Source organism: Galeopterus variegatus, unplaced genomic scaffold (genome assembly GCF_000696425.1).
Source record: "Galeopterus variegatus unplaced genomic scaffold, G_variegatus-3.0.2 Scaffold4767, whole genome shotgun sequence".
NCBI lineage: Eukaryota > Metazoa > Chordata > Mammalia > Dermoptera > Cynocephalidae > Galeopterus > Galeopterus variegatus.
Window position 1 is genome coordinate 120,670 of NW_007730878.1, and position 61,083 is coordinate 181,752.

The window sequence follows — 61,083 nt, forward strand, 5'->3', positions numbered from 1 at the left end:
TTCTATTTCTATAAAGTTTGTTTGCAACTAACAGGTACACCAGTTAATTTTGTATGACTAGACGCAATATTTGCTGGATTTGTTCTGTGAGAACTATAACCTGGTTTTGATAGAGTTTGTGTGTGAACCAGGGTATTAATAAAATCAACAACAATATACTTATGGTCGTGTGCCTTTTTAATTTTTTATTAATCTATTTAAAAAGTACAGTCTTAAAACTGTAATAAAAAAAAAAGTCTATAGCAAACAGTTTTCAAGTTCACTGGGCCAGGAGTGCCCTGCCCCACCCCAGACACACAAAGTTTGTAAATCCCATTTGTTTCTATATATCCCAACCATTTGGGCACACATAGTCACTTGTAAATAATAGTCACTATACCAAGAAAAATAGGTAAACCGATAGTTAATGCTGTTGTCTATGCTGGAGTTCCACCTTGTTTTCTTGGATAGAATTTGAATAGTTACATCCATAAATATGTATTCTTAGCTGCAAAATACTTTATATAGATTCCTTTTTACTTCCAGAAGCTTGAGGGTTTCATTTATCTGTTTACTTAATTTTATTTCCTGGTGCTCCATCAGGTCTTTCAATTTCTTCATGGAGAAAGTTGCAATTAAGCATAGATGTTCCATTGTTATCCCTCTCAGTGGCAACAAAAGTTATTGAGTTGGGTACTGCATCGGGCACCAAGAAAGAGGTTGTGATTTCATACCTTCCATATCTGCCAAACTCCCCACTGAGAAAGGAGATGTGTGCTGTACATGCACAGCTGTGGCCATGCCACAAGCTTCAGCCAGTAAGCAAGATGTGGCTGGGCTAGAACCAGGAGAAGAAGATGGTTAATTCTGGTTCCTCACAACGTGGATCTTTGAATACTCCAATCCAGGGAGTTTTTTACATCAATTAATTCAGTGCTAATTAAGCACTTTATCTACACGATCTCATTTAATCCTCATAACAACTCAGTAAGGAAAGTGCCATCATTGTCCCCCTTCCGCAAATCAGGGTCTGAGGTTTCAAGGTGCTTCGATTGCTCAGAATCACAGCTGGCCAGTGGGGGAGATTAGAATTCAGGATGTGGTAGCACTCAGGCTTTGACACTGCTCCATGTCTATTCTCCTGGGTAAGCTGGAAAGGTGTACTTCAAAAGCCTAGAAACTTCCAATGCTGACACTCAATTTAGACCCCTGCATGGTCAGAATAATAGTTCAGAAGTCATTTTTCATGGTAAGAGGAAATTTTGACCCAATATTTTTTTTAAAAGAGGGAAGAAAGGAAGAGTGCTGAACTCAATGTGAACAAAGTCCCAAAGTGGTGATGTTTGAGAAGCCACAAAACTCAGTAGCTTAAATCTCTCTCATTGAAATTGACTTTGGTTAACACTTTCAAAAGTCCATTCTCATTTTGCTACTTGGTTTTTCATGGAATCCTAAAATTTCAGAGCAGAAATGGATCTTACAAATAATTTCTAGTGTTTTTTATAGGCAAAGTTGATTGGTTCTTCCTCCACCCTCTCCCACAATTAAGTTCTTTAATAACTTCCCACTGAGCTTGGAGTAAAGATAGAAATAACTAATAGATCCTGCAAAACAAGGCACAGCCTGGCTTCTTTTCTAGCTTCATTCAGTGCCATGTTCCCTTTTGCTCTTTGTGTTCTATTCATACTGGACTTTCTTTGGTTCCTTGACCTCACCTTTCTTCTTCCTGCCGCAGGACCTTTGCATGAGCTGTCTCCCCTCCTGGAGCACCAGACTCCTCTTGTCCTGGTTAACTCTCACCATCTTTGGTTAATTCTCACCATTCCTTCAGCATTAACTAAAATAGCATTCCCTCGAGGAAGCTTTCCCTGACCTCTCTGAGTTAATCAGTCCTCCTTATTATGTGGTGACTTTATGTCATCATAGTATATAATAATTCAACAAATACTTATTAAGAATCTTTTTATTTACAAGTCCTTTTCTAAGTGCTGGATAACAAGATGGACAAAGTTCCACCTCCAGGGAGGATACAAGTGATAGAGAAGTCAACGAATAACTTCCAGGTGGTATTAACTGCCATCTTAATTAAAGGTTAGTGATTGACTATATGGCAGGTGGGAGGAGGTGGTGAGGAAGGTCTCTCTGGGGAGGTGATGTTTGAGCAGAGACCTGAGTGAATATGGGAGCAAAACATGAGTCTATCAGGGGTGGGGAAGGACATTTCCAGGCAGAAACAAGTTTGCCATATCTGGGGAATAGCAAGGAGGCCAGAGTGGCTGGAGTGGAGGAAATGAGAGGGAAGTAAAGAGGGTGAGATCAGAGATTACGTAGGCATGGCCCATGTCATGTAGAGCCTTATGGGCCAGGTGTAAGGAATTGGAATCTAGTGTACGTGTGATGGAAAGTCTCTGGAGATCTTGAACATGGGGGTATCGATCTAATTTATGGTCTCCAAAGATCACTCCGATTGCTGTGTGAAAAATAAATGAGGAAGGATAAGGGTCAGGGAGATGTCCTAGTGTGATAATCCAGTCAAGAAGCAATGGTGCACGCATGTGGTTGGGAGCCTGTTTTAGTCTGTTTCTGTTGCTTATAACAAAATACATAAAACTGGGTGATTTATAAAGAAAATGAAATTTATTTGCTTACAGTTTGTAAGGCTGGGAAGTCCAAAGTCCATCTGGTGGTGGCGACGGTGACCCAGGGGTCTTAAAATACAGGATGGTGGAAGAAGAGAGAGCAAGAGAAACAAAGAGTCTCTTCTTCTTTTAAAGCCCTCAGAACCACGCCCCTGGCCACCATTTTTAGTCCATTCACTACTGCAGGGTCCTACAATCTAATCACCTCTTCAAGGCTTCACTTTTCAATTACAATAATAGGATTTCCCACCCTCTTAATGGTCACAGTGGGGACCGAGTTTCTAATACTTGAAACTTGGGGGACAGAATTCAAGCTTCATTGAGGTTTGGGGGGACATAATTCAATCTACTGCATTCTGTCCCTGGCTTCCCATAACTCATGTCCTTTTCACATGCAAATGCATTCATTTTATCCCCAAAGTCTTAACTAGTTTCAGCTCTAAAGCCCAAAGTTCAAAGTCCCATCTGTGAAATCAGTATAAGTTCTCTACTTCCAAGATACAACGGTGAGAAAAACATAGGGTACATATTCTTATTCCAAATATGGAGAAATAGGCCAAAAGAAAGGGGTAACAGGTCTCAAACAAGTCTGAAACCCAGCAGGGCAGGCATTAAATCTCAAAGCTGGTGAATCAGGTACCTTGACTCCATGTTCAACCTCCTCTGCATGCTGGTGTGGGGGTTGGGTCCCCAAGCCCATGGGCAGCTCTGTTCCTATGGCTTTCCTGGTCTCAGGCCACACTTCACCTCTCCCAGTCTGGTGTTCCACTCTGGTAGCTCCACAGGTCTGGGGTCTCCATGGGGTCCCACTCTCATGGCTCTACTAGGCACGGCACTGTTGGGGTTTCTCTGCTGTAACTCTGACCCCACATTTCCACTCAACATTGCTCTAGTGCAGGCTCTATGTGGTAACTCTGCCCCTGTGACAGATCTCTTTCTGGGACCCTAGACTTTTCCATACATCTTTTGAAATTGGGGTGGAGGCTCCCAAGCCTTCCCAGCTCTGGCATTCTGCGAGCCTACAGACATGCAGATTTAACACCATGTGGATGCTGCCAAGGCTTTTGGCTTTTATTCTCCAAAACTGCAGGTCCTGCCATGCCTGAGGCCAATCTAGACAAGGATGGAGCAGCATGGATACAGGAGGCAGCATCCCGAGGTGGCCCTGGGCAGCAAGCCCATGGAGGGTGCCTCAGGCCTGTTCCCCAAGATCATTCTGTCTCCCTAGGCCCTTGGGCCTGAAATGGAAGGGTTGGCCTCAGAGGATTCTGCAATGCCTTCAGGGCCTTTCCCCCTTCTCTTGATAATCCCGTTCTTTTGTGTTAATCTTCTGAGTACCATTGAATTTCTCTTCTGAAAATGCTCTCTGTTTATCTACCACATGGCCAGGCTGCAAATTTCCCAAATCTTTGTACTCTGCTTCCCTTTTAATTTCTGTTTTTATGTCATGCCTTTGCTGCCATAACTCAACATAGGCTGTTACAAGTAGCTATGCAGCTTCCAGAGTGTTTTGCTACCTCGAAGTTTCTTGCACCAAATACCCTGGTTCACGACTCTTAAGTTTCACCTTCTACAATGTTCTAGGGCATGGACACAATGCAGCCAAGTTCCTTGCCAGTTCACAGCAAGAGTGAGCTTTGCCTCAGTTTCCAATAAGTCCCTTCTCATTTACATCTGAGACCTTCTCAGAATGGCCTTTACTGTCCATATCTCTATCAGCATTCTACTCGCCACCACGTAACCAGTCTTTAAGACAGTCCAAACTTCCCCTCGTCTTTTTGTCTTCTTCTGAGTCCTCCAAACTCCTCCAACCTTTCCTCAACACCCAGTTCCAAAGCCGTTTCCACATTTTCAAGTATTTGTTATAAGCCACACCCCAACTCTCTGGTACCAGTCTTCTGTATTAGTCAAGGTTCTCCAGAGAGACAGAATCAATAGGATATGTTATAAATATATGAGAGGGGATTTATTAGATGAATTAGCTCATGCAATTGTGAAGAAAAGTCCCACAATAGGTCATCTGCAAACTGTATGCCAGAAGCATGGATCAGTCCAAGTCTGAAGCCCTCAAAACCAGGGAAGCCGATGGTGTCCTTGGTATAAGTCCTGGAACCCAAAAGCTAAAGAGTCTTGAGTTCTGATGTCCACGGACAAGAGAGAAGATTTTTAGTCCATTTTGTGTTGCTATAACAGAATACCTCAGACTGGGTAATTTATAAATAGCAGAAGTTTATTTGGCTTACGATTCTGGGACAGCTGCATCTGGCACGGGCCTCAGGCTGCTTCGACTCATGGTGGAAAGCTGTGGGCACCTGGTGGGTACAAGCAGATTACATGGTGAGAGGAAGCAAGAGAGAGAGACAGACTCTCCTCTCCTTTTAAAGCCCTCAAAATCACATTCCTGACCACCATTTTTAGTATTCACTACTGCACAGTCCTACAATCCAATCATCTCTTCAAGGCTCCACCTTTCAATGACCATAATAGGATTTCCCACCCTCTTAACAGTCACAGTGGGGGCTAAGTTTCTAATACTTGGAACTTGGGGGACACAATTCAAGCTTCAGTGAGTTTGGGGGGGACATAATTCAATCCACTACAGAGCCGGTGAGAAGTTGTTAGATTTGAAATATATTTTGAAGGTACTGTTGACAAGACTTGCTGATGGGATTCAGGGCAGCCTCTTCTTTACAAGTGCCACAGCTGTAAATTTACACTTGTCCATGTAATTCTCTCTTCAATACCTCAGTTTCTCAATGGACCTTCAGCGCCATGAGGACAAAGACCATGTCTGGTTTATTTTCGTCGCATACCTGCTGCATAACACAGGGCCTATCATGTGGTAGATGTGCACAAATGTAACTGAATGAAAGAATAAAGAAACAGGTGAATGGATAAGTACATGAACTAAAACCACCTTATTTCACAGATGAGGAAAATGAGCCTCTGAGAGTTTAAGTTAATGGACTGGCCTGAAGCCTCTCAGCTCAGACTGGACCCCATGTCTCCACACTCCACTTTCAGGCTACTTTCCCTCTTGCAGTGGAACCTGTTTAAACCCCATACTCTTCTATTTGGGGGAGGGAGGGATCACCACCGTGTATTTCAAATGCTCCTAAAGGATACTTAGTCCAGACTGTGTAGCCAGGCACCTGCCCATGGCAGCCAGCACTATTCTAATCACCTGTGAGGCTCTGTTGGGTCACGTTGAGTCTGACATTTTTTCCTCTCCTTCTTTGAGTTTGTTTTGTTCTCCAGTAAAGATCCGTGATCTTATCTCATTACTGGTGAGCGTTACGCCCAGGACCCAAGGAGGTCATCTTAAGACATCTGAAGTGTGTCCTGTTTTGAAAGACACTACAGATCTTTAGACAAGAACAGCTGGTGTGCTTAATCTTCATATAAGAAGTTAGTCATTCATAAACATTCACTCCCCCACAAGGATGTCTTGAAAAAAATCAGTTGAGGCAAGATGTGAGTAAGAGAGAAAGGAGAATAGAATGTAATTAAGAGTTTACTTGCTTGGAAGAGAAGAGCTCCCTGAAATGCAACTTTCTTAAGCAATGATCACATCCTTAACCCTCTGCCTTCCTAATTAAATTCCTGATTTTATATATATGGATATTTCATTTAATAAACAGCTGGTAAAATTGGATCCTTGTTCTGTGGAGGTTTAACAGAGCATATCAGTGTTTCTTTATGAGTGAATACTAATATTTAAGCCTGGAATACAAAAAGAGGAAATTAAATCTAACCTGGCCGCTCATCATCCAGGACCCTGCAGGCTGTATCCTCCCTGGTCTGCATATTAATTTGTCATTTCCCACGAAGTTGCTTCCTGCTGGGCTAGGGCTCAGACCCTTCAAATCCATTGTACAGATTGGGTCACAGATCCCTCACATACCCAACTGGGTCACAGACCCCTCCTGTGCCGGCTGAGTCACAGACCCCTCACATACAGGTCACGAGCTAGGTAATTGGGAAAGATCCCAGAGCTGTTGGCAGAGTCGACAGGTTCATTCCAACATGAGCTCAGTCCTCAGCTTCCTCAGCAGCAGCAGCAGCTTACAGCAGCCTCCAGCAGCAGCAGCGGACTCCCGGAGGCACCCCCAAGGGCACTGGCAGCAACAGCTTGCAGCAACAGACTCCAGTAGCAGTAGCAATCTCCCCGTGGCCTCCCCACTCCCCAGCAGTGCATCCTGGGGGCAGGTGGGCACTGTAGATCAGAGCCATTCATCCTTTATACTTAAGTCCAATAACCCAGGAACAGCTGGGTGCAAGTCAGACAAGCCAGGAACACCTGGGCATATGTGCAATTACATCAGACAATAACCAAGGAACACCTTGGTGCACGTGCATATTTACATCAAATGGTTGGCAAGATTCTGAACATCTGAGGGATCCTGACCTTTTACTTTCACTTTCCCTACACTTCCAAAGTTACTTTTTGCTGTCCCTCTCTTAGAAGCAACACCCAGTGCACTTTTACATTTTTCAGAGCTATTTCCCATGCCCTGAGACCCAGCCTCCACCTTCATGAGGATTCCAGTCTAGTGTGGGGACAGACTTTGAAGAGAGAAACACTCAAATGAAGTTTAATCACAGATTTGAGATGTGCTATGAAGAAAAATATATGGTGCTGTAGGGAAAATGAAATGGTCAGGCTCCCTCAGGGGGATTCAGAATCTTGCCAAGCATTTGATGTAAATGATAACTGTGCATGTGCGCCCAGGTGTTCCTTGGTTGTTGTCTGTAATTGCTCATGAGCACCCAGGTGTTCCTGGGTTGTCTGACTTGCACCCAAGTGTCCTGGATTATCAGACTTAAGTATAAGGGACCAATGGTTCTGATCCACAGTGTCCCCCACCCACAGGATGCCCTGGCAGGGGGAGGAGGGTGCTACTGCTGCTGGAGTCTGTTGCTACAGGCTGTTGTTGCCAGGGCCCCTAGGATGCCTTGGGAGGTGATGGAGTTTGGATGTGTTGTCCCCTCCAAAACTCATGTGGAAATTTGATCCCCAATGTGGCAGTGTTGGAAGCTGATTGAGTCATGGAGGCAGATCCCTTATGAATGGATTAATGCTCTCCCTGGGGGAGGGAGGAGTAATGAGTGAGTTCTCGCTCTATTAGTTCCCACGAGAGCTTGTTGTTTAAAGGATCCTGGCGTGCTCTCTCTCTCTCTCTCTCTCTCTCTCCCTCTCCCCCCCGCCCTCCCTCCCTCTCCCTCTCTCTGCCTCTCTCTTCCTCTCTCCCTCTCTCCATGTGATCTGCTTGTACCAGCTGGCTCCCTGCCACTTTCCACCATGAGCAGAAGCAGCCTGAGGCCCATGCCAGATGCAACTGTCCTGGAATCATAAACCAAATAAACCTCTCTCCTTTATAAATTACCCAGTCTCAGGTATTTCTGTTATAGCAACACAAAATGGACTAAAACAGGAAGCTACCGCCACTGCTGCTGGAAGCTGCTGAAAGCAAAGGACTGAGTTCACGTTGGAATGAACCTGTTAACTCTGCCAACAGTTCCCAGGATCTTTCCCAATTACCTAGCTTGTGACCTGTATGTGAGGAGTCTGGTGACCCAGCATGGCACATCAGGGGTCTGTAACCCAGCCTGGCTCATGGGTCTGGTGACCCAGCCAGGCATGTGAGTAGTCTGTGACCCAGTCTGTATTACAGGTTGGAAGGGTCTGAGCCCTAGCCCAACAGGTACTATGAGAGGAAAACCACAGAGGGGACATAATTTAATGAGGATAAGAGGAAAGAACGTCCTTGAGGAAGCAGCATTGCAATGAAGATGTAGAGGATGAGGGCTGGGTAAGAGCAACAATAGAGGGATGAAAAGTGGCTGGAGAGGATGGCACTGGTCAGATAGGCACAGGAAGGCTCCTTGAGCTCTGATGTGAATACACATCACCTGGGCATCTTGTTATACTGCAGATTCTGACTGGAGATTCCGTGTTTCTAACAGGCTTCCAGTGATGCTGATGGTGCTGATCTGAGGATCACTTTGAGTAGCAATAGAATGCAGCAAGGGTTGGTAAAGATTGTCTGTAAAGAACCAGATAATAAAAATTGTAGACTTTGCGGGTCATATTGTCTCTGCTGCAGCTATTCAACTGTGCCCTTATAAAGTAAGAGTATCAACTCTGCTGGAATTTCAAGACTGCCCTGTAAATTTGGGACTTGCCATCCCCCATAATCTCATACGCCTTTTCCTTAAAATCAGTCTATCTCTCTTTCTCTCCCCTCCTCTACACACACACACACACACACACACACACACACACACACACACACACACACACACACACACACACACACACACACACACACACACACACACACCCTATTGGTTCCGTTTCCCTGGAGAACCTTGACTGATACAATGTGCTAAATATGTGTAGATCAGGGTTTCTCAACCTATATAGTTTTGCAACTATGACATTGGGGCTGGATAATTCTTTGTTGTGGGGAAGTGTGCTGTGCATTGTAGGATGTTTAGCAACCATCCTTGACCCCTACCCACTAGATGCCAGTAGCACCTCCTATCCCAGCAGTAAAATAAAAATTATCCCCAGACACATTACCAAATGTCCCCTGGGGGCAGAGAATCATCTCTAGTTGAGAACCTCTGACATAAATAACTACAGGCATAGCCTTTTCTCCCTCATTCACTCCCATTAAACCAGTGCTACCCTGCTGCCCACGTGGTCCACACATTCATCTCTTCCCCCATCAAAACAAGATAATTACTTTCCACGAAATCTAGCTCAAAATCACTACCGTCCAAGGTAGCTCCGACAGCTCTGCCTCCTTCCGCTCCCACTTCTACACTCCCACTTCCACTTCTATTTTGTCACACTCTCTTCCGGTGGGGTTTTCATAGTCTTGTAGATCTGCGCTTTGTTTGCCCATCTCCATTGAACCTCCTCGAAGGCACGGCAGCCCTAAGAGAGGAGTAGACAACTTGATTTGAGTCCAAACCCTGCTGATGGCGGGCTTGTAACCCTGGCGAAGTCACTCCTTCCTCCTGAATTTCAGTGTTTTACCTGTAAAATGGGAATAGTTAAGTATACTTTATAGAGTGGTTTTGAAGTAAAAGCATTTGGGAACTATAAAATATAGGACTTTTCTCCAAAAAAGCAAAATCCTGCCTTGTTTTTATAGAGAGAATAGCCAGTATGGGGGAGGAGTTGGAGGGGAGTTATTTAGAGGGAAATACAACTTTTTGAAAAATGCCAGATGAATGCATGAAGTTGCATATCATGTTTTGCATTTTGTTTTAATTTATTTCTTTCTTGTAATAGCTTTCTAAGTAATGTATGTAGGGTGCTTTCTGTGTCCTTCTGAGATTAACTTATAAATTACCGAATGGGGCAGTTGCTAAGGCAATGCAATTTGCCTAGTTATTGACCTCAAATCTCTGGAAACGATGTCATTTATCAGCACTTCTCTCTACCCCCATTGTTTATGTCTTTATTCCCTCAGGGAGCACCAGTGCTTAACACTAAGTATTTTTCCTTCAGAATTTATTGATGCAACCACTCTGTGGAAAAATAATTTGTTTCTCCCACCCCCGCCCCCACCAAGAAAAGAGAGACCTCTTTTCTAGCCTTCTACACCCCCCACCTTGGGTTTGCCCACTTGCCTCATAGCACAGGTCTGTCTCCTGTCTTCCCTATTAGACTGTGAGTTCATGAGGTCCAGGGCTGTATTTACTGGATTTTGTGTTCCTGAGGCCTGGTGCACTGTTTGGCCATAGCAGGTGACTATACTCATGAGTATGACGATGACTCACTAAGGCTCTATATGCCCTATGTGTCCATCTACCTGTGGGATGTCCTTACTTCCATGACGTGTGGACACCTCACACTCACCATTTCAAAGAACTAAACCTGCATCTTCCTTCACGCACCAGTTATCTAATTTTGCAAAACCATTCCAAAAAGTAGTGGTTTAAAAACAATTTATTATCTTTCGTGGTCTGTGGGCTGACTGGGTTGTTTGGAAGTACTTGCTTGGGGTCTTGGTCAGATGTTGGCTGGGGCTAGAGTCATTGGAACCTTTTTCAGTCACATGTCTGGCATGAGCTGGGATGACCTGATCATCTGAGGGCTGGCCAGGCAACTCTCCTGACCTCTCCACATAGCCTCTCTGTGGAGCTAGCTTGGGTTTCTTCACAGCATTGCTGTCTCAACATAGGGGAACTCCTTACATGGTGGCAGACTTTGTCCAGAGCAAGTGCTCCATCCAGGAGCCTGGGTGGCAGCTGCAAGGACTCTTAGGACCTAGCATTCGAAGTCTCAACATGTTGCTTCTGCCACATTCTACTGATCAAGTAAATCTTTAAGGTAACCTAGATTTAAGGAAGGGGAATTAGACTTCCCCTCTCCATGCAAACAGTAGCAAAGAAATAGTGGTCGTATTTAATCTACCACATTTTCTAACAAGTGCAGTTTGTTGTCTCTGTCAATAATTCTTTCAAATACCGACATCCCAGTAATTTTTTAAAAAGAAATATATATTGAAGTGAAAATATAAACTAAATTTATTTATTATTTTGGGATACTTCCTTTATTTTCTTGCATCATCTTTAAATCTTCTATTCTTATATCCAAATTTGTACTAATCTTCATACGTTTTTCTTCCTTCATATCTTTTGAATTCACTCCCTCTTTGCATTTCGTTTTATACCTCCCAAGTGTGAATCCTCATTGCTCCACCTAGTTTAATGACAATGGATGTTGTCCTTTGTCTCCTGCTTCTCATTCACCCTCCACCCCCTTTCATGAGACGTGAACCCTTTTCAAGAACCTCTGTGGTTCCTTATCACTTCCTGCTTTTACATCATTTAGCACACCTTCCTCCTTCCATTTTGATGAGTTCTTCCAAATACACAGAAAAACACAGAGAATAATGTAGTAAATATCACTTACCCAGATTTAATATTAACATCTTGCAGTGTTTGCTCAGACTTTAAAAAAAAATGTTAAATATTACAGTCGAAGTCCCTTCGGTCTCCCTTCCTGATCCCATTTTCTATTTTGTCTTCCCAGGGGAGGGCCCCTGGTCTGAAGTTGATTTGTGTTATTTCAAGTTTTGCTTTCATGTATGTATGCTTAAACAATTACATAGTATTTGGGTGTGTTTTAATAATTTTACATGGATGATATTATTCCTCTGGGACACCTTCCCTGAGCCTCTCATCCAGGGATGGGAGCCCTGTTGTGAGCAGGTCCTATCAACCTACAACTAGTTTTCTCATTACATTTCAAGATTTATTCCTATTAAAGCATGTAAATCTAAATTTATTCATTTAATGCTTGAATAATATTGCCATGTATGAGTATGCACTAGTTTAATTACCCCTCTTACCTCTGCATGAACATTTAGATAATCTGTAATTTTTACAAACATTCATATGTCTTCTTGTACACACGTTCCCGAGTTTCTCTAGAGTATCTGCTTTAAATGAAATTGCCGGGTCATCTTTAATTTTGCTAGATATTGCCAAATTGCTATCCAGAGCGAGTGTATCAGATTATATTTCCAGCAGCCATGTACATGAACTCTAATTTCTCTACATGCTTGTTAACCCCTGGTATTGTCAAACTTTTTAATTTTTGCCAGTCTAAAAACCAGGGAAATACTATCTTGTTGTTTTAATATACATTTCCCTGCTCCTGGTAAGGTTAAGGATCTTTTCACGTATCTATTGATCATTCAGATTACCTCAGCTGTGGATTGCATGTTCATATCCATTGTCCAGCTTTCTATTGAGTTCAGTGGTTTCTTATTGATTTGTAAAAACACTTTATATATTCTAGATACTAATCTTGGTTAAATATGTTGTTGTTCTTCTAGTCTAGTTTCTTATTTATCATGTCTTTTGTCAGAATTTAACATTTTAATATACGTACCAATCTTCTCCTTTATGGTCTGTACTTTCCAGTATCTTCCTTAAGAATTTCTTCCAAAGTCATCACGTTTTGGGTTACTGTTTTGTTATATTGCCTTTAAAGAGCTTTTGTCTGATTTATCAGAGTTTAATCTTAATAAATATATATAGCTTTCTTGAATAATACAGTGAAATCAGAATATGTTTTTCTTGGTTATCCCCCTCCCATCTTTCATGTTATTATTATCAAACTTTTAGTTACATTTTATTCTAAAATACCCCAAATTATTATTTTTTCTATAGTCAATACTTATTTAGATTTACCTACATGCATTCAAATTCTTTTCTCAACACTGCTTCTTGCATTTCATTTCTCTTTCTGAATTTAATTTTCTTCTTATTGAAATACATCCTTGAGTAGTGTTTTAGGTGAAAATCTAGAAGTAGTCTTTGTAGTGTTTTTATTTCACTCTCATTTGTGAATTATAAGGTATCTGAGTATTGGATTTTTCCTATCATTTTAAAGATATTTATATTATTATCTGACACCTATTGATGCAAATATGAAGTCTGTTCATCAAATCTCATTCATTTGTTGATTTATTTTACCTCCTCCAGACAAGTCTTGGTTTGTTCCAGCCAGAAGTACTCATACTGTGACCGAGACCCCAAAGTCCTGTTTGCTCACTGCTCAATAGAGTTGGTGTAAGGAAAGGCAGCCTTTAATCAGGAAGCCGGCAGCCTGGGGAAATGGTGGACTTATGTCTCAAAGACTGTCTCCACCTCTCTCAGGTTTGGCAAAGGGTTTTATAGGGGTCTGTGGTGGAAAGCTGATTCATGGTGACCAAGCAGGGACGTGTAGACATGACTGTGTGTTTCAGATAATCATCAAGAAAACTCCCAGGTGGGAGTTGACAAGCGTCGTATTTCATTCTCCATGAGTTCAGTTCCTGTTAGTCTCAAATAAGATAAGATTAGTAGGGCCGAGCCCGTGGCGCACTCGGGAGAGTGCGGGCGCTGGGAGCACAGCAGCGCTCCCGCCGCGGGTTTGGATCCCATATAGGGATGACCGGTGCGCTCACAGTGCTCACTGGCTGAGCGCGGTGTGGCCGGTCTCAAAAAGGACAAAAAAAAAAAAAAATTAAATTTTAAAAAAAAAAAAAAAAAAAAAGATTAGATTAGTAAAATAGTAAAGAATGGCCATCTGGGTTAATAATTTTTCTCTAATTATTTCGTGTATAATGTGAGAGCAAGGGTCATTGTGTTCTGGAAATTAGCTGCGGGTTGGGTTATAGGAGAAAACAAGCTTTTAAATTCACAGGTTTAACAATACGGAGTTACTTCTGTTCAGGCTGTGACAATGTTTTCATTCAGTTCTGGAAAATTCTTATCCATGACCTCTTCAGATGTTGCCTTACATTCTCTATTTTTTCTTCCGGAATTTTTATTAGACTTATGCCAGTTCTTTTTTATTCCATGTTCTTTGCTTCCATGCCATATTTTCTTTTTATTTTTCCATTTCTCTTTGCTCCACTCTGGGCAACTAAGTCTTGTTTTAAAAATTTCTCTGTAAAACACAATGTTTAATCAACACGTTTTAGTTCTAGTGTATATATTTTCTATTGGTAGCTATTTTGATGGTTTTCCAAGTTCACTTTTCGTTTTATATTCTGTACTCCAGCTGTTTTATACTCTTCTGTTATTTCACTATGATATCTATACTTTCTATGATCTCTTTAAGCACATTTGACATATTTGTTTTATAATCTCTTTAAATTATTTTAATACCTGTGTTGTTGGATACCACATCTCCTGTTTGTGGAAACTTCTGCCTCCCTTTCAGCATGGTTCATTTTCATTTGCTTTTATAGCTGTGATTTGTTGCGGTGATCTCATCTTCAGCAGTTGTCATTTTTATGTGTTAGAGATTCTTATGTACCTAAAGTTGTGGAAATGTCCCTAACAAGTAGTGTTGCCTTTGCCTCTGCAACAGCCTTGGAGTTTCATGGTTGAAACCAGTTTGTTCATTAATTCCTCAGTTTGGGGTTCCTGTATCATGTGGGTTTTGTATGTTCGAGCCCTGTACCTAATTTTCACCAGACTTGAGTTTCTTTTTTCACCTATAACTTTTTTTAAAATATAGAGTTCTAGTACAGTACTGTGATAAAGTCTTGGGACTCTGATGTGAAAGTGCTTGGGTTCAAATCCCATTAATACTACTTCCTCCCTGTGGAAACTTGAACAAGCTATCTACCTTCTCTGAGCCTCAGTTCCTCATTTGTAAAATGGGAATAATAATAGAATTTTCTTCATATACTTGCTATGAATAATAAATGGCACCTGGCACATGGGAAGCGTTTGATATTCTGGCCATTTCTCCAGGCTGGCAAGCCATGTGTTTCTATTTTTCACTTTACAGAAGGGGATGATCTTTGGTAAACTCTGCTATCCAGAAGATTCTCCACTGGTCAGTCTGATATGGTGATTTCTGCTCATGCATCTTCATGAGACTCAAATTCTCCCCTTTTCCTCTGTACATAACCAAATTCTCTTCCTCCTTCAAAGTCAAACTCAAGTCTCATCTTCTTCATGAGTCCTTCTGTCCCTGCACCACAGCAAGCTCCTGTCTCCATCATCCATCCGTTCATCATTCATCCATTCATTCACTTGTTCATTCAAGCTCTAGAGTGGGTCAGGCACTGTTCCAGACACTGGGGTACAGTATGTAAAAAGACAAGTTCTTGCCCTCATGATACTCGCATTTTTATGAGGAGACAGACCATAAACATGGAAACAAATATTACTGCCACAAAAGATTCTCAGATGAAGACAAGTTCTCTGAAAAGAAACAGTGCAGCAGCAGTGATGGGGGTAGGGGGAGGAGGTGTGCTAAGGGATGCTAACTAAAGGCTTCCTTGAGGAGGACATGCTATTTAAACAGACATCTAAGGAAAGTGAGAGCAGAAAGTGCAAAGGCTCTAAGGTAGAACAAGCTCATCCTGTTCAAGGAAAAGCAAGATCAGTGAAGGTGGAGTGGTGAGGGAGAGGAGCAGAGTAAAGAGCCAGTCAGAGGATTAGTAGGACCCAAATCACGTAGGGCTTTGATGAACAACGTAAGGAGTTTTGAGTAGATGTGTGAAATGATCTCATTTTTTAGTTTGGAATAAAGCACTCTAGAATAATCTGTAGTAGGGCAAGAATGGAAGCAAGGAGTCCAATTATCCAATTAGAAGGCTTCTGCTAAAATCCAGGTGAGATGATGGTGTCTTAGATTAGGGTGAAGTAAAAAAAAAAAAAAAAGAAGAAGAAGAAAAGGTGTTGCAAAATGGCTGGATCTGAGATCTACTTTTTTTAAATTTTAAAGTAATTTGCTCAGGAATATGAAAGAAGTAGATGAATCAATGATTACTCCTGTGTTTCTAGCTTGGGCAACTTGGTGAGCAGTGGTACCATTTACTGGGATGGCAGTTATATTCAATTGTGCATAACTTAACAGTTAATTATTCTTTAATTACTTTTGTATTTGTTACAGCTCAGCAATTAGATTATAGGTTTCCTATTTCCCTCAACACAGGCAAACACAGTTGAGGACATTATGTTCACATTTGATTGACTGTAGGTTCTACCTCCATCAATTAATATCTGTGTGACTTTTAGCAAGCTAAACCTTCTGACCCAAACTCATACGTAAAATGGGCCTAGTAACCATTACCACTCATGAGTTGTTGAGAGAATTAAATGTGGCCCTTAGAACAGTGCCCGGCACATAGTAAATGCTCAATATTGGCTCTTCTTCTCCATTCCAGGAACGCCCCTGTACCCCACTCACTACAGTCAGTCAAACAAGGGATCTTATGAGTTAACTCTCTACTTTCTTTGCTCAATGCAAGGTCAGAATATTTTTCAAAGATACCTAGTACTTGAGCTGATAGAGAAAATCTATGCCAGCTTCAAAATGCTACTCTACATGTAAATCTCTTTAGTTACATCTTCCTTTTCTAAGCCTGAAACTTAGGGGATCAACGATTAGCAGATATTTGTTGAACATCTGCTTTGAGCTTAACTACTGGAATATTAAAGAGAACCAGTTAAACATAGTTCCTACTTCTTGCTATAATAAGACATGCATGCTTTTGATTTAGCTGCAATAAATAAATATTTTACCAGTGACCAAATGTATTTTATTACCTCTTTGATCCTCCTGGGTATTGGTGGACAGATTTCAGACTAGGTGATGTCATTGTTGGCTTTGGTGAATCGTGTCAGCATGACTGCCCTTTATCTTTGGTCAAATACAGAAAAACAGCAACCTGGAGTTATAGAGCCTCTATTCAGACTTAATGGGATCAGCTGTTAACAGAAGAAATTCACAGCAGTTTGTATCCATTCATTGAGAATATTAAAAAAAAATTTTCAGTAAAGAATAATTGCAAATATAGATTATTTGATACATTCTAACACATTAGATAAAATTCCTACATTTGCAGAGAACTGGATATCATGCAAAGCTTTGTCTCAAGGAAAGCAATATTATATAGTGGAAAAACCACTAGATTCAAATCACCAGAGCTGGCTGTGACCTGGAGCAATGTTCAACCTTGCCAAGCCTTGATGTTTTCTTTGTAAAAAGGGAATAATTCCTACCTACTTCCAGGGGTGCTATCAGGACTCAGGGAGATAATACTATGAAAGGATTTGGAAAGAAGAAAGCCCTCCCCAGATGGTGTCCCCTGAACCTTAGACTTCCCAGCCTCCAACTGTGGTGTCTTGCAACTAAGGAAACTAAGCCATGGAGACATTAAGGAACTGGATAAAATTATACTATTCAAGGGATAACATCAAGAAAGCAAAAGACAACCACAAAATGGAAGAAAATATTTGCATATCATATATCTGAAAAGGGCTTAGTATATTCCATGTTCATGGATAAGAAGACTCAATATTGTCAAGATGTCATCTCTTCCCAATTTGGTGTATAGATTCAATGCATCCCAATAAAAATCCCAGTAAGTTATTTTGCAGATATCAAAAAATGAAGTCTAAAGTTGCTATAAAGAGCAAAAGACCCAGAATAGACAACACAATATTGAAGAAGAACAAAATTGGAGGACTGGCACTACCCACTTTAAGACTTACTATAAAGCTACCATAATCAAAAAAGTGTGCTACTGGCAAAATAGTAGACAGATAGACCAAGGGAACAGGTAGAGAGCCCAGAAATAGAGCCATGTGAATATGGTCTAACAGATATTTGACAAAAGAACAAAGGCAATACAATGGAAAAAAGATAGACTTTTCAACAAATGGTGCTGGAACAGCGGGTCATCAACATGCAAAAAAATGAATGTAGACACAGACTTTACTCTCTTCTCAAAAATTAATTCAAAATAATCACAGATCTAGATGTAAAACACAATAATATAAAACTCATAGAACATATCATAGGAGAATATGTAGATGAGGGGTTCCTGATGACTTTTCATATATAACACCAAAGGCATAATCAGTGAAAGAAAAGATTGATAAATTGGACATCAATAAAATTAAAAATTTCTGCTCTGCAAAAGACACTGTCAAATAATGACAAAGTAAAAGCTACAGATGGAGAAAATATTTGCAAAAGACATATCTGATAAAGAACTGTTATTTTAAAAAATAAAAAATAAACAAAAACCAAACAAACAAAAAAAAACCCAAGAGAATAAAAACAAATGAAAAGAATGGTTATTCAAAGTATCCAAAGAACTCTTAAAACTCAACAATAAGAAAACAAGCAACCTAGTAAATAAATGGGCCAAAGACCTTACCAGACACTTCACCAAAGAAGATGGGCAGATGGAAAATAAGCATGTGAAGGGATCTCCACATCATGTATAATCAGAGCAATGCAAATTAAAAAATCAATGGGATACCACTGCACACATATTAAAATGGCCAAAATTCAAAACACTGGCAACACCAGATGCTGCTGAGAGTGTGGCACAACAGGAAATCTCACTTATTGTTTATGGAAATTCAAAATGGTACATCCACTTTGGAGGACAGTTTGGCACTTTCTTAACAAAACTAAACATCCTTTTACCATGTGCTTCAGGAATCATGCTCCTTGGTAGTTACCCAAAGGAGATAAAAATTTGTGTCTACACAAAAACCTACATATGGATGTTTATAGCAATTTTATTCAAAATTGCTAAAACTTGGAAGCAACTAAGGTGTCCTTCAGTAGGTGAATATATAAATAAGCTGTGGTACATCAAGACAATGGAATATTATTCAGCATTAAAAAGAAAGAAGGTATCAAGCCATAAAGAGACATGGAAGAAAATTAAATACATATTAAGGACCCTGACTTCTCATTTATAAACTTATCAAAATAGCAAATAAGTAAATCTCTACACTGTGGTCTCCTAGGAGGTATACTTCATTTGGATTCAGATGGCCCTGGTATTAGACCTGGACCTGTCACATGTAATCTGTGAAGTCTGAACAAAGCTGATTGACTACTGGACCAATAAAGTAAGAAGAACGATCCACAGTGAATAGTATTCAGGCTTCAAGAATCATCTTTGTTCAGAATTATGTCTCATTCATGATGATCTAGTCAGCAATAAACATAAATAATAGATTACATAATTATATCATAGTGGTCTTAGACAAAGTTTCTATTCAAGAAAAATAATACTAGGGACATATTTCTTTATTATTAATTATATGATGCCAAAAAAATGACAAGGCTACTACCCCAAATAGGTTAGTTTTTGTGACTTACAAATATCTTCTGAACATTATCCCATTTGGTGCAATAATGCACTTTTCCCTCTGCTGAGTATTTTCCTGCTAAGCAATGACATTATCCATTGGGTGGATTTGTTAAGGCATGATGTCAAAAATATGTTAGCATCCTCACATGGTCCATATAATTTTAGACCTGGAAACAGAAAATGGACCATATTCTTGAAGATTTTTTCACATATATGATATTGGAAGACTCTACTGGTTACCCTGCAGAAGTGGGGTTCCCCTACTGCAGGATGATTCTCCAGTGGCCAGGGACTGGCCTAATTCTCTCCACTTTCTTGCTTGTAGTTCTCAAGAACACATGTAGAATATGCTGGGGATGGAACATCCTGAGATAAGGAGGAACTTCCTGGGATGGCCCAGGCTTTGTTCCTCTTTCCCCTAGAAGCAGAATGTCCTACAAATCTTTGCCCAATGAGTCCTGTGGCCCCTGAGGTATATACCATGGGGTTGGATAACTTTTGGGGTCCCCCAGCTGTGATGCAAAGTGGGAGACAAGCAGTCAAGACTTCATCTGCCCTGGGCAGTTTTTATGACCCTGGGGGACTGGAACACAATGGATCCAAGACTTTTCCTGTCCTTCACTGCCTAACTGTAAGTAATAAACTCGCTTCAGGGCCGGCCCGGTGGCGCACTGGAGAGTGCTCCGCTTGGGAGCACAGCGGCGCTCCCGCCAAGGGTTCGGATCCCATGTGGAGACCAGTTCCCGCTCACTGGTAGAGTGCGGGGCGGGCGCGACACCGAGGGTTGTGATCCCGTTACCAGTCAGTTAAAAAGACAAAAAGGAAAAAAAATAATACAAAAAATAAAAAAATAAACTCGCTTCAGGGCCGGCCCGGTGGCGCACTGGAGAGTGCTCCGCTTGGGAGCACAGCGGCGCTCCCGCCAAGGGTTCGGATCCCATGTGGAGACCAGTTCCCGCTCACCGGTAGAGTGCGGGGCGGGCGCGACACCGAGGGTTGTGATCCCGTTACCAGTCAGTTAAAAAGACAAAAAGGAAAAAAAATAATAAAAAAAATAAAAAAATAAACTCGCTTCACTTAAAATAATATAACAACAGCTAACCTTCCTTTAATATCTGCTGCAAAGCAGGTGCTGTGCCAACTCCGTTACATATATTAATTCATTTAAACCCACAAGAAGTCCTTGAAGTGGGTTTGGTTACTAGTCATGCAATTTGTGGGATAAAGAACCAGGATTTTAATCAAGCAGCCTGATGCCAGAACCTGTGAGTTTAACAACTGGGCCACATAGCCTTACAGCTGGATCCTGGTGTAACTGGAGAGTGACTTCAGTATTGGGCCTTACCGAGTCATTTTCAGTGAAGTGATTCCCCCTTGCCTCAGGAAGTTGTTTGACTCTTCCTATGCCATGCTCACAATTTCTCTTCTGTCCCTACTATTTCGTGTTATCCTACCATCATCGGTGTTGGAGGCTACATTGGTTTGAGTGACATTTGCTGCTGTAGCAAATAAATCCAAAAATGTATACTGACTCACACACAGTAGTCAGTTAAATTATTAGTGATTTAGCAAAAGTAAGTGGATAAACACTTGTGGCACAGCCCTTCTCCACAGTCATTCTGGTCCCCAAGCTGAGAGTAGCCCTGCCATCTTCAACATTTGTTGCTTGGGGTTGTCTTCATTGTAGCCAATTAGAAGGGGAAAAGAGATGGAGTGTGGAAGTTTCCTGCTTACCTTCTGCTGGCTGTAACTCCATCTGTTAGCCATTGCAGGTGCGGCTGGAAAATGTAGTCCCCGGTTGGCAGCCATGGCTCAGTGACAACCTCTCTGTGTGGAAGGGGCAGCACAAATTTTTGGTGCACAGCTAGAAGTGTCTGCCACAGGGATCATGATTACTCCTAGGTGACTTTTCATTGTTGTCATTTTCTTTTCTCGAGTTCTTTTAATCGGGTCTGGCAGGATGCCGTGGGGAGTTATGTACCTGGAGAAAGTTGGACAATACATGCTCCTTGCTTCCCTCTTTTCTGCCCCATTAATGCAAAACTTACAGATGACAGTCTCAGAGGGACAAATTTCTCCCTGCAACTGTTCCAAACCTCTCAACATTTTAGTGGACTCTTTTCTTTTTCTTTTTTCTAACAGTATATGATTAATAAAAAAATATTGGTTATTCTATTTATACACATTCATTAAATCTCAGGTACACAGAATTGGATTAATCCTGGGCTGGCCTGGTGGCGCAATGCTATAGTGCGCCGCTTGGGAAGTGCGGCGGCGCTCCCGCCGAGGGTTCGGATCCCATATACAGACTGGTTCCCGCTCACTGGCTGAGCGAGGCGCGGGAGCAACACGAGGGTTGCGATCCCGTTGCTGGTCCCGGTCTGGTACGGGGGCGACACTGAGGGTTGCAATCCGTTGCCGGACACGGAAAAAGACAAAAAGGAAAAAAAAAAAAAAGAATTGGATTAATCCTAACCATCAGTTCATTTACTCACCCTCACCCACAGATACTTGCAAGAATTTCTAGATTTCTATTTGCTTATATCCTAAAAGTAAAGTAAACCATGAAACTCTACCCATATGAAAACTGGAATATTAACCATAACATATCTACAATGCATTCCCTCCCAATCCCATCCCCTGCCTCCCATATTCTATGTAGCCACTATCCTGGGTCTTATGTTTATTATCCCTTTGCCTTTTTTTTAATAGACTTTATTTTTTAGAGCAATTTTAGCATCATATAAAAATTGAGCTGAAGGTATGAGATTTCCCATATATGCCTACCCCCTGTACACATAGCCTCCCCCATTACCAATATCGTCCATCAGAATGTAACATTTGTTACAATTGATAAACCTACTACATCATTATCACCCAAAGTCCATAGTTTACATTAGGGTTCACTCTTGGTGTTGTACATTCTATAGGTTTGGGCAAATTTATAAATGACATGTATCTGCTATTATAGTATCAGAGTGGTTTCACTGCCCTAAAATTCCTGTGTCCCACCTGTTCATTCCCTGCCTCCCCCTTAACCACTGACAACCACCGATCTTTTTACTGTCTCCATAATTTTCCAGAATGTCATAGTATAGTTGAAATCATAAAATATGTAGCCTTTTCAAATTGGCTTCTGTTCACTTAGCAATAAATATTTAAATTTCCTCTATGTCTTTTGAAGGCTTCATAGCTCATTTCTTTTCAGTGCTGAGTAATATTCAAGTGTCTGGATGTACCACAGTTTCTTTATTCATTCACACACTGGACATCTTCAAGTCTTTGCAATTATGAATGAAGCTGTTATAAACATTCGTGTGCAGGTTTTGGTGTGAACATAAGTTTTCAGCTCATTTGAGTAAATGCCAAGGAGTGTGATTGCTCTTACGCAATCTTATGGTAAGAGTATGTTTAGTTTTGTAAAAAACTGCCAACCTGTCTTGCAGAATGAAACGACCACTACAAAGTGGCCATGCCATTTTGTATTCCCACAGGCACTGAATGAGAGTTCCTATTTCACCATGTGTTTGTCAGCATTTAATGTTGTCAGTGTTCTGGATTTTGGCCATTCTAATCGGTGTGTAGTGTAGTATCTTGGTGTTTTGACTTGTATATCTCTGGTGACATATGATGTGGAGCATCTTTTCATATGCTTATGGTCATCTGTATTACTGATTTGATGGAGTGTTAGACCCAAAGACCCATTTTTTAATGGGGTTGTTTTCTTATTGTTGGGTTTAGGAGTTCTTGTATATTTTGAATAACAGTTTTTCATCAGATATGTCTTTTGCAAATATTTTCTCCCAATCTGTGGCTTCTCTTTTAATTCTCTTGAAATTGTCATTTGCACAGCAGAATATTTTTATTTTAATAAAGTCAAGCTTATCAGTTCTTTTTTTCTTGAATTATGCCTTTGGTGTTGTGTCTAAAAAGTCATCACCAGACCCAAGGTCATCTAGATTTTCTCCTATGTTATCCCCTAAGAGTTTTATAATTTGCACTTTACATTTAGGTCTGTGATCCATTTTGAGTTAATTTTTGTGAAAGGTATAAGGTATATGTCTACACAAACTTTTTTGCATATGAGTGGCCCATTGTTCCAACAGCATTTGTTGAAAAGACTATCTTTGCTTCATTGTATTACCTTTGCTCCTTTGTCACAGATCAGTTGACTGTATTTTTGTGGGTCTGTTTCTGGGCTCTGTATGCTGTTCCACTGATCTATTTGTCTACTCCCACACCAATATGATACTGTCTTAATTACTGTAGCTCTTTAGGATGTTTGGAGTCAAGTAGCATCAGTCCTCTGGTGTTGCCCTTCAGTATGTGTTGAATATTCTGTCTTTTGCCTTCCCATATAAACTTTAGAATCAGTTTGTCAATGTCCACAAAATAAAATCGCTTGGATTTTGATTTGGATTTCATTAAATCTATAGATTAAGTTGAGAAGAACTGAGACTTTGACAGTATTGAGTCTTCCAGCCATGAATTTAGTTCCTTGATTTCTTTCATCAGTTGTGTAGCTTTCCTCATATCGATCTTATACATATGTTGTTATACTTTAATGGTGAGAAAACCATTAAGTGTTAATGTTAAGTATTTCATTTTAGGGGGTGCTAATATAAATGATGTATAGTGTCTTTAATTTCAAATTTCAGTTGTTCATTGCTGGCATATAGGAAAGTAATAGACTTTTGTATATTGACCTTACATCCTGCAGCCTTGATATAATCGTTTATTAGTTCCAGGTTTTTTTGTTGATTCTTTCGGATTTTCTGCACAGATGATGGTGTCATCTGTGAACTAAGACAGTTTTATTTCTTTCTGTACAATCTATATACATTTTATTTTATTTTATTTTATTGCCTTATTTCATTAGCTATGTTGAAAAGCAGTGGTGAGAGGAGACACACTTGCCTTGCTCCTGATCTTATGAGAAATCTTCTAGTTTCTTGTCATTAAAGTATGATGTTAGCTGTAGGTTTTTGTAGATGTCCTTTATCAGGTTGAGGAAGTTCTCCTCTGTTCCCAGTTTACAAAGAGTTTTTAATAATAAATGGGTGTTGGATTGTGTCAAATGCTTTTTCTGTCTCTGTTGATAATGTGATCTGATCGTGTAACTTTTCTTCTTTAGCCTGTTGCTATGATGGACTACATAAATTAATTTTCGAATGTTAAGCCAGACTTACATATTTATGATAAATCTCACTTGGTAGCAGTGTGTAATTCTTTTTATACAGTGTTGTACTTGATTTGCTAATATTTTTTGTTGAGGATTTTTGTATCTATGTTCATGAGATATTGGATTGTAGTTTTCTTCGTTTGTAATGCATTTGTTTTTGGTTATTAGGGTAATGCTGGACTCATAGAATGAGTGAGAAAGTATTCCCTCTGCTTCTATCTTCCGAAAGAGATTGTACAGAATTGGTATAATTTCTTTTGTAAATATTTAGTAGAAACCACCAGTAAATATGTCTGGGTCTGGTGCTTTATGTTTGGAAGGTGGTTTCTTTTGGCATTTATCCTGCTTGATTTGGTGTCTGACATTAATTTGGGGAAATTCCCAGTCATTATTGTTTCGAATATTTCTTCGGTTTCTTTTTCTCTTCTCCTGTTATTCCTATTATATGTATGTTTCACCTTTTATAGTTGTCCCCACAGTTTTGGGATATTTTGTTTTGGTTGTTTTTGGTTTTAAAATCACTCTCTGCTGAGATATCCTCAAACTCACTGATTCTCTCCTCAGCCATGTCCAGCCAATTGATGAGCCCTTCAAAGGCATTTTTAATTTCTGTTACACTGTTTTTAATCTCTAGAATTCCTTTTTGGTTCTTTATTAGAATTTTCATCTCACTGCTTACGCTGCTCATCTTTTCTTGCATGTGGTCTACTTTATTCATTACAGCACTTAGCATAGTTGATTTAAACTCCCAGTATGATAATTCCAACATTCCTACCATATCTGAGTCTGGTTCTGATGCTCGCTGTGTCTCGTCAAGCTGTGTTGTTTTTTGCCTTTTAGTATGTGTTGTAATCTTTTCTTGATAACTGGACGTGATGTGCTGGGTAAATGGAACTGCTGTAAATAGGTCTTTAGTAATGTGGTGGGTAAGGATGGGGGGAGGGGAAATGTTCTGTAGTCCTTTCAATCTTTTAGTGAGTTTATGCCTCTGAACTGTGAACTTCCCACGTGTTTCCCAGTTTCCCTCCTCCCCCTTTGGTGGGACAGGAGAGCTGGAATGGGCTGGAGTTAGGTATTTTCCTTCTCCCAGCCTTGTTAGACTCTGATAAAACGTGAGCTTATTAGGCTCTGGTTAAATAGTTTCTCCTGAGGGCAGACCTTGTTAGGAAGAGCAAAATGTGTTGGCGTTCTTCAAAGCAGTCCCTTTTCCCCACCCCCTGGAGAGGTTTTTCTCAAGTGTTCACTGTGGGGACCTGGTAGAGTTCCTGGAGATGAAACTCACAAAAGTCTGTGGTCCCCCTCACTGGGTACCCCTGGAGTCTCAGGCTTGTGCACTTAGCCTCCAACAGCTCATCAATTACAGTTCAGGTTTCCCTACCCCAGCACTGAATCACACAGACGTTTCAGTTAACCTGGATTTCTGCTCTGGTAAGTTGTGATTCTCTGGTATTTGCCTCTCAGTCTTTCCAATTTTGGGGGGAACCGTGGTTTGCCCTGAGACCTCATTTCTCTTACAGATCTGAGAAGAGTGATTGATTGTTTAAGTTCGTTCAGCTTTTTACTTCTTGTTAGGTTGGAGTGATGACTTCTAAACTTCTTGCCTGCTGGACGGGACACCATTCCTTTGCTTTTTAAAATATAATCACCTTTATATTCTTTCAAAACTATGTAATTTAATATTAATTGTTTCTAATCCTATAACAAGGATATCATACTGTATGTAGTTTTCTGGGGTTCACTTTTTCACTCTGTATTACTAAGATTTATTTACATTTTTATACCTAGCTGTAGTTAATTCGATTGATTGATGTATAATATTTCTTTGTATGAAATGCTGCGTTGATTAATTCATTTTTCCCATTGATAACTTCTTTGGTTATTTCCAGTTTTGTGTCATTGCAATCAGTGCTGCTGTGAAAATTCTTGAACACATCTCCTGACATATATGTGCAAGAGATTTCTAGGAGTAGCATTGCCAAGTAATAGGGCGTGAGAATGTTCAAATTTAGAAGATAGTGCCAAACTGTTTTCCAGCGTGGTGTTAGCATTTTACACTCCCACCAGCAATGTATATGAGATCCTGTTTATCCATGTCCTCTCCTATACTTGATTTTGTCAGACTTTTAAGTTTTTAAGTTGAGGAGATGTAAGATATCTAAGTGTGATCTTGATTTGTATTTCCCTAATCACAAATGAGTTTGAGTATTTCTTCATAGAGTGCCATATGTTATTCAGATTCTATGAAATACCTGTTCTTGTTTTTTGTCCATTTTCTAAGTTATTTATTCCTGGATATTCCAAGAACACATATATTTTTATACCAATGCTTTGTCAGTTAGTATTGTGAATATCTTTTTTTTTTTTTTTTTTGTCCTTTTTGAGACTGGCTGCACTGCGCTCAGCCAGTGAGCGCACCGGCCTTCCCTATATAGGATCCGAACCCGTGCCGGGAGCTGCTGCGCTCCCAGCGCCGCACTCTCCCGAGTGCGCCACGGGCTCGGCCCACTATTGTGAATATCTTTTTCCAGTATGTAGCCATCTTGTTATTTTCTTTAAGATAAGTTTCATGAACAGAACTTTGAAATTCTGAATTTTTAGCACTGTATGTTAAATTCTTTCCTACCTCCTACCCAAGTTCCCACCTATGTTTTTTTTAACTTAATATTTTAAAGTTTTGCTTTTAACATTTAAAAACTTTATTCCTCTATATTTGATATGTGTACAGAAATCACAGTGACTTGATTTCACCTGTTTCCATGTGAATAACCATTTCCCGCCCCACCATCCTACCATGACACCTATCCAGGGCTGGCTCTGGGCTCTTTGTTCCATTTCTTTGGTCACATTGTCCTTCAGTAAAGTTTTATAAATTTTTCTGTCAATATTTCACATATTTTAATGTTTATCTCTTGGTTATTTGATATGTTGGCACTATTTTAACTTGACTCTTCTAAAGACTTAAATTTTCCTGGTGCATATTGGGGTATGTGGAGATACAGTTGATTTGTATCTTGATGTTATATGAAGACACCTTGAATAGTCTCCCTATTATTTTGAATCATTTGTCTATAGATGTAAACAATCATGTCACTTGCAAAAAATGACAGGTTTTTTTTTCTTGTTCTTTTTTCAATCCTTATCACTTTAATTTTGCTAGAACCTGGGAGTAAGAGTAGGCCACCTTTTCTTATTCCTCATTTTAGTTTTGTGGGGTTTTTTTTGGCAACTGGCCAGTACAGGGAACCGAACCCATGACCTTGGGGTTATAAGGTTGTGCTCTAACCAACTGAGCCAACCGGCCAGCTCTTGTTCCTCATTTTAAAGAGGATACTTCTAACTTTTTCCCTTTAGGATGGTATATATCACAGATTTTTAAAATATATCATTTGTTGGGTTAAGTAAGTTTCTACTCCTAATTTGCTAAGTTTTTTTTAAAAAATCATGAATTGGTATGTTTGTTTTTTGTATTTATAGCTTATCTCCTTTAATCTGTTAATGTAGTGGGTTATATTTATGTATTTTCTAACTTTAAACCTTTGTATATTCCTGAGATAAACCTAACTTATAAATGATGTATTATCTATTTTTATACACTGTGAGAGTTGATTTGCTATTGTTTTGCTTAGAATATTTTGTGTTCATCTTCATGAGTAAAATGGGCCTTTAATTTTTCTTTCTAACAGTTTTTTTCTAACACTGTTTTTGTTTTATTTATCAAGACTATAATGGCCTCAGAAAAATAAAATGGCCAATATTTCTGTTTTTCTGTTCTCTGAAATAGTTTATAAAAGATTCAGATGATGTTTCTTGAAGTTTGGTGGAATTGCCAATAAAACCATCTAGGCCTGGTGTTTTCTTTCCATGAATATTTTTAACTACTTCTTCAATTTCTTCAAAATATTTGCCTTATCGATAGTTATGTCTCCTTTTTCATTTATACAATTATCTTCTCTCTCGCTCTCTTTTTATTGTCAATCTATTCTGAGATTTATCTTTTCAAAGCTTAATTTTCTTTAATTTATCTTTACTTTGTAGTTTCCTGATTTCTGCTCTAATTTTTAGTATTTTAGTATTTCTATATTTCTTTCGAATTTATTCTATTTTTCTAATTTCTGAGTTGGATACTTAATTTCTAGTGGGTTTGCATTGTTGAAATTTTAGTCCCCTGAAATCCATCTACTTGGGTCCTGAAGGTTCCAGCAGAGTTTTTGAACTGGAGAGGATCAGTGGTCCAGACGTGCTTCCTTCCCTGGCTGTTCTGGCCCCTCCAACAGAGGACCTGCCGCAGGAGGTTGTCTGAGGGGCAGTTTCCTCCATGGGACTGTTTCAAAACATGTGCTCACTGTTCCAATGTACTCTTTGCTTAATTGTTCATGTTCTTCTTTCTTTTAGTTGTGTTTGTTAGATCAGGGAACTGTTAAAGTGTGGAGATGCTACAACTTAGAGAGGATGTAACCCCTTGTGCTTCAGATTAGGAACCCGGGGAAGTGGGATGATGCTGTCTAAGGTCACGTGACAGTTTAGGAATGGAGTGGAACCCAGGTCATGGGACTTGATGGCCTGTGTTCCTTCTACTCAGCCAAGCTCCTCCTCAACACAGAACAGTGTTCATTTTACAAAGTGGCAAGGTCACCTGCATGACCTTGTTCAAATATAATTAAACTATAAAGCTGCTTTGTAATTCCAGAAAATGCATTTGGGGGGAAATGTGGCATTAACAGTCAGCTGTACAACTTGCTTGCATGACCAGTGCTTGTGCATTTTGTTTTCCTTGTCATCATTGATTCAATACTTATTTGTGTCTATTGTGTGTCAAGGATTTATCCAGCAGCATTTTAACATAGTTTTAAATATTTTTTCTCTACCTTTTGACTTCCAAGAAGCAAATGGCTTGAGGAAGGGAAATAGTGGCGACATCAGGAGTTCAACAAAAAATCAACCATTTATCTTTAACACTGTGGTAAAGACCCAGTATTGCTTCTTACAGTAAAACAGCTGATAACATTCTTGTTTCTGAAGAAAAATAAAATTAGTACTTAGAAATAATATATCCTGGGCCGGCCCGGTGGCGCACTGGAGAGTGCGCCGCTTGGGAGCGCGGCGGCGCTCCCGCCGAGGTTTCGGATCCCATGTGGAGACTGGTTCCCGCTCACTGGCTGAGCGCGGAGCGGGCGCAACACCGAGGGTTGCGATCCTGTTGCCGGTCCCCGGTACGGGAGCGACACCGAGGGTTGCAATCTCGTTACCGGTCAGTAAAAAAGACAAAAAGGAAAAAAAAAAAGAAATAATGTATCCTGCATGCCTTATTTCAGAAAAAAAGAAATGATGCTTATCTTGATTTTGCCAAAGTCTCTTTTATATCCCTTCTGGGCTCTTACTACAGGTACTTTTTCCCAAAGATATGACCTGGATTATGAATTGGCTTGTATGGGGCAGAGGTCATCTGAACTGCAGCCTCAAGAGAGGTATTGCACAAGTTCTGAACATTCTGGGTCTGAAGCCAAGGCTTGAGTTGCTGTGTTGCTTTTGCAGCTGTAGTTAGGGTTAGGGTTAGGGTTATTCTAGTTTACAGAGATCCATGCTTGTTTAAAAAGTTGCATAGCATATAACTTCCAAAAGAGATATTAGCCTCAGCTTGCTTGATTAAGAATGAATGGGGTGCAACAAAATTTAGATTAAAGAGACCTGTACCTTTCAGAGTGTTTCTGTAATGAGAGGCAATCAATCTCACTGTTGTTGTACTAAAATGGAGTGCACCATGAATTTAAATTTTATGTTGATTACCTTCAATATCTCCTTCATTTTCCCCTCATACGTCTTCAGGGAATCAGATCTTTTTTAAATTTAAAAGTGAAAATCTTGGTTATATCCGGTAGAACAACATATAGATTATAGACACTTCATTCATGTTTTGATGTAGTTACAAATGAATCCATTCTCCCTATCTCCCAAGCATGAACTTGGAGATTTAGTCCCACCACCCATCCTACCACCTTCCCCAACCCCCCCCCCACCACATAGACACAAAGTTGGGTACATAAGCACCTCAAGAGAACCTTTCACTGGGCTTCAACATAGTATAGTCTTACAGCACAACAGATTTGGAATTCCATTTAAAGGCTGCAAGAAAATTGTTCGACAGGATGCTATCCCAGAGAACTTAACTTTTAAGGTACCAGTGGTGTTGACCATCTGCATGGGGAAACACCCAGATGATGCATGCTGCTTTGGGACTGTTGTGGCCTTACCTAATCCTCACTTCTCTATCCAAGTATTTAACCCACATTCGGTACTTTTTTCTTCCCATCTTGACTGCTGAAACCTTTGACATTGTTCCCCTGAGCTCTTTCCAAGGCATTTTCTCTTTTCTTTCTCATAACTCCTAAAGACTGCACTAATTTATAAAGCTCATAATAAAAACAAAAGAAGAAAATAGTATAAAGACCTAGTTTTGAAAAGCAAAAATAAAAAGGTATGAAAGCAGTACCAACATCTCCTGTACTTAGAATGAAGAAACTAGGAGACACTTTGTGTTCATAACGTTGAGTTCAGGATGCAATGTGACTGAATTCTAAATGACAGGTTTTGAAGTCAGATGTGGGTTCTAGCCTTAACTTTGGCCCATGTTACCAGTGTGACTTGCAGCAGCTACTTGCTTCCCATTTATGAATCTGTTTGCTTATCTTCAAAATAAGAAGAACAGTAGTACCTGCTACTAAGGTTGCTATCAATATCAAACAGGAGGACAAATGTGAAGCTGTTAGCACAGAGCATGGCACATAGTAAAGGTTCAAAAATGGTAGAATTTGTTATTTTTGTACACATTAATGAAAATTTCATACAGATGGTATGACTGGTTTTCACTTTGGTCAGTTCACTTTGGTATGTAGTTTCTCTAAAATGGAAAGGTGGAACTGAAAATAATCTTTTAAGAGCTCTTCCAGCTCACTGATTACCACTTGAATAGGACTGATAAGTTGACTTACAGCCTGAAAATTTTGTATCATCTAGACTTCTTGTCAAGGATTGGAACAGAGTCCCAAACTGCAGAATGTCAGAGAGACAGTGGAGTAGGTGAGGAAATGGGGATGGAGAATTTCATGGCAAATGTCACTTTTCTGAAGGGGTGAAATATTAAGTACTAAGAGCCTGCCTGATACGGAGTGAAATAGTGATAGATGTTATTGCCAATACATGTTTGGGTAGCAACTAAGCAGGACACAGAAACACTAGTTTATTAATCAATCAAAAAACAGATCAATTCATTTTTTGTTCAATGGATAAATGAGTGAATGAGTGAGCCCAACCTGCTTCATTAAAATATTAATTTTCTATATCTTTAAGATCCTATTTCATTCCATAAAATGAAGATTTCAAGGTGGCTGAAAATGCTTTAGGCTAAACCACAATTAGAATTCCCTTCCCTCGTGCAGTTCTAGGTCGCTGGACACAAAGTGGAGCAAATTGATCTCCTCATTCTGAGGAGCAAGACAATGTGTGGAATATAGAAAGTCACTGCTTGTTTTATATGTCTTTTCTCAAATTTAAGGATAAAGGAAAATGATTAACTTTCTGATTAGGGGAGAAGACAAAAAACAGGGAATATCGACCACATCTAGAAATACTTATTATTCAAAAATGAACACACCTACATGTTCATGATGGGGAAATTACAATACAGCTCTTAGAGTGAGTCCCAGCTGTGAACTTTGAATTGTCTTGGCAGTGAGTAGACAGAGGATGGCACTGAGGTGCAGGGAGATGACTAATAGGAACACGTGGTATTTCTTGGCTACTGTGGAATCATGTGTGAGAATGCATCCGGCTACCAAAATCTCATGTTTCCTGGGGACCAGGAAAAACTCTTGTGACTGTAAATGTTGATGGTTCATTTTTCCTTAATACACTTCACAGATCAGAAGGTCAGTGAACCTAACAAATTCCTTGTTCCCTGTTGCAACCAATTTATTACATAATTTTGTGTGCTCCTGGGTGCACATCCTGATTCCCAAATAACATCCACAACAATTTTAGATGTTTATATTTTTGCCTTTTCAGATTTCAAGTTGGAGATTTTTCGGGTCATAATATGAAAATGTTGCTGATTTTGTTCCTCGTAATAATTTGTTCCCATGTTTCTGTGAACCAAGATTCTGGTAAGGAAAAAAAAAAGTGGAAATAATTTTTTTCCCTTTATTATCATTATAGAAAATAGATAATACGTGAGTTTGCCTTACTTGAAAGCTAAGGGTTTTGTTTTGCTTTGTTTTGATTTCAATGGTAGTGAGGGTGGAGGTAGTGGGTCAATTTCTTTTTGAGGTCATCCCGTTCCTTTGAAGATCATTCGTTTCTGGACCTTTTTCCTTGTTAACGATAGAAAGATCTGAGAGCTGTCATCTGTCCTCAGTTTCAACCCTGTTTAGGTCTTCTGGGAGGTTGCATGAAAATTATATTAATATTAGGTTTGGGCCTGGAAACTTAGAATGTCTCTTTCTAATTCATTTGTGCCAAAAGGTTGTCTTGGTTAAGTATCTAGATTTTGCTCCAATTTCAACTGTTAGTTTATTGTAAATAAAGTGCTCTTACCCTGGAGAGAAAGCTCCATAGTTACTGTCTACTATCCGTCAGCAATCTATACCCAGTGGACTTAAAGTCAAAATACTGGCCCACCCTTCACCACCTCTTCTACTTCTTAAATAATTGGTTCTTGTACTAATAGTTCATGTTCAGAGCCAGCTTTCTCAAGGACTTTGACATTGGAAGCAAATTTTGCAAAGAAATAAGCTAGACATTGCTCTGCAAATGTCTTCCTTTGATGTCCCAGTGGGCCTTAAGCTTTTAAAGGAGAGCCAATGTTTCTTCCCCAACCATTTCAAGGTTCAGACATAGTTATGAGCCTAATTAGAACCTGAATCACCTCATGTGCCAGACATCTGCATTGCCTATCCCTACATGAACAGAAAGGTCACCATTAGTCACAAGTCAAGCCCTCCTGGGCTAGCTTCACTGACAGTTCTCACAGGGGTTCCAGCTTCCTCATGGAGGAAGGTGTTGACTCACCCCAAATTATTTCTTCCCTTGAGCTGCTGCTGGCTATCTAATCATGAAAGGAATTCAGACTGGTTGGAATTAGGTTATTTAAAAGACAATAAAAAATGATTTTATCTGCTATGCCTCGATTAGACAGCTACAAACAGAATGAACAGGTGTGCCAAAACTTGTTTCCTAGCAATGATAGAAAGGAAAAGGTTGAAGTTATTTGACTTCGATTAGAATTTATCCAGTAGCCATTTCAGATCATTAAAATCTTAGCGTGAGGAAGTAACTTAGATATTTTCTAGTTGAATCTACTTATTTTAAAGGAGAGAAAACTGAGGCCTAAGTGTGTTGAGTGGCTTGATGGAGCTTGTAGAGTTAGCTGATAAGTCAGGGTTTTCACAACTTGTTCACTTACAATTTATTTTCTCAAACACATACACATACACACACACACACACACACACACACACACCACTTTCCTCCCTTCCCTGGATGAGGGTAGTGAGAGTTCTGAGTCCAAACCAGCAGACTCTTAGTAAACAACATTTAGTGTTTGAACCTAGTGGTTCTTTCACATAAAAATATAATTCTGGATATCTAGCATTGAATCTAGCATTAAATGGAGTTTTAAAAGTTCAGCAAAGTATTTTATTATATAAAACATAATTATAATGGAAACTAAAACTATATATAATCCCTTCTCTAGCCTCAGATGTATTGGTACCATCACATTTTACATATGTGAGAATATGTTTACCAATTATAATGCTCACTCATCTGATCCATCAAAAAATACTGTAAGTAACTTTAAAATAGATTAAGGCAATCCCATATTTTTATGATGTGTAGGTATTTTTCAAACTTCATCAATTTGACACTTTGGAATATAAAACTAATATGTTTATAAGTTAATCAGATCATGAGTAGCATTGCTTAAATGAGAATCACCATGAAGGCCGATCTTTCAGATACCATTCAAACCAATTCAGAGGAGTTTGATTCTCAATTAAAATTTTTATTCTCCTGATATAAATCAAGGTCAAATTCTGAAAGTGAAAAAAAAATTACAAGTACAAGAGATTATCCACTAAAGTTATAAAAACCCATGATTTTTTACTTCTCAAAATTTACCTATTTCTAATTAACTAATTTATTACAAAAGCGATGCTTAATTTTGTGATCAGTTTAAATGAGAGGCTATATAAAATAGACCAAGAAACAAATATTTCTTTTTCTTTAGAGAATGCAGTTTTAGGCTATTATTTTCAGTTTACTAGGAAGATATTTAAACAATAAATAAAAGAAGAAAGTAAGTTTTTCCCTATATAGTTGAAAGTATATAATATGGCAGTAAATTTTTGGTGTTTTTGCTCTGTTTTTATGTTTGTGGTTTTGTAGGCCCTGAGTATGCAGATGTCGTGTTTCTGGTGGACAGCTCTGATCACCTGGGAATTAAGTCCTTTCCTCTGGTAAAAATGTTCATCAACAAAATGATCACCAGTCTCCCCATAGAGGCCAGCAAGTACCGCGTGGCCCTGGCCCAGTACAGTGACAAGCTCCACGATGAATTCCACCTGAACACGTTCAAGAGCAGGAACCCCATATTGAACCACCTCAAGAAGAATTTCAGGTTCATTGGCGGGTCCCTGCGGATAGGAAACGCTCTGCAGGAGGCTCACAGGACCTATTTCTCTGCACCTGCAGATGGAAGAGACAAGAAAGAGTTTCCCCCAATTTTGGTGGTCCTGGCTTCGGCTGAGTCTGAGGATGAGGTGGAAGAGGCTGCAAAGGCCCTGCAGAAAGATGGGGTAAAAGTCATCTCTGTGGGGATGGAGAAAGCTTCCGAGGAAAACCTGAAGGCCATGGCCACGGCTCAGTTTCATTTCAACCTTCGGACGGTCAGAGACCTCAGCAAGTTTTCCCAAAACATGACGCAGATCATCAAGGAGGCAGCAAAGCACGAGGCAGGAGCAGCCGATGATACCCACGTAGAAGGTGGGCTTAGGATGCACATGCAGGATGATGATAAAATACTTTTGAAAAATCAAAGTGGGGAGACGATTGAAACTCTGTGAACATCCCCATCCCCCCAATAGGCTACATTCTCAAATATGAAATATCTATGTGTTCGCGAGGGTCCAATAATTATGGCCATTTTAAATCCAATGAACCCCACAAGCCTTGGTTTTCCATGTTTCACTTATCCATAGTACATATCATCACAGACTTCTTAAAATTTAGGGACACCTTCTTCTGCTACCTAGCTTACCTCTCTGAGTTATCTCCCTGGGCTTTAGTTGCTGTGTAGTTTTATTACTGGTTCATTCAAAAGGTAAATTTGCCTCTAAAGAAATATTTGACTCCTGAAGCCACGTAACATAATGACAGAATGTTAGACTAGAAACAATTTCCGCTGATCCAAACCCCCTTTTCTGCAGAAAGGAACCTTCAGGTGTCCTTAGAAGTGATGCAGCCTGGCCCAGGGCCAGACTGCAGTCTGAAGTCAGAGCTAGGTGAGGTCCCCTGACTCCTAGCCCATGCGGTTTCAGCCCAACACTGCTTCCCTCCTGCTGCTCTGCTCTGAACTAGCTTTCCTGTGTTCTGCACCACAGCCAGCCTGCTGTCTTGGTCTGTCCTCTTGTACTAATGTATTGACAAGAATGGCCAAGAGTTTATGGGCATCATTCAGGTGAGGGTCAGAGAAGGACCAGTACAAAACTATTTGCTCAAAGTGTACGTGTTCAAATACGTGATACAGGAAACACATTATTCCTGGTTAAATAAATCAATTTGAATGAGATGACATATATAACTACCTATTGATAATAGAGAATGCTTGTCTTCTAATCTTTGAAAATATGAATCCTTATTACTAGCATCTTTCCCAGATGAAATAACTGATAGTGCAATTGCTCTTCTGTTACCATCCTGGAGGAATATTTGGACTACAATTGTTGATTGTAAGTGATGGTGCTTAAAGGATTTTAATATGATAGCAATAGCTACTATTCTTTGAATGAGTCTTATGTACCAGGCCCCATGGTAAGTATATTATCTCATTTAGTCCCCATAACAACTCTATGAGATAAATACTATTATTATCTTCATCTTAGATATGAGGAAATTGAAGCTGGGAGTTTAGTGAAGATGCAGTATTTGAATCCAGGCCCCTCTGATCTCAGCTTCATAATCATGCTGTATACTTCCTTCTTTCTTTGAGTGTGTAACCTAGCTCTAACGTACGTTCTCCATGCCTCTTAGCTCAGCAGAGGTGTTAAAGCTCCCACTAAAACTGCTTATTCCTTCCTTGCCCACACAGTTTGCCAAGGCCCTTCTGTGGCTGACGTTGTGTTCCTGTTGGATGTGTCAATCAACGGCAGCCAGGAGAACTTTGACTATCTTAAAGAGTTCCTGGAAGAAAGCATATCTGCCCTCGACATAAAGGAAAATTGCATGAGGGTTGGCCTCGTGGCCTATAGCGAAGAGACAAAGGTGATAAATTCGCTAAGCATGGGCATAAATAAGTCAGAGGTTCTCCAGCACATACAGAACCTCTCTCCCCAGGCTGGGAAGGCCTACACTGGAGCTGCCATCAAAAAGATCAGGAAGGAAGTCTTCAGGGCACAGAATGGCAGTCGGAAGAATCAGGGGGTGCCCCAGATAGCAGTGCTGGTGACCCACAGAGCTTCAGAAGACAACGTGACAAAGGCAGCTGTTGACCTCCGGCGCCAGGGCGTGACTATCTTCACCCTGGGCATAGAGGGGGCCAGTGACGCCCAGCTGGAAAAGATAGCATCTCACCCTGCCGAGCAGTTTATCTCCAAACTGAAGACCTTCTCTGACCTGGCAGCTCACAACCAGACGTTTCTGAAGAAGCTGCGGAAGCAAATAACACACAGAGTCTCTGTCTTGTCCGAGAGAACCGAAACCCTCAAATCCGGTAAAGACTTTTGCTGAGAGAAGGGTTGCTCAGATGCTTTTTCTTTTTTCTTGTCTTTTTGAGTCTTTCAGCTATTATATATACAAAGGGGACTGGCAGGACAGGTGGCAGGTGGGGAGAATAAATTCCTAATTTTTTACGTTAGCTTGATAATATGAAGTCCAGTTTGGGGAGAATCAAAGCTGTGAAGGTGTTGGCATGAGGATAAGGAATTTCCCTTTTTACTTCCTCTTTTGTGCATCTTTAAGTGGATTCATTTCTCATATACCTTCCTTTGTGATTTTTCCTCCCTTCTCTTTTTTCTGTCTCTCCTTTGCCTTTCACATTCCCCTGCCCTTTCCTTTATTTTTTAATTCTTTTTGTACTTTTCTCTCCATACTCTTCTTCCCTTATCCCCAATTCCAATTTAGAAAATAAACAGGAAGTACGATTTGGATGGAGGGCAAAGTATTTGCATGATGTGTTGTGAAGTACCATTCTAGTATCTGCGAGTTTAGGGAGAGAGACAGAGGGCAATGTATTTTATGTGTCTCATAGAGACACACGCATGCTATGTAAGTGTTTTTATGGATGTCTATACCTATATATGTATACATTCTTCAACAATTATTTATAGCATGTCTTACACAGATAAGTTCACTGACAATACCCCCAGTTTAGTAAATTCAGTAGGAGTGGCTGAGAAGTAATAAAGGCTCCTCTAAGAAAGGGAGCTCATACATCCACAATATTCAGTTAAATACCTTCTCCATTTCACAACACATCACTGATTGCTAAGCATTTATTTACTGATGGGAGAACTAAAAAAGCTTCAAGTTTTTCTTATCTTTTACTATAGGTTGAGTATTCTTTATCCAACATGTTTGGAAACAAAAATATTTCAGATATCAGATTTTTTTTCAGATTTTGGAATATTTGCACATATTTAACAGTTGAGCATCCCTAATCCGAAAACCTGGAATTCAAACTGCTCCAGTGAGCATTTCCTCTGAGCATCATGTCAGTACTCAAAATGTTTTAGATTTTGGAGTGTTTCAGATTTTATATTAGGAATATATATCCAGATTTACCCTGATTCATGGCAGAGAATTAGGGTAGTGATCTTAAACTGTCGGAAGCAATTTATTTGGCTCAGCTGATGCTAAGACTGCCCCCTTTTCAGCTAGTAAAGCATGTCTTTTAAGCCTAAAAGCTGTTTTGCATTTTTTCTGTCTGAGGAAGTTCTTATTTGTTTTCTTCCTATGTGCTCCATTTCTCCTGTACACTTGCCCCAAATACCACACTTGACTTTTTGCTTCCATTCTAGGTTGTGTAGACACTGAGGAAGCAGACATCTATCTGCTCATTGATGGCTCAGGGAGCACGCAGGCCACAGACTTCCAGGAAATGAAGACCTTCCTGTCAGACGTGGTGGGCATGTTCAACATCGCCCCCGACAAGGTGCGGGTGGGGGCCGTTCAGTATGCCGATAGCTGGGATTTGGAATTTGAGATCAATAAATACTCTAACAAGAATGATTTGGGAAAGGCCATTGAGAACATCAGGCAGATGGGTGGGAACACAAACACAGGTGCAGCCCTGAATTTCACACTCAAACTGCTGCAAAAAGCAAAGCAGCAGCGAGGAAACAAAGTGCCATGTCACCTTGTCGTGCTGACGAAAGGCATGTCCAAGGACGACATCTTGGAACCTGTGAACAGACTGAGAGAAGAGCACATCCGTGTTCATGCTATTGGAGTGAAGGAAGCCAACCAAACGCAGCTGCGAGCGCTGGCAGGCGAGGAGAAGAGAGTGTACTATGTGCATGACTTTGACACTTTGAAAGACATCAGAAACCAAGTCGTGCAAGAAATCTGTGCCGAGGAAGGTGAGAGAAATGGTGGCTTCACCTGTTGGCTTTAGCTCACAAATTGCCTTCCTGGCAATATTTGACCATTGCTGGTTTAGAGAAACAACATAAATCTCAAAGCTGAGGTTTGTTGACTTGTGTAACTATGTCTGTTCTCCAGAACAAAACTGAGAGCCCATTATAACGTTGTTCTAATTAATATCTGAAGCATAAGAAAGATATCTGAAGGCATGCTCCCTAATACGCATTACTTAGCTTCCTCCCACAAATCCCTGCGAGAATAGATAAATGATTAGTTACCACATGTGTAATTAGATCAAATGATTGCAGGTTTTAAGGGGTATTTTGGGTTTATTTAAATTTCTTTTTTATAAAATTTAATGAAATATTTTAGAGCTATATCAGTGGTTTTCTGCCTGGGGTGATTTTGTCCCCCCCCCGCCCCCCCGCCGCCCAGAGAGAATTTGGCAATGTCTACAGACATTTTTGTTTGTCATAACATAGAGTGCCGCTGGCATCTAATGGGTAGAGGTCAGGGATACTGCTAAACACCTAACAGTATCCTACAATGCACAGACTGCCTACCATAATAAAAATGATCCAGCCCCAAATGTCCACAGGGCTGGAGTTGAGAAACCCTGAGTTATATATTTAAGCAAATTACCAAATAACAAATAGAAGATTCTCACTTTTATTTCCTTCAGTGACTTATTTACGTACTAATAATCTTCACTAAGCACACAGTTAACATCAATACAAAATTATTTGTGTTTTGGATTTTCCTATTTACTCTTAATTTTTTTACATGTAAATAACTTAAATAAACATCCCGATGTCTCCTATGCAGCCTGCAAAGAGATGAAAGCCGACATCATGTTTCTGGTGGATAGTTCTGGCAGTATAGGACTTGAAAACTTCGGCAAAATGAAAACATTTATGAAAAACCTGGTGACTAAATCTCAGATTGGGGCAGATCGGGTGCAAATTGGCGTCGTCCAGTTCAGTGACATCAACAAAGAGGAGTTTCAACTCAACAGATTCATGTCCCAAAGTGAAATCTCAAATGCAATAGACCGAATGCCTCACATTGGAGAAACCACCATGACCGGTAGTGCCCTAACATTTGTGTCTCAGTACTTCAGTCCGGCCAAGGGAGCCCGGCCCAATGTCAGGAAGTTTCTCATCCTCATCACGGATGGCGAAGCTCATGACATAGTAAAGGACCCAGCAGTAGCACTTCGGCAAGAAGGCATAATTATCTACTCTGTGGGAGTGTTTGGCTCCAATGTCACCCAGCTTGAGGAGATCAGCGGGAGGCCGGACATGGTATTTTATGTTGAGAATTTTGACATCCTGCAGCACATTGAAGATGACCTTGTTTTTGGAATATGCAGCCCCCGTGAAGGTAGGTATGGGCACACTCACTAGCAGGACTGTACAAATACCCGTTTGGATATGTCTATGTTAGCAATTATTTCTTAAATAGATTCCTGTCTGAATGTTGTAAACTTTTCTTTAATTGAAATGTTTATCCTTGTTGCTTTGACCTGTTGAATTAGACAATAGGGAATAATTTTGACCCACCTAAGTTCGTTCCCATTTGTAGACAAATAGCCCTAGAGTGATAAATCCTCCATTTAAGAAAAATAGTGTCATACCAGCTCTTAAATCAGGTTCCCTAGAAACAGACACTGAGTCAGGGGCTCTGGTGGAAGTTATTTATTGAGGAGGAGTTTTCAGAAGGGGAGTAAGGAAAGCAGGATAGAAAGTGGGTGGGAGTTAAGCAAGAAGGTCATACTCGCTGGGGTCTAGTTTCATCCTGATCTTGTGGGGGAGCTCTGGAGCATGAATTATCCCACGGAGTTGGTTCTACCTTGTGGCAAGGGGCTCCGCCTTGTGTACCTTGTGTCACTGGGCTGCGCGTGGGCTGCTGAGGCAGGCGATAGAGGCGCATAACGTCCTGGGCAAGGTGGCTCCCCTGTAGCCTAGAATCAACTATATATGGGTTTTTGTTTAATTTTTTGCAATTTCTAAAGACTGATATTTGCATCAAATGAGATACTGTTTGTGATAACATTTAGATATTTATTAAATCTTATAAAGGAGAACTATAGTAAGAGAACTTGAGCAATGGATGCTTCAAAGAAAGTAACTGGCATATCCCCACCTTCTTCCAGTGAAACTGCAGAGTAACGGAAGTGACCAAGCAAAAGACCAGCAAATATAAGGGGTTGATTATACTGTGAACCATAGGGCTTAGTGACAGAGGCATTCTGAAAAGTCTCTATGAAGAAGATGTATCTTAATGGGTTTTTAAGGGAGGTGAGGAACATTGTTCTCTTATTCAAATAATAGTTCTATTCAGCTTCCACTAGAAGGTTTGATGGTCATGGTCTGTGTTTTGTAGAAAGAGTACACCTGTTTTGTATTCCCTGGTAATTCCACCCAGAATAAATATGAACTCTTTGAAGGATTCCAACATTAAGCAATCTATTCCCCCGTCCCCTGGGTAATCCAAGGAGGCTTCACAGGCAGCTGAAGGCCAGAGGGCCATAATTCTTTCTTTAGTGGAGCCAGCCTTTCTTGGGAATTTGGTTTATGGTGCTGTACACATGGCTTCCATGTGGGGTAAGTACATTGGCTCTTGATTTTTCAACAGCTCTATGCATAGCCAGCAAGTGGCTGGAAAAAGAGATAATGGGGGTGTGTGTGGGGTTACTTTCTCACAATTCCAGTTCTCAAGAATGGATGAGTTAACATTTGGATCATAACTTTCTAAGGCCTGTAGAGAAAATGTGCTACATAAGGACTAAATAAGTGTCTTACAATTCCATTTCTCCAGAATGAATGAGCTAGCATTTGAAACACTGTGCCTTTAGACGGAACATGCTACACATGGATTAAGCATTAATTAGGTCTTTCCTGCTTTACTTTTCCACAGCATTGGCCTCAGGTTTAAAAAGTTGATAAGAACGTCATGCTAGGACAACTTGATTGAGCCAAGTGAGAAATGGGCTTATTTCTATAATGAGGACAAATAATGAAAGTAGATAATGTTTCAAGAAAGTCAAGAAGGGAGAAAATATAATCTTGCAAAGTCAGCAATTGTGGAGCCATAAAAAATTATATAGTGTTGCCAAATTCGTTTTCATTGGGTTGTTTCTCCAAGGTTTATCTTAAGAATGAAATCTCAAGATCTCTCTGGTTTAAGAAAAAAGGCAAATTCGTATAAATAAAAGCACATGTAGAAGGAACCATTTTTGTAGGAAAATTTACACAGAATTGTGATTTTTCTTTTTCTAGTCTAAAGGTTTTTGAAATTTTATTCCTAATGAGCCTGTGATTATGAAGTCATCCCCTCCCACCACCTGCAGTACACTTTACTTTACACCTGCCTTGTCCTAAAATCTCACCTAAGCGAGTATGTGTATTGTCTCTATCCAGAGAATTGACATTCTAAGGTACAGCATGATCCCATGGAGAGAAAACACCAGCAGTTTTAAAGAAAGGTTGGGGAATCTCCCAACTATTCAAAGCTAATCTCATATTGTTTCCCTTTCTCTTCCTCTTTTAGAATGCAAGCGGATTGAAGTTTTGGATGTTGTGTTTGTAATCGATAGCTCTGGCAGCATCGACTATCATGAATATAATATCATGAAGGACTTTATGATTGGCTTAGTGAAAAAAGCCAATGTTGGCAAGAATCAGGTCCGGTTTGGGGCTATGAAGTATGCTGATGACCCAGAGGTGCTGTTTTATTTGGATGACTTTGGCACAAAATCAGAGGTGATTTCAGTGCTCCAGAATGACCAGCCCATAGGGGGCAACACCTATACTGCGGAGGCACTAGGCGTCTCTGACCACATGTTCACTGAAGCCCGAGGCAGCCGCCTGCACAGGGGGGTCCCACAAGTCCTCATTGTCATCACCGATGGGGAATCCCATGATGCTGATAAGCTCAATGCCACAGCGAGGGCTTTGCGGGACAAAGGCATCCTTGTGTTGGCTGTGGGGATTGCTGGCGCCAATCCCGTGGAGCTGTTAGCCATGGCAGGATCAAGTGACAAGTACTTCTTTGTGGAGACTTTTGGAGGCCTAAAGGGGATATTTTCAGATGTGTCGGATAGTGTCTGTAACTCTTCAAAAGTAGGTAAGGTTTATCAATTAATTAAGTCTTCCCTAATTATTAGCAGAGAGCCAAATGAGAGAGAGACCAAAGCAACAGCCCTCAGGAGCAAGTTTTGCAGAGAGGAGAGGAGGAGGAACCCTTCCTGTTTCATAGGACTTCTTACTTTATAGAATCTCAGGGTTGAAAGACCTCAAGGATATTTTGACAACATTCTGACTCACTTCTTCCTAAACTCTACTAATGCTGGGGAGTCACCAGTTCTGAACAGGCTTTATTGATTAAAACACAAATTTGCATACATGCTTTTCCACTCCCTAATTCTTCTTCCTCCTCTTTATGCAAGACATCAAATTCTCCTAAGAACCAGCTTTCACAGCCTGAAGTCTCCTTTTCTTTAGGCCTCGGTCCCCCATTTCTTCACTTATTTCTGTTATGGTACAAGTTCATTTAAAACGTGGAGCCCAGTGTTAAATACTCTCTTCCAGCCTCAGACATTTTCAAGACAGAGCACAGTGTGACTTCCTTTGCCCTGGCTGCTGTGCTCCTGTTCTGGCAGCTGGAGAGCACATCGTTGTGTTTACTTGTGCATGCATGCGTGTTTGTGTATGTATTCTTTATCATTCATCATTCATTTATTCAGCTGCCATTTTACATTTTTGATTCATAGAGAGATTATGCTCTATTAAGTTTCCTTAGTATTTTTCCCAAGATGTATTTTACTAAAAACACTGAGTATTTTTATTAGATGAATTGCTATTAATCCACAATTCCAACATCTTGGTGTATTCTTTTTAAAAATCATTTAGCTTTTCTGATTTTCATATGCCTTGCCTCTTTAGAATGCACCAACTATCTTTCCCTTTCACAAAATTAACAAAATCTTTCTGGGTCTTATTGAAAACTGGGACAAATCCTCTTTGTGGCCAATGCCTAAAATTTGATCTGTCCTTCTCAAGTCCACTGTAGAAGTTGGCATTTCACTTTTATATTAAAAGTTCTCCTTTGGGCAGAAAACAGTACTCCTTTTCCTTTATTTGAAACTAAAACAAAGGAATTTAATGAGTTAACCAATCTCTGGATAATCTATTAACCATATACAAACATATGTATATGTACACACACATATATATTTTATCTCTCCTTTGCTTATCTGGACTATGGGAATCTCAGACACTTTAAATCTTTTCTGAGACTGCAATAAAAATTAATTAGGTTAGGTCAGTGGTGGGATCGCTGGGGAATTCAAGGAAATGCTAATGCTTACCAGAAAGCATCCCTTAGGACACATGAGTATGTGCCAAGCATAACTCATTCATTGGCGATGGTTTCTTATGTTCATTTTGTTTTGTATTTGCTGTGTTCACACAAGGGAAGCATCTCTAACTATACTACATTGTTCAAAAATGTTTTTCTCAGGTAGATATTTTTGCCTATATACACCAGATAAAAGGCTGATAAAGAGGAAAAACAATTATATATAACCAGAGCCATGGTTTTAAAACCCGCCCTGAATTTGCCCTAATATGTCAGAAAAATATTTATTGACCCAATGGGCCCAGGAGGCCAAGTCAATAATACAGAATATCTGTTTCTGTTTGAATCTCTAAATGGATGTGTGTTATTTTGTTTTTTCTTGCTGTGCTGCTACTATTAGTGAGTTTTCTTTTTCTTTTTTTTTAATTAATTTTATTTTAACATTTACTTGTACATATTATGGCAGATAGTGTGTCATCTGTATATGTGTGTATACTGCACAATGATTCATTTAGGGTAGATAGCATAGTTTTGTCACTGGGTTCTCTAGAAGCCTTAGGACTAGACTGCAGACGAGAACAAGATTTCTGTGACCCTATCCCCAGTTCTCTGGCATCTCAGAAAAGAAAATGGCATAAAACCGAATGGTCAAGCCAAGAGAAGCATAAAAGGATGTGTGAGTGGATCACACCTAGTGCTGCCTTTATGAACTGATCATTTGTTTTTATGTCCTCTCCAATTAATGTGGCTACAGGGTAACCTAAGAGGAGAAACCACTTTCAGAAATATTGTTTCTACCAGTAAAGGGCCACAAAAAATGATGACATTGTGTAAGGTTGAATATACTAATTATCCTGATTTGAGCATCACATATTGCACACAGGTATTGATATTCAACGCTGTACCCCACAGATATATACAATCAATTTTATTTCAATAAAAAAAAAATAGAGATATCATTTCTATTTAGCTGCAAACATTTAATCTACTCTTGGTGGGTTCAAGAAAGAATAACAATTTTTTGTTCTCTTCTTTGTAGATTGTGAAATTGAAAAAGTAGATCTTGTTTTCCTCATGGATGGTTCAAATAGCATTCATCCGAGTGACTTCAAGAAGATGAAGGACTTTTTGGCTTCTGTCGTTCAGGACTTTGATGTCAGCCTCAACAGAGTGCACATAGGAGCGGCCCAGTTTAGCCACACCTATCGGCCGGAGTTTGCACTGGGAACTTCAATTGGTGAAAAGGAGGTGTCATCTCAGATTGAAAGCATCCAGCAGATCTTTGGAAACACACACATTGGGGCTGCGCTCCGGCAGGTGGGGCACTACTTCCGGCCAGACATGGGCAGCAGGATCAATGCAGGCACCCCACAGGTGTTGCTGGTCCTCACAGATGGCAAGTCCCAAGACGAGGTGGCTCAGGCCGCTGAAGACCTGAGACACAAAGGTATCGAAATCTACTCCGTGGGCATCGGGGATGTGGACGACCAGCAGCTCATCCAGATCACCGGGAATGCAGATAAAAAACTGATGGTGCATAACTTTGACGAACTGAAAAAGATCAAAAAAAGGATTGTTCGTAACATCTGTACCTCGAGGGGCGAGAGCAGTGAGTATTTAATGAGCTCTTCGTTTTTATTGCACTCACTGTTTTCACTGACATTTTCCTCAAGCTTTATTTTCATCCCCTGGGGCGGTGGGGAGAATTTAGATTTGTGCCTCTGGATTTGCAATTGAACTTTTCACAGTTAGCAAGTATTTTTTGTGATGTGTAGATCGAGAAACAGGGTGTTTGAGATCCTGTGTCTTTTCCTCAGTCCCTGCTGGGGGAGCATGCCCTCCTGAATGGGAATGCCTCCATCTCGGATGGTGTAAGGACTAGGCCATTGCTTATGATCTGGCTGGCTCCAGAGGTTGGAGAACATGTCTCAAAGAAATAAACTATTTCCTGGATTTTGGTTGCGTGGCAGTATGCCTGTGGGGCTGCCAAGTGCTGTAGTACAGGTGGGTAGGGAACATCCCTAGAGGTTCATATCTTTATATGAAACTTTGCCACAGAAGTTAGTAAATATCTTGTTTTAATAGCACATTTCCAACAGATGGAAGTGTCGTGAAGAAAGGGTAACTTTTTCCTATTATAAAGGTATCCTATGGGTTAACTGTGGTTCTGCATAACTACCCATGGTGAACATTAACCCCAGCTTTCCACCAAGGAAAGGAAAGCTACCAAGTTATCAGGAGGCAGCTCTAGAGACAGATGGCCTGGCTACAAGTCCCTGCTCGACAGCCACTTTTTTCTTGGGCAAGTTGCTTAACTTCCCTAAAGCTTAATTTTCTCATCTATGAAATGTGAACGATAGTAGCACCTAACTCAGAGGATCATCGTGAGGATTAAATGAGAAAATGCATATTAAAACATTACTTTGAACAAGCATGACACCTGGGATATAATTATAAAGTCACTTCATTTTTGTCTACCACTGACCCATTAAATTTATTCATGGGGCTAGCTCTTCCCCTGTCCCTAGTCACTTTCAGGAAATAAATTAACATGCTCTTGGTGATTAATATATTCATCCTAGTGTAACTATTAAAACTTTAAACTTCATTCAAGGTTACTCAACTTTTCCAGCCTGCTATTCCAGTCAGACTTTTCCAGCCTGCCATGAGGCTGGCATCTCACCTGTCATTCCCCACCTTCCACTGCTACCCTCTGCTCCCAGGCCCTGCCCCCATCTTGCTAACCATAGTCTCTGGCCTCTCCAGAATAGGCTGGAAAAGGGAAAAGAGCTGATGAGGTACAGAAAAGTTTGTATTTGATGGCACTTGTCAGGAGGTGGTTTTCTCTGATGGCAGCCCATGTCTAAAGCTGGGTCCATTCATGAGTCCTTCAAAAATTCTTCATCCTGCTGTCCTTTATCTCTGCCCCCACAAAAGCACACTTGTCCAGGGATCTCTCAACCACAGTTCCTATGAGGAAGGTGAGTATATCTCAGTTCCAGATAGTCCCTTATGCCTTCCTCAGCCTCTAGGCATCTGGCGATGCCTCCAGCTTGATTCTGCTGAGGGATCTCTGTCCCCTTTAGGTAGTCTTCTTGGATGGGAGATCAGAGGAGCCCACAACTGCTCTTTCTTACACTTGGCCATATCAGCTCCATGGGAGACAGTAACATGTCAATTACCACAATAAACACTGAAAATTACAGCCCTTCAAAATGGCTGCCCCTCCTTTGCAGGGAGAGTAGCATGCCATCTCGTGTCTCATTCTTTAGATTTCCAGGCATAAATTACCTCAAGTTCTTTCTTAAAGCCCCTCTCTTGCCTTAGAGAGGAAATTACCTCCCCTTCTTGTATATGTGTGTGTATGTGTACACGTAGAGAGAAAGCTCACAGTGCATCAACAGCTCTCTCCAAAAATGTTCTTCTGAACTCCAGTCCCAAACCCTCTATAAGACCCAATGTGTAGGTTGAAGGTTAAGAGTCCTGTAGTTGATTAGCGACTAATGTCTTTGTAAATCCTGCTTCATGATTTCCCCATACTTTCAAATGTGTCTGATTGCCTCAGCCAAACCTTCTACATTAATATCCTGTTTCACATGAAATGCCCATTTCCAACTATTAGGCAGAAGATTGTCTTGGAAACATCTAGTTTCTGCTTGAGAGCGTGAAAGAAAACCATGTGGAATGTCAAAAACAGGAGTATAAACTCCAAGTAGCAAGTGAGTTGTCTTCAAAGGAAACAGTCATGAATGCAAAAAAAAAAAAAAGAAAAGAAAATTAATAAATAAGAAAAGTACTCTATATTAAGATAAACTTGAAGTCATTACTCTAGCAAGCAAGAATGTGTGGCCTTTGTAGCCAAGCTGTGAGCCGAGGATTGATGAGGCTGGAATGAATGCTGATAAAGCTTCAAAGGCATGTGCAAATATATTAGGGGATGCCAGTTCTTCTTAAACTATAAATCCTGAAATCAAGGAAATCAGACAGTAGCTTGGTGTGACTCAAAGCAAACTGGACTTGGAGCCTGAATATCTGCTGTGCTTATTAAAACAGTGTAACTTTGGAGAAGTCATTACCCTTTCTGAGTCTTAGTTTTCTCGTTCGTAAAGCTCAGTCATCTCTGAGAGTTTCTCTAATTGCACACTCTGGTTCAATATTTGTGAAAGGAAGGTCGGCTGCATGGAGATATGAGGGAAGTGACTAGGTATCAATACTTTTTGAGCATTTACCAAGCCTGGTGCTCTAAGCACTTTAAATGCATTATCTCCTTTAGTTTTCCCAATACCCTATGTGGTTTGCATTTTTATTTTCATCTATAAATGTGGAAACTGGGGCTCAAAGGAATATTGACAGTCTGATCTAGATCATACAGGAAGTAACAGGCTAAGCACATTTGGAAACCTACGTATGTCTGACCCAATCTCTCCCCTCACCCCTTTTTTGATTAAATTAAGCTATTTCCTTGACATAGTTGTTGTGTATGTTATCTGATGTTGACATCGTAAAGAACTAGTGTCTAAGTGTTGTGCTTCATCAGCTAATAGCTGGAGCTTATTAAGTCATCATGGGTTTATAGCTTTGTAAAGATATAAAAACAAAGATGAATCTTTGTTTATATCTTGTTCCCACAAGCTGCTGCTTCCTAAGGAAACCACTTACTGATAAACTGTCACTTCCAACAGCACAGTCTAGTAGCAGAACTAGTAACCTGTGTGACCTGTTATCATTGGTAACAGGAAGTGGTGAAATAAGATGGTTCAGCATATGGACTCCAGATAAGCCTGGATCTAAATCCCAAGTGTGAGCTCCACAGTTATAACTGGAACAGCTCAGTCAAGCTTCTCTAACTCACTATTTCCTCTCCTGCAAAATGAGTATTATTAAGACTTTCTACTTATGCTTTGTTTTATAGGGACCAGTGAGATAATGAATGGGAAGTGCATGGTGAATGTTCAGTAGTCATGATTGTAGCATGTCACAGAGGGTGCCTTACAGTAATACTATACATGCAAATATATGGAGTGATGGGGTTAGTTCACAGAAGGACAATTTACCAAAAGTTCCTTTGTTTAGGAACTTGAATATTTTAGCAACATTTCAGAGCTATATTCAAATTTCATGTCTCAATGTATACCAAATTCTCCTAAGTAACTAAATTCCAAATTCTGTTTTCTTACCTTCATCAATGCTGATTTTTCTGATTTTTCTTTGAGCCTGGCTACTCTGTCCACTTAGAGGAGACTTCAGGCAATTTTCAGGTTGTGAAAATCTGCCGTTTTTGCCATGGAGTCATGATTAGGTGGCAAAAGAATCAGAAGCACCTCTCGTCTTTTGCATCTATAATCATGCTGATTTTTCTGATTTTTCTTTGAGCCTGGCTACTCTGTCCACTTAGAGGAGACTTCAGGCAATTTTCAGGTTGTGAAAATCTGCTGTTTTGGGCATGGAGTCATGATTAGGTGGCAAAAGAATCAGAAGCACCTCTCGTCTTTTGCATCTATAATCATGGATAGATGGATCAAAAAGGAGATTAAGCAAAAAGCCAGTCTGATTAGAATGAAGTAAGAGAAGACCTTTGGATTTGATTCAGGGAATATGAGAAATATTAAGGAAAAAAGACAGTCATTTCCAACTGTTCCTGATAAGGAGCTCTTTATGTTCCTGTCCTAACTGGGTTCTCTAGAAAGTAGAACTTGAAGCAAAGTTTACGTGCAAATACTTTATTGGGCGTGCAATCCCAGGGAAGCAAGAGGCAGTGGAAGGGAAGTGTTGCAGGAAGGGAGGAAAAGTAGACACAAGGTCACAAAATGTGACCAAGCTAGCCGCAGCTTCTGAGGAGAGCATAACTGGTACACTGGTCATGCAGAACATCGCCAGAGGCCCTGTAGAAACACTGCATGGACCAGGCCAGCAGGGGGAGTAAAGGAGGATTTATCTGCCAATTCCTCCCCATCTCCTGCCTCTCATTAGTCAGAGTTGACCCACAGAGAGTTAACTCTCACACCAGTGAGTTGTATTGTCCAGCCCCTCTGGAAAACTGCTGGGGAAACCAGATCCAGTAGCCTCTGTGTACTGCCTCTGGGGCCCGAAGTGGTGGAGGAGCCAGAGCCTGCAGGACTTCCTGCATGTGGGCATCAGAGCCACTGTGGCCCTTCTGCAGTGGGCACGGTGGAGGCCATGGGGAAGCCTGGCTCTCACCCCTGCAGGGTTAGGAGACCAGACAATGGTGGCAGCCTGGGCTCCCCAGTGGACAAATGTCCAAGTCTTGGGCAGGAGGAAGGAAGCAAATCTGGGAAGTATATCAACTGGGTCTCTTACAGTACTTAACTGTATTTTCTAGTTCATCCTTTCTCTTTTTTCATCTAAGACACCCCTTCTTTCAGAGTTCTCTAACATAATTCTCTCCTATTCCAGCTCATAACTGCTAACAGCTCCACTTTCTCCTTTAAAGTATTTTCTTAAGAATCTCGGTCTTCTTATGAATATGTCCTACCCTCTTGACAGTATTTCTTAGTACTAAGAATCTGCCATCATTGACTCCAATTAAGGGCTTTCTTTATAAATCAGATAATCAGAATCAGCTTTGGGGCCTGGCAGGGAACCATGAAATGGCAACTGTCTAGTTCAATTCACTCTTTTCTGTTCTTTTGTATTTTTATTTTGAAATATATAATCCCCTTATTTTTTTAGACAAGAAAATTAATGCCCAGAGAGGTTAAGAGATTTACAAAAAGTTGTTCAGCAGTAACAGAGTCATGACCAGCACACAACTGAAACTGAACTGTCTTCCCACTCAAAGACCTTCTCTACCCCCAGGCGTCCGCGCTGCTATTTGGAAGACCACTCAGAGGCTCAAAATTCTGCTTTTATTTCTTTTTTTTACTGTACTCTGTAGCCAGTCTTGTGGATTACCATCTTAATTTTCCTTTCTTTTGTTGCACTTTTTCTATTTCCACTCCTATTATCTTAATTTAATTCTTCATTATTTCTTTTTGGAAATCCAATTTTAGCCTTCTCCCTAGTTCACTTCCAACTATTCCTACCTCTGGTTAATTCAAATCACCATTGGCTGATTCACTCTAAAGCACGACCTCTATCGTGGGAAGACTTTAGTTCCAAAACCCTGAAGGGCTTCTGATGTAAGGGCAGGTGTCGCAGTGGAGTTATCAAGGCCATTCATGAGAGCTCACTGGATCAGTGTGTTCCTGTCTCTCTACTTGTACTTAGACACATGGCTGCTGGACTTGTTCCTCAAATTCCATTCCTTTGATCATGTTATTTTGGAATCATTTGTCATTTGAATTAAACAAACACTAGGAACTTATTTAGGTAGAATTTGAACTTTCACCAATCTAAACAAAAAGTTAAAATACTCAATTTTTGTAGGGAATAGTCCCTAGGGTCACTTAATGTCATCTTGGCATTTCTGCCCTTGTTTGTTTTTTTACAAGTTTTCCTTGAAGGCAGTTATGTATCTCGGTTACTGACTGGTTTTCTGTTCAGAGGTTAAAATAATGTTCACCCAAGACACAGATTGTTTGTTTTTTTACAAGTTTTCCTTGAAGGCAGTTATATATATCTCGGTTACTGACTGGTTTTCTGTTCAGAGGTTAAAATAATGTTCACCCAAGACACAGATATGAGAAGATTCAAAAGGAATTTTGGAAAGGACGTATTCTGATCCTTCTTTCTGACTAGTTTCATTCTCTTTGTCTCACTTTCCGAATGTCCAAGAAGAGATTTTCAATAAAGTAAAATAAGAAAACCAGCCTTTCAGATTTTTGATAACATGTTAATTTACTATGAATCTCTCGGTGAAAAGTGATTTCCAAAAAAGATGCTTTTTCCTCACGTAACTCTTCTCATTAAAAATGATTTAAGTGACCAGTTCTTGTTTTAATAATTGAAATTGACATTTTGTTTGAAAGACTTGCAAATGTCCAACTGTCCATGTGTCTAGCAGGAAGTGTAGACAGGAATTTGCTCACACAACAAGTATCTCAAAAACTGCTGATCTAAACAAAGCAGATTAAAAATCATTCCTTATTTTACAAAGCAAGCTGTCTGTTGAGTTTGCTAAAAAAAAAAAAAATAGTTGAAGTTTTCAGCCAAATTAAAAATTCTTGAAAGAAAAGTGTATGTGTCATATGACTTTATCCTTTTCTAATTATCTGCTTTTAGGAAGCTCAGCTTAAAATACCAAGCCGCTAAAAAAATTTTAAAAATGAAATAAATGAAATAAAAATTTTAAAAAGATACAACAATTACAATATTACATTGAACTTCCAAAAGGAGAGAACAGAACTGAGATTACAATGGGTGGGAAAGGGGGAGGAGGGAGGGGAGGTTAGTGGGAAATTGGTAAAGGGCCACGAAAAATGATTATATTGTGTAATGTTGAATATACTAATTATCCTGATTTGAGCATCACATATGAACACACAAATACATTTCTACTTCATAGGAAATCAATCTATGGTAAAAAAAAAAAAATTCATTATGGCACATGAAAGACTAAAGGGACACAGACTTGAAATCTTAAAATAGAGCACATGTTTTTATCTGTTACATCTCAATATTCGTTACTCAAAATGTATATATTTTTTAATTTAAACATAACCGATTGTACATATCTGTGGGGTACAGCATTGTATATCAACACCTGTGTTCAATATGTGATGCTCAGATCAGGATAATTAGTATATTCAACATTACACAATGTCATTATTTTTAAAAAAATATTTCATAGAAGGAACACAATTCCCTTTCATGACTCAAGTCAAGGAGTGCATGTCTTGGTAATAGAACAAGGGCATCATTTTCATGAAGAAGGTTCATTATTCCTTTACTGTACCCTACAGATATGTACAATCAATTATGTTTAAATAAAAAAAAAAAAAATCCCCTTCTAGTTTCTCCAATGCTTAAATTTTCCCGGAGTTAATAAGGATAAGAGCAAAGAAATTTAAATGCTATACCTCTTTAAGTAATGCTAGAACCCCAAATGGCAGTGTCCTTGGCTTCCTGAAGGGCCGAGCTCCTCAAGACACCACTACCTTTGAATATGGATAATTTGGTTCTCAGTCTCTTCACTTGTAGTTCTTAAACCAAGCAAGATCTCAAAGGATCTCTGGGATTTTTTATTTTTGCTTTTACTTTTTCTTTTCTGAGTGGATGTCTAAGACAAAAAGAGGAATCAGAGACCCTTTTCAGAAAGATAAATCATCAAAACCATTCCTTAGGCAAGTCCTTTGTGATTTACTTTTTTCAAATGACTTTCCCTATTCATATGTATTTACATTTCCCTTATAATTATTATAATTTAATATTTGTTGAATGACCTCAAGTGACAAGTAGCATGATATGCATTTCTGATTTTAGTCTATTAACATTTCCACAATGTACTTTAGAGATATTTAAGTGACTCCACGTGGCTTTTTCAACAGCTACAATAAAATCTTTTAGAACTTTAACTGTTATAGAATCATCCATATTTTATACCAGCTAAAAAAATAATAATGTACACTTACAGTTATACAGATTATAAAAGAGTGATTCCAAGCCCCTTCCCTTACTCACTCATGCCCTTCCTTGTTTTCCAACTTTATAACTGGAGTAGAAATATGAACTCCAAGTCCTTTAATTCAGACATGGCATCTAAATCAAATAAAGGTGTTCCTTGACTTAATAAGATATGCTTTTCCCTTGAATCCTAGACTGTTTCATGGATGTTGTGGTGGGATTTGATGTCTCAACTCAGCAGAAAGAGCAGACTTTGCTCGAAGGTCAGCCTTGGATAGAAACCTACCTTCAAGACATCTTACGTGCCATCAGCTCCCTCAATGGGGTAAGCTGTGAGGTGGGCACGGAGACTCAGGTTAGTGTGGCTTTCCAAGTGACAAATGCCATGGAAAAATATTCTCCCAAGTTTGAGATCTACAGTGAAAACATACTGAACAGGTTGAAGAATGTAACAGTTAAAGGACCATCTCTTCTCAACGCAAATCTCTTGAGTTCTCTATGGGGTGCATTTCAGAACAAATCGGCTGCTCGAGGAAAGGTAACAAGATTTTATTTTATTTGTTGGTCTGCAGTTGCAATGAACTCCTTTTATTCATTTTTCTTTTTTGGCTCCTTTTGTAGGTGGTCCTTTTATTTTCAGATGGATTGGATGATGATATTGAAAAACTTGAACAAAAGTCTGATGAACTTAGAAAAGAAGGTACTGAGCACGGGGGAAGAGTGAGAAAGGCGTGCTTGTTAACTTTGTAATCTCAAAACTCACCTCTGGCGCTTAAATTTCCAGGCATTCAAATAATCCTGGATTTGACAATCTCGCTACTGCGTATGCACTTGGCAGAGCAAATGACCTTTCAGAACATCTTGACATCTACTTTTTTCCTCCTGCCCTATGTGTATGAAACAGTACTGAATACAAAGAAGCACGCTTTGTCTCGTTTTACTGTATTTCTTCCTCCTAACCTCTTCTGGAGAATATTCCTTTCTCCCTTGCTCCACGTTTTCTAATATTGCTACTTCTTTAACAGAAGTGTCAGCAAAAATGAACTGTATATTTCTCCTTGACCAAGAAATGGGACAGTTGGGATTTTTTTCTTCTAACATTCTTAAAGTTTCCAGAGTTGCAAATGTTGGCATGTTTACTCATGTTTGGGGGCTTTTTCTAATCAGTTCCTTCCTTCAGACCACAGATGAATCAACCATGGTGTTTATGAGTTTTTAAAACTCTGGCACCAGGCTTTTGGCTTTTGGAACCAATGGCCAGTCTGATTTACCATCAGTTCCTATTAAAATATGGATCAGTAGAAGCAAAATGCATCCATGTGTTCTGTTTTGACCAGGAATAGAAATACTCTCCTGTAAGTGTGTGCTGTTGCTGCCCCACCCAGATCCCCTTTACTGGCAGATTCATTTACCTTCCAGCTGCTGTGAGTGTAGACTGCTAACAGCTCACAGCTATCTCCTCTGGAGAATTGCCCTTGGCCAGTGGGAGCCACCTCACCTGAAAGGTCACTCTCCACCCACCCCTGGGCAACAGAGTACAGAGTTGGGCTTTTGCCTCTAAATGACACCAGTGTTGTGGTGCAATTTATGCTCCAGTGATCTCTGCAATCAGGCTAAAGCTGGACTCCAGCTGAGACACTGTCTTGATCAGCTCCTTACCCTGCCCTATCCTGCTTCCCTCACCCCTTTCTTCTGAGAGTATTTCCTCTAGAGGTTGTGTGCATTCAAATCCCTATTTCAGGCTCTGCTTCTAGGGAGCCTGACTTAAGACATCCATCTCTCAGGTTACCTAATAGAAGCTGACTAGACTTTGTCTTTTCTGTTTGGTTCTCTCTCCTTGATCTTAAACAAATTGCAAAGTTCTCTGAATTTACGGCTGGAAAGTAAGAGTTTTTATTTTACCCTTTATTTGCTAAAGCTGCCTTCTCTTTATTCTCTTAAGTCTTGGCCTTTGTTTATGAGCTATTATAGATTTTTTTTCTTTCTTTCTTTCTCTTTTTATTTTATTTTATCATTACACATGTAAACATTTTATTTTTTCATAATAGATATTTTAATTAAAACCCAGAACAAGACCCTAGAGTGTTCAGTTTGGTAGGGTACTTTTGTTTCTTTAATTTTAGCTTTTCTTTTGTGGGGAAGAGGTATATCTCTTGCAGGCAACATTAGTTTTTTCCAGGCAGTGCTTTGGAATACCCAGAATTCTAAGACCAATCCTCTTTCTTCCACCTCCCAATGAAAAATTAGTAAATTAGTATCAACTTCAGAAGCTAGATTTTGAATGATATTGTCAGAAATTCAGAATCTTTGAATGTAAAAGATAAAGGAATGATGGCCATAATGTTCTTTGAAAAGTGTCAAACGGCTCTCATTAGGGCCAAGGAATTCCTCTAGCCCTGGCTTCCCATATTTATACAGACATGATTTCACTTGATGCTGGGCTCTATGATCTGTTGACCTAAGAGAACCTCCTTAATTTGAGGCCAGGTATCTATACATTTAAATTATGCAATCACCACTGAAGAAGAGGAGACAAGGAGAAAAGGATCCTTGAGTGATTTCACTTGATGCTGGGCTCTATGATCTGTTGACCTAAGAGAACCTCCTTAATTTGAGGCCAGGTATATATACATTTAAATTATGCAATCACCACTGAAGAAGAGGAGACAAGGAGAAAAGGATCCTTGNTTGTTTGTTTTTTTACAAGTTTTCCTTGAAGGCAGTTATATATATCTCGGTTACTGACTGGTTTTCTGTTCAGAGGTTAAAATAATGTTCACCCAAGACACAGATATGAGAAGATTCAAAAGGAATTTTGGAAAGGACGTATTCTGATCCTTCTTTCTGACTAGTTTCATTCTCTTTGTCTCACTTTCCGAATGTCCAAGAAGAGATTTTCAATAAAGTAAAATAAGAAAACCAGCCTTTCAGATTTTTGATAACATGTTAATTTACTATGAATCTCTTGGTGAAAAGTGATTTCCAAAAAAGATGCTTTTTCCTCACGTAACTCTTCTCATTAAAAATGATTTAAGTGACCAGTTCTTGTTTTAATAATTGAAATTGACATTTTGTTTGAAAGACTTGCAAATGTCCAACTGTCCATGTGTCTAGCAGGAAGTGTAGACAGGAATTTGCTCACACAACAAGTATCTCAAAAACTGCTGATCTAAACAAAGCAGATTAAAAATCATTCCTTATTTTACAAAGCAAGCTGTCTGTTGAGTTTGCTAAAAAAAAAAAAAATAGTTGAAGTTTTCAGCCAAATTAAAAATTCTTGAAAGAAAAGTGTATGTGTCATATGACTTTATCCTTTTCTAATTATCTGCTTTTAGGAAGCTCAGCTTAAAATACCAAGCCGCTAAAAAAATTTTAAAAATGAAATAAATGAAATAAAAATTTTAAAAAGAATTTTAAAAAGATACAACAATTACAATATTACATTGAACTTCCAAAAGGAGAGAACAGAACTGAGATTACAATGGGTGGGAAAGGGGGAGGAGGGAGGGGAGGTTAGTGGGAAATTGGTAAAGGGCCCCGAAAAATGATTATATTGTGTAACGTTGAATATACTAATTATCCTGATTTGAGCATCACATATTGCACACAGGTATGGATATTCAATGCTGTACCCTACAGATATGTACAATCAATTATGTTTAAATAAAAAAAAAAAAAATCCCCTTCTAGTTTCTCCAATGCTTAAATTTTCCCGGAGTTAATAAGGATAAGAGCAAAGAAATTTAAATGCTATACCTCTTTAAGTAATGCTAGAACCCCAAATGGCAGTGTCCTTGGCTTCCTGAAGGGCCGAGCTCCTCAAGACACCACTACCTTTGAATATGGATAATTTGGTTCTCAGTCTCTTCACTTGTAGTTCTTAAACCAAGCAAGATCTCAAAGGATCTCTGGGATTTTTTATTTTTGCTTTTACTTTTTCTTTTCTGAGTGGATGTCTAAGACAAAAAGAGGAATCAGAGACCCTTTTCAGAAAGATAAATCATCAAAACCATTCCTTAGGCAAGTCCTTTGTGATTTACTTTTTTCAAATGACTTTCCCTATTCATATGTATTTACATTTCCCTTATAATTATTATAATTTAATATTTGTTGAATGACCTCAAGTGACAAGTAGCATGATATGCATTTCTGATTTTAGTCTATTAACATTTCCACAATGTACTTTAGAGATATTTAAGTGACTCCACGTGGCTTTTTCAACAGCTACAATAAAATCTTTTAGAACTTTAACTGTTATAGAATCATCCATATTTTATACCAGCTAAAAAAATAATAATGTACACTTACAGTTATACAGATTATAAAAGAGTGATTCCAAGCCCCTTCCCTTACTCACTCATGCCCTTCCTTGTTTTCCAACTTTATAACTGGAGTAGAAATATGAACTCCAAGTCCTTTAATTCAGACATGGCATCTAAATCAAATAAAGGTGTTCCTTGACTTAATAAGATATGCTTTTCCCTTGAATCCTAGACTGTTTCATGGATGTTGTGGTGGGATTTGATGTCTCAACTCAGCAGAAAGAGCAGACTTTGCTCGAAGGTCAGCCTTGGATAGAAACCTACCTTCAAGACATCTTACGTGCCATCAGCTCCCTCAATGGGGTAAGCTGTGAGGTGGGCACGGAGACTCAGGTTAGTGTGGCTTTCCAAGTGACAAATGCCATGGAAAAATATTCTCCCAAGTTTGAGATCTACAGTGAAAACATACTGAACAGGTTGAAGAATGTAACAGTTAAAGGACCATCTCTTCTCAACGCAAATCTCTTGAGTTCTCTATGGGGTGCATTTCAGAACAAATCGGCTGCTCGAGGAAAGGTAACAAGATTTTATTTTATTTGTTGGTCTGCAGTTGCAATGAACTCCTTTTATTCATTTTTCTTTTTTGGCTCCTTTTGTAGGTGGTCCTTTTATTTTCAGATGGATTGGATGATGATATTGAAAAACTTGAACAAAAGTCTGATGAACTTAGAAAAGAAGGTACTGAGCACGGGGGAAGAGTGAGAAAGGCGTGCTTGTTAACTTTGTAATCTCAAAACTCACCTCTGGCGCTTAAATTTCCAGGCATTCAAATAATCCTGGATTTGACAATCTCGCTACTGCGTATGCACTTGGCAGAGCAAATGACCTTTCAGAACATCTTGACATCTACTTTTTTCCTCCTGCCCTATGTGTATGAAACAGTACTGAATACAAAGAAGCACGCTTTGTCTCGTTTTACTGTATTTCTTCCTCCTAACCTCTTCTGGAGAATATTCCTTTCTCCCTTGCTCCACGTTTTCTAATATTGCTACTTCTTTAACAGAAGTGTCAGCAAAAATGAACTGTATATTTCTCCTTGACCAAGAAATGGGACAGTTGGGATTTTTTTCTTCTAACATTCTTAAAGTTTCCAGAGTTGCAAATGTTGGCATGTTTACTCATGTTTGGGGGCTTTTTCTAATCAGTTCCTTCCTTCAGACCACAGATGAATCAACCATGGTGTTTATGAGTTTTTAAAACTCTGGCACCAGGCTTTTGGCTTTTGGAACCAATGGCCAGTCTGATTTACCATCAGTTCCTATTAAAATATGGATCAGTAGAAGCAAAATGCATCCATGTGTTCTGTTTTGACCAGGAATAGAAATACTCTCCTGTAAGTGTGTGCTGTTGCTGCCCCACCCAGATCCCCTTTACTGGCAGATTCATTTACCTTCCAGCTGCTGTGAGTGTAGACTGCTAACAGCTCACAGCTATCTCCTCTGGAGAATTGCCCTTGGCCAGTGGGAGCCACCTCACCTGAAAGGTCACTCTCCACCCACCCCTGGGCAACAGAGTACAGAGTTGGGCTTTTGCCTCTAAATGACACCAGTGTTGTGGTGCAATTTATGCTCCAGTGATCTCTGCAATCAGGCTAAAGCTGGACTCCAGCTGAGACACTGTCTTGATCAGCTCCTTACCCTGCCCTATCCTGCTTCCCTCACCCCTTTCTTCTGAGAGTATTTCCTCTAGAGGTTGTGTGCATTCAAATCCCTATTTCAGGCTCTGCTTCTAGGGAGCCTGACTTAAGACATCCATCTCTCAGGTTACCTAATAGAAGCTGACTAGACTTTGTCTTTTCTGTTTGGTTCTCTCTCCTTGATCTTAAACAAATTGCAAAGTTCTCTGAATTTACGGCTGGAAAGTAAGAGTTTTTATTTTACCCTTTATTTGCTAAAGCTGCCTTCTCTTTATTCTCTTAAGTCTTGGCCTTTGTTTATGAGCTATTATAGATTTTTTTTCTTTCTTTCTTTCTCTTTTTATTTTATTTTATCATTACACATGTAAACATTTTATTTTTTCATAATAGATATTTTAATTAAAACCCAGAACAAGACCCTAGAGTGTTCAGTTTGGTAGGGTACTTTTGTTTCTTTAATTTTAGCTTTTCTTTTGTGGGGAAGAGGTATATCTCTTGCAGGCAACATTAGTTTTTTCCAGGCAGTGCTTTGGAATACCCAGAATTCTAAGACCAATCCTCTTTCTTCCACCTCCCAATGAAAAATTAGTAAATTAGTATCAACTTCAGAAGCTAGATTTTGAATGATATTGTCAGAAATTCAGAATCTTTGAATGTAAAAGATAAAGGAATGATGGCCATAATGTTCTTTGAAAAGTGTCAAACGGCTCTCATTAGGGCCAAGGAATTCCTCTAGCCCTGGCTTCCCATATTTATACAGACATGATTTCACTTGATGCTGGGCTCTATGATCTGTTGACCTAAGAGAACCTCCTTAATTTGAGGCCAGGTATCTATACATTTAAATTATGCAATCACCACTGAAGAAGAGGAGACAAGGAGAAAAGGATCCTTGACGGTGGATGTGGCTTTATAACTTGTCCGTGTGCTTTGG

The 61,083-nt window shown here is 39.7% G+C and overlaps 1 protein-coding gene across 1 annotated transcript; it reads left to right on the forward strand.

Moving 5' to 3' along the window:
• Positions 1 to 32,522: 32,522 nt before the first annotated feature.
• Positions 32,523 to 59,191, forward strand: LOC103603732 (collagen alpha-6(VI) chain-like; the record flags this gene model as incomplete). The annotated part of the gene is made up of 11 exons (XM_008588308.1): positions 32,523 to 32,614; positions 34,896 to 35,492; positions 36,817 to 37,437; positions 38,744 to 39,304; positions 40,134 to 40,691; positions 42,861 to 43,436; positions 45,709 to 46,278; positions 54,386 to 54,729; positions 54,813 to 54,911; positions 58,730 to 59,029; positions 59,113 to 59,191. Coding segments are annotated over exons 1-11 (4,372 nt in total), but the record flags the coding sequence as incomplete, so codon positions are not given.
• Positions 59,192 to 61,083: the final 1,892 nt, after the last annotated feature.